Source organism: Fusarium phalaenopsidis, assembly GCF_050370095.1.
Source record: "Fusarium phalaenopsidis strain FUZ10S chromosome Unknown contig_32314, whole genome shotgun sequence".
NCBI lineage: Eukaryota > Fungi > Ascomycota > Sordariomycetes > Hypocreales > Nectriaceae > Fusarium > Fusarium phalaenopsidis.
Window position 1 is genome coordinate 52847 of NW_028145400.1, and position 69211 is coordinate 122057.

The 69211-nt window shown below is 53.2% G+C and overlaps 14 protein-coding genes across 14 annotated transcripts in view; 3 read left to right on the forward strand and 11 right to left on the reverse strand.

Moving 5' to 3' along the window:
- Positions 1-4124: 4124 nt before the first annotated feature.
- Positions 4125-5039, reverse strand: LRP88_11534 (uncharacterized protein; the record flags this gene model as incomplete). Its single annotated transcript, XM_083247960.1, has 1 exon — positions 4125-5039. The coding sequence occupies one exon, from the start codon at positions 5037-5039 to the stop codon at positions 4125-4127; it is 915 nt and encodes a 304-aa protein (XP_083096239.1).
- Positions 5040-8034: 2995 nt separating this feature from the next.
- Positions 8035-8962, reverse strand: LRP88_11535 (uncharacterized protein; the record flags this gene model as incomplete). Its single annotated transcript, XM_083247961.1, has 3 exons — positions 8035-8158; positions 8209-8395; positions 8452-8962. The coding sequence occupies 3 exons, from the start codon at positions 8960-8962 to the stop codon at positions 8035-8037; spliced, it is 822 nt and encodes a 273-aa protein (XP_083096240.1).
- Positions 8963-21000: 12038 nt separating this feature from the next.
- On the forward strand, positions 21001-23751 carry LRP88_11536 (ankyrin repeat domain-containing protein; the record flags this gene model as incomplete). Its single annotated transcript, XM_083247962.1, has 1 exon — positions 21001-23751. The coding sequence occupies one exon, from the start codon at positions 21001-21003 to the stop codon at positions 23749-23751; it is 2751 nt and encodes a 916-aa protein (XP_083096241.1).
- Positions 23752-23960: 209 nt separating this feature from the next.
- On the reverse strand, positions 23961-25271 carry LRP88_11537 (uncharacterized protein; the record flags this gene model as incomplete). Its single annotated transcript, XM_083247963.1, has 2 exons — positions 23961-24834; positions 24922-25271. The coding sequence occupies 2 exons, from the start codon at positions 25269-25271 to the stop codon at positions 23961-23963; spliced, it is 1224 nt and encodes a 407-aa protein (XP_083096242.1).
- A 331-nt stretch (positions 25272-25602) lies between these two features.
- On the forward strand, positions 25603-26994 carry LRP88_11538 (uncharacterized protein; the record flags this gene model as incomplete). The annotated part of the gene is made up of 2 exons (XM_083247964.1): positions 25603-26166; positions 26320-26994. 2 exons carry the CDS (start codon positions 25603-25605, stop codon positions 26992-26994), a joined length of 1239 nt encoding a protein of 412 aa, XP_083096243.1.
- A 6021-nt stretch (positions 26995-33015) lies between these two features.
- LRP88_11539 (uncharacterized protein) lies at positions 33016-33519 on the reverse strand (the record flags this gene model as incomplete). The annotated part of the gene is made up of 1 exon (XM_083247965.1): positions 33016-33519. One exon carries the CDS (start codon positions 33517-33519, stop codon positions 33016-33018), a length of 504 nt encoding a protein of 167 aa, XP_083096244.1.
- Positions 33520-37785: 4266 nt separating this feature from the next.
- LRP88_11540 (uncharacterized protein) lies at positions 37786-38772 on the reverse strand (the record flags this gene model as incomplete). Its single annotated transcript, XM_083247966.1, has 1 exon — positions 37786-38772. One exon carries the CDS (start codon positions 38770-38772, stop codon positions 37786-37788), a length of 987 nt encoding a protein of 328 aa, XP_083096245.1.
- Positions 38773-43453: 4681 nt separating this feature from the next.
- LRP88_11541 (uncharacterized protein) lies at positions 43454-44632 on the reverse strand (the record flags this gene model as incomplete). Its single annotated transcript, XM_083247967.1, has 1 exon — positions 43454-44632. One exon carries the CDS (start codon positions 44630-44632, stop codon positions 43454-43456), a length of 1179 nt encoding a protein of 392 aa, XP_083096246.1.
- A 4910-nt stretch (positions 44633-49542) lies between these two features.
- Positions 49543-50646, reverse strand: LRP88_11542 (uncharacterized protein; the record flags this gene model as incomplete). Its single annotated transcript, XM_083247968.1, has 2 exons — positions 49543-50186; positions 50253-50646. 2 exons carry the CDS (start codon positions 50644-50646, stop codon positions 49543-49545), a joined length of 1038 nt encoding a protein of 345 aa, XP_083096247.1.
- Positions 50647-53627: 2981 nt separating this feature from the next.
- On the reverse strand, positions 53628-55361 carry LRP88_11543 (uncharacterized protein; the record flags this gene model as incomplete). The annotated part of the gene is made up of 1 exon (XM_083247969.1): positions 53628-55361. One exon carries the CDS (start codon positions 55359-55361, stop codon positions 53628-53630), a length of 1734 nt encoding a protein of 577 aa, XP_083096248.1.
- Positions 55362-57470: 2109 nt separating this feature from the next.
- Positions 57471-57719, reverse strand: LRP88_11544 (uncharacterized protein; the record flags this gene model as incomplete). Its single annotated transcript, XM_083247970.1, has 1 exon — positions 57471-57719. One exon carries the CDS (start codon positions 57717-57719, stop codon positions 57471-57473), a length of 249 nt encoding a protein of 82 aa, XP_083096249.1.
- Positions 57720-62942: 5223 nt separating this feature from the next.
- On the forward strand, positions 62943-64796 carry LRP88_11545 (uncharacterized protein; the record flags this gene model as incomplete). Its single annotated transcript, XM_083247971.1, has 1 exon — positions 62943-64796. One exon carries the CDS (start codon positions 62943-62945, stop codon positions 64794-64796), a length of 1854 nt encoding a protein of 617 aa, XP_083096250.1.
- A 2283-nt stretch (positions 64797-67079) lies between these two features.
- LRP88_11546 (uncharacterized protein) lies at positions 67080-67763 on the reverse strand (the record flags this gene model as incomplete). The annotated part of the gene is made up of 1 exon (XM_083247972.1): positions 67080-67763. The coding sequence occupies one exon, from the start codon at positions 67761-67763 to the stop codon at positions 67080-67082; it is 684 nt and encodes a 227-aa protein (XP_083096251.1).
- A 116-nt stretch (positions 67764-67879) lies between these two features.
- LRP88_11547 (uncharacterized protein) overlaps positions 67880-69211 on the reverse strand; it is a gene marked incomplete at both ends in the record, with an annotated part of 2171 nt that continues 839 nt past the window's right edge. Inside the window, 2 exons of the mRNA XM_083247973.1 lie at positions 67880-68923; positions 69052-69211. The exon at positions 69052-69211 is cut by the window's right edge and continues 637 nt beyond it. Of these exons, the coding sequence (XP_083096252.1) occupies positions 67880-68923; positions 69052-69211 (1204 nt within the window). The remainder of the gene's footprint in view (positions 68924-69051) is intronic.

Below are 69211 nucleotides of genomic sequence, written 5' to 3' on the forward strand. Positions count from 1 at the left end.
ACTTTTATTTATCTAACGTGTTTAATAAGCAAGTGCAACAGACAAGTAAGTGCAACAAAAATCCTAACCTTCGTACTAGAGATCGCAATAAAAATACCATAAACCATTTGATCAATTAAAACTACTCACTATACTCTTCCCCAGACGTCTCAATTACTACCTGATAGGTCCTTGCATTATGCCCGGGCTTGCCGCAGACACCACAATGCCGAACCCCCGGTCGCGCCGACCTCCCTTGACCACTACTCCGCGACGATTCGGCCACAACCTGCGCATCAACATCCATTTGATCAATTGCCTGCCTTCCTTCATCCAGAGTCATCTTACCTCTTTTCTGTAGGCGGGTCCTTTTTGCCCTCCGCCGCCGGCTTAGTATCTCATTCGCCTGTCGAAGGTCTTGGACCTTAGACCTTAATAAGGCATTCTCATGCATTATTGCCTTTGTTCCTTTCGAAAGAGACTTTAGGGCTTCTAGAATTGACTCAGGGGAGCTGCTTTGATGCCTTCTGATTCGTCTTTCAAGGTATTCAGACTGAGACCCGGCCTCAAGGACGGTCTTTGGGGTCTTTGAGACCCAAGGGTTAGAGGGGCCAGCCTCCTCCTTAACCGGCGTTGGAGTCCGTAGCTGCACATCAAGCTTTGAGACCACACTTTCCGGGTCAAGAGGAACAAGCCCGGCTCCTTTAAAACCTCCCTTGATATTTCTTTCTGTCATAGTGGCTTGATATGCGGCATAAAAGGCCGGAAAGAACTCAGTCTTCGAAACGTGGGTTATAGAGCATCTGATTAGATGCTCTATTTCTCGACCGTAAGCCTTTTTAAGTAGCCCAAAGCACCCGACGTCAAGAGGCTGAAGCAGATGAGATGAATGAGGCGGCATACAAAGCGTGATGATATTGTTCTCCTCGCAATATATCTCAAAGTCGGCCGAGTGGTGGCTTTCATGCCCATCGAGGATCAGAAGACGATAGGGACCAGTTGATCGGTTGGTTGTGTGCCGATTGAAGTGCTTTAGCCACTCGAGACCTATCTCGTTATCGGTCCAGCCATTTTCAGACGTCGCAATAGCCCAATCGCCCGGGAGGTTGCTTTCTTGGTACCAATTGGCGAGGTGATATTGGCCCGTAACCACGATGAACGGCTGGATAGCCCGGCCTTCCGCATTGATCGCCCGAATGACTGTAACCCATTCCCGGTCTCCAGGCTGCACTAAGGTCTTCCACGCCTTTCTGCGCCTATGACGACCATTCCGCTCTGAATCAGGCCTATCATAAAGCCGGTCTCATCAAAGTTATAGATATCACCCAGGGTAATACCATATTTCGCGATTGTATTCTCCACGAGCCTAAACCAATCGCGAATAATAGCCGGATCTTCGCATTTGGCTCTCTGATAGTCGTATTTACGAAAAAAAACGCGTCTTAAGCTCTTGGTGTCGCTTAACGAAGTTAGAAGCCCAGCGCTTGCCGACGGGTGGCGCGTCGCGGTCGGCGAGCAATCGATTAGCCATTTCTTCAACACCACGCAGTCGCGGGGGAAATCCTCGCGAATCTAGGTCGAGAATGAACTGAATAATGATCTGTTCCTCTAGATCAGATAGTTTACGTGACTTTGGTATAGTATCGCGTGGAGAAAGAATGCCCTGCTGCCGGCGCCATAGCATCGTAGGACCAACTTTATAGATCTTTGCGGCGCATCGGAGAGATAATTTTGGGTCATTTTGAAGGGCTTGAAGAGCAAGAAGGATATTAGCTTCTTTATTTGACTGTGACATACTGGGTGGTTAGGAATCAATTGATTAAATAGAGATGATGTTAGTTGAGGGATTTTTGTTCCACTCGCTTGTCTGTTCCACTCGCTTATCATGTACGTTAAGTCATAAATAGTATTTATATTAAGAATTAGCTTTATCAGCTACTTATATTATAATTAGCTTTATACTTAATTATTTAGAGCTTAAAATATTGCCTTTCTAAGTTAACTAAATATCTGTTAAAGAATGGTCTTTTATATAGATAATTCTAGAAAATTTAGCTTATAAAATATAAGTCTAATAACTTGCTACCCTATAGTATACTACTAGTGCTATCTAATAGTATGCTTACCTAAGCTATAGCTGCTTATATAAGCGTCATATTGCGGAGCTATATATACTTCCCTCCTGGGTGATTCCAGACATATAGGGTAAGTCACGTGATCCGGACTTAGGGCTTTATTCAAAGTCCGATAACTCCATTAAAGCCGGTCTTCTTGTATAGGTATTTTCTATCCGGTTTCTAATGCCTCGAATATAAAACCCTATAGGTTTTATCTTCCTTATGCAATAGCCCGGCTATTAACTATCCAATTGATATATACTATATATGGTTAGAAGGCCTCGGAAAGGAGCTATCCGACGGTATAACCTTTATCCGAATCGGGCTAATAGATTTCAAACTATTAGTTATAAAAAAATAGCTTTCCCTTAAAATAGTTTTCCTTCCTTAGATCTTGACACACTGAAGCAATATAAGCATAAAGACCACCGACCAGGAGCTGGCCTTCTACCCTATACTCTTATCTATCTTGTGATCCACTTTTATTGGCCTATGATCCCTTATCTAGCCAATCAACTTTTCATAAGGACTGAATCCTCTGCCTATTCTCCTCCTATTTTAGTTACCTACCCTACACCTTATTCAGACCTTATAGTCTATATTTTTCAGTCTTTTACAATATTTTATTTTACTTAAAAGTTTTATTAAAGCTAACGTAGTTGATAAGCGAGTTGATCAGACAAGCGAGTTGACCAGTGGACTGTGCACTTAAAAATTATAAACCTTAAATTTCTAAAAACTAGTTTAAAATATCTATAAGCTTAAAAAGAGTATATCTATAAATCTAATTAAAAACACTATAAGTTTATAATTCTTCTAGATTTTTAAAAAATCTTTTTAATTTTTAAAAAATAAAAAACTAAAAATAACAGTATAAATAAGAAATCCTTAGAGAGGTTATTAATTAATTTTTTTTTAATATCTTAAGAAATAATTTAGACAATTTAAAATTTTTATTAAACCTAATTCTTAATTTTTAGCTTATAATAATATAAACTAAATTTTCTAAAATTTCTTAAAATAATTTTAGATTCAGGTATAATTTACGCTGTAGGGTAAAAGTGATCAACTCGCCTGTCTGATCAACTCACTTATCAAGTACGTTAACTACTTGGACTAAGAATAATATAAAATAAAAATAAATTATAAAATATAATAAGGAATTAAATAATAGAGATTTCTAAGACGTAGTATATTAATATTTCAATTAAGGAAATCTTAGTATAAGGCTTAAAACCCGGCCCTTAGTAGAAATCCTGCCACCAAAAAGAGGAGAACGGCTGCAAGTTGATGCTGCCTGCGTGGACATTGTCTTTGGAATGGTGCGAAACCTAGCGAGTGGCAGGTTCGACAAGTATCATCTCTACACGCTACAGTTTCTGGCCGAGGCCGGCAAGAATATTACCACAGACGAGCTGAAAGAGAAACTACCGAAGTTAACAAAGGAGGTGCTCAAGGATCCCGCTTCTTGCAGCTTTTTTATCTCGCAACCCTTCATCTCGATCTCCGCTCTGAGTTGTCGAATCTCGCTCTTGAGATCACTCATCTCACTGCTTTCATGCGCAGCTTTCTGTGAGCTAGCTTCACGCGCTGTAGCGAGATCCTCGAGCTTGGTGGCTGGGTTTTCGCTGTAAATGACTTTCAGGGCACGGTGTAAGAGTTGATGGGCCCATTTCGCCTCCTCGTCCGTGATATCCTTGCGTATGGATACGTCTCGGTTGTAGGCCTCGGCTCTGGGAGAGAAAGTGTCACTGGCAAGCGCATTGCTTTTCTCCCTGTCGAGTCCTTGCAGGTTGCCGTGGATCTGATGATCCGCCGGGTCGTATGTGGGTTTAACAGGGACAAGATAGTGTCTCTCATAGCACGTCGTCCGCAATTGCCATGATTCACCGTTCCGTATCGCCCGGGTCGATCAACGTAGCTTGGAGATCTCCATGTCGATACCCTCGTCGGCCTCCATGACATCTGGATCCACCGCTAGCGACAATAAACGGTCCATTTGGGCCGCCTCAGCCTCAGCAGCTTCCTTCACTGGTAGGTGCCGGGCTGCCCTTCCTTGAGGCCAACGCTCATATCCCGGCGCATGCTGGTGGGCCTTCTCGTGCGAACCTTGCCCATCTCACCCATCTCATTTGCTAGCTCAGGCTCCTCACGTTGCACACGCTCCATCTCCTTGTTGGCCATCTCTAGGACCTCGCTGAGTCGCTTCTGAACCTTGGAGATCTCGTCGTTGCAGTTTCCGTTGCGGAGGAACAGGTGGGCACCACGCTCGCACAAGCTTTGCACAAATTCGAGGCCCTTATCTAGGTTGCCGTATACATCGGGTGGTCCATTGTTGGGAACGTTTGGGGATATTGACATGGGACCGAATCGTCTGCTGCTCATATATTGCAATGGGGGGGACTCGTCCTCGCTATTGCTTGCATCCTCTGACATATCCCGCTCAGCGAGCTTCTTGATCTGGGCAACTCGCGCAGCCATCTTGGCCTTTCGCATCTGGTTTCGGCTTGACGAGACAAACCTCACAAGCGCGTCAAAGAATCCTTGTACATCACTGTCATAGAAGACAATGATCGGGCTGCGGGTTCCTCGTGATCGGGCACGCGCCGCCTTGATGACCTCTTGCTGAAGTTGGATAGATTTGGGACTCGGTGTATGCTTCGGGGGCTCTGCGTGAGTTTCTAAGGGCTGCTCCGTGTTGCCAGGGTCTTCGGGGATGGCATCCCCAGGGGGGAGTCCGGCGTGGAGTACAGGAGGGTCATCCTTGGGCTTGAGGGACTCGGCTGATCCCTTGTTCCGAAGGGACTGTGTCTCTGCATTCTTGTCTTCGGCAGCGGCGACAGCGGCCAGCTCGGCCTGACGACGGTCCATCTCGCAACTCAAGCTCTTGAGGCGCTCGATCCAGTCGGGGACGTTTGTGGAAAGGTTCTTCAGTGCATCCATGGCAGGGCCAGTTCGCTTCCGACATTGAAACTGAAAGCAAAGATGCTAATGATTGCAAAGGTTGGATGACAATAGGAGATGGATGACAATTGAAAGCGCTTGGCAATATGATGGTGATAAGTTTGCAAAAGACTGGCCCCTCTGTAATAAAAGCTGATGTTGAGTGTCAACTGTTGTTAGAGTGACGGGAGCATATTTAGAAGCGCGTGAGTCGGCCCGCCCCCAACCACTAGCCGGCACCTGTGCCGCGGCGCTTTCGAGAACCTCTGCTAAGGACCCACTCAGCAGCGAAGACCCACTCAGCAGCGTGTACATACTACGGTCAGGGGCATAAGTAGCTAACCCTCCATACCGCGGAAAACTATGTCCCTCTACAGTGCGGGCCGGTTATAAGTGGAGTGATATTGAAAGTTCTCTCTAGAGTTGCTCTGAGGCCCCCGCCCCCTGGCCTTGTGCAGCCTCTCGACGAAGAGGAGCCGGTCCTCACTCCCCTGCTTCCTTGAGCCCTTGACAGAGGAGACACCGGAGAGGAGGAGGTCTCCTAGGCTCCATCGCACTCTAGAGAGACTGATGAACCGCTTCGGTCTGGACTGCCGCGACGCCCAAATAGCAAGATAAGTAACCATCGGTAAAGCCAAGTTGTCTGATGAAGTCGCGAAGCTTATGGTTCTCCTCAGCCACCCTCCTGGTGGCCTGCTGGACTTCTGAGGACTCCTCGATGCCCCGAAGCTCGTAGGCTCGAAGTTGTTGCTCGAGTTCCTGGATATACTCCCTTCTGCGAGCCCGCGGCCTCATTTGGCAGTCTCTTATCAGGGCAAGATTGGCCTGTTGCTATGCAGACAGAAGTGCGCTAGGGTGGGTCACTGGCCACATACTGTCGGCGTTGACATTGTGCCATCTTGTAACCTGACAAAGCAACTCATCGTGACGAGCAGAGAACATCTAGGTCAGGTTGCAACTTTTGAGCAATCCATATGCCGGGGGCGCAAGATGGTGGGTAGCTAATCTGTTAGTAGGGTCTGGCTACCGAGAATAGGGCGAGTTAACACAAGCAGAAGTACTGTCTTATCCGTGACTCCGACAGCTCCGAAGATGTGGCTGTCCAGTGCATGGTGCCACCAACCAACCCTGTGGGCAACTAATGTTTGAGCGATGTACAACCCGTAAGGGTCTGTGGTGTTGGGGGGTGGGAACACTTCTACCTCGCCACCGAATATCAGTCAAAGAGATGGGTGCCCTCCCTGGAAAATTGCTTTGAAGGGTATTCGCCACGACAGATGAGTGTTGTATGCCATTTAACATTACAGACCCCTGCGGGGTGTAGAAGAGGAGGCAGCAGGGTTCGAAGACCCCTGACCCCCGTACAGCTAGCAGCGGCAAACCATGATACCTACTGCAATGATTGAACCACCCCTATGCGTCTTCCACCGGGATGGAGATTCACCGGATGAGGCGGCCGAGATGGTTAGCTGTGCCGTGCAGCATTATGATCTTACTTGTTGAAAGGTATCTTTCACTTTTGCCGTTGACATAGTGATCTACACAGCCCCTCTGCTCTCCATCCTGCCAAACAAGCGCAAGCGTATAGCCAAGGTCAACATTCAAATCTAGGGGAGGTCTAACCTCCAAAAGTTGCAAGAATAGACCCAGGAATAATGACGAAGACTGGATTCCAAAAGTCTTGGTAACAGGCAACTTGCTCGTGCGGGGGCTCTGCTGTAAGTCAGCGTAAAGGGTCGCTCTGTTCGGCTTGCTGGCTAGAAGCCGACAGCCAAGGACGACAGCTTCGCTTCCCGCAAGTCTTGGCAGCTGATGATGGAACTCGAGGCCAATCAGACTGGCATGCGGATGACCAACGCAGGGAGGCGAGAGCGTCCAGCTGGATCCGGTGACACGCCACGGCGGTGGGCGTGGGCGGCAAGGGGAGGCGGGCATCGGACGGCGGTGTCATGTCGGAACCAGGCCAGCTGATCCCCATGGAAGCGAATGCTGGCTAACAACAGAAACACCATGGACGGGGTGTGTGTGATCTGTCCCGTAATTCTTGGCAGCCGGCGTTCCGTCCAGTCCTCGGAGCTAGCCAATGTTGAGCGACCAGTCTGTGACTGTAGCTCCGCAGCAAGCAGATCGCTTTTTCCGAAGCAGGCATCGCCGACTTTATCGAGTCCCATGCAACCATCCCCAATGCCGGACATCCTTTTCCTACTGGTCAGTTGGTGAAACCGCAAGTCTTGGCATCAGGCGAGGCTTTCGGGTGGGCCCCTACCAACCTCGCTTGCCGAGAGGCAGCCGAACGTGATAGGTCGGAGTCGTCTGGCCGGTTGATCATCCGAGTCCGCGGTGGATCAGGCCACCCCTCCCGGCTCGGCTACCCCGCCTGAAGGATAGAGTACGGCCGGAGGAGAAGTGATTCCTCCCAGCACGCCCATCACGATGCCAAGAGGGATCAACTATTACTTTGTCCCATTGCCACCCGAGCATAAGGATCGACGGCAGAACGCCATCGACGAGCTACTATCCCAACTTCGTCTCCGAGCAGTGGGCGAGGGCTTGATCTTGTACGGTCTACCGGAAAAATGTCGCGCGTTGTTCGACGCGCTGGAACCATATCTTGTACGCATTACCCGCCACATCGGGAGCATACTAGCTCACCGAGGTTCCTGCAGATAGAGAAATGCGACGAATGGGCCAGCAACAACGGCCAGGTTGTGAAACGGGGCCCGCCGCCACTTGCGTACAGGCTCGAGCCCTCGGGTGCGGCTGCGGCGCGGCCCAGCCAAACCGCGGTGGTGATCCCACTCTTCAATACACAATGTGAAGTGGTCCTCGTTGACCTCTCGGCCGGAGCTGTTGCGGAGCACACGATTACATGGAAGCCAGACTGGGTGCTTCATCTAGATGATGGAACTGGGTTCAAGGTGAGGCATGGAAGTGTCAGGTTCATATATTTTCTACTGGGTCTCGACAAGAAACCATGACTCGGTGCCCGTTGGATCTAGCCCTCTTGTGTCGCACGCATCGCATGCCCGCACATGTCATGAGACGAGCGCTGGGGGCTTTGATACGGACGCTCGTCGTCTGTCGGTCGGGTACCTAGAATCTTGCAGACATCTTCATAACTATTGAACATGAGTCTCTGTCTGCGGGCCATTTCCCAATGTGCGTGTACCTATACCGTCCCAGAAGTCGCCACACAAGGCGAGCAATATGAAGTTCCCTCGATGTTTTCTCGTTGGCCTGCTTGCTATCTGAGTCCGCTTGCTCACGGTCGATGCGGTCTTCGAGATATGGGAAAACGTCTTCTGGACAATCCCGGAGCAGCGTCCGCGTCGACAGTTCACCTTTGCCACGGCCCTCTGGACGGTCCTGTTCTAGCATAGGGTGACCCGACAATGGTTCCTGGGAGACTTACCGAAATAGGGGAGCTTATAGGCCACACTCCCCTTTTTCATCACAACGATGTCAACCAGCCTACCGCAGAGCGCCCCCCTCCGCAACGTCTCCTTGAGATACTTCTCCGAGCATTCCGGATGTTGCAGAAGCTTCCTGAGTGAATCATGAATGGCGTCCTTTGGGTGCTTGTAGTGAAGAGCAACAATGCACGCCCCGGAAAACACCATCTCAGCGAAGAACTTCCAGTCTTCTTCCAGAGTGGCGTATTGCTCTATACACTGGTCGAAGAGCTGGTCGAAAGATAATCCTTCTTCCAGGTGAACATGACGCAACGTGAGTCTGTCGCACAAGTCGTGGATTGCGTCGTCTGATCCGAGCTTCTGATACCACTCGTCGCCACTGGGCAGGTTTGTCCGCCATGTCTTCGCACGATCCTTCCATTTTGGGCATTTACCTGTGGAGCGCTGCTTTGCGTTTGAGGCTTGCGTCTTAGCTTGCGTCTCATTGTCGAGGTCGGGTTGGTGCGCCATATGGAGGGCAGGGGGGGGGGTGGTGAGAGAGGTATGCCTGCGATATTTTGAAACCGGAGCCGATTGTGTTGGCCCAAATCATCCGCGCCTGTCAAGCCCTGACGGCGCAAAAGTCACCTGGACAAGGAATGGTGTCGGGCGAGCGCTCACCGCCTACCGTTCTAGGCTAAGCTGCGCTCGCTATCTGCCCATAAGTAGAAGTCACATGATCAAGCCAGAGGTGGTCCTGGCTGCAAGGAGGATCGCAAGGAAGCACCACCGGTTTACAGGAACCAGGCCCACACGCCCGCTGCTGCTTGTTGGGCTTACTGGCCCCACTTCTGAAGCACGCTGATGCTTTAGTGTCATCCTGATCTCATCTTGTTGCCTTTGATGTGGGAGAAATCAGCGCCTGGCCATGATTGGCTTAGATCCCTGTCTGATATGGACAGCACCTGTTGGATGCCCTTCGCGCAGGCCAAGAGATGGGGCTTGTTTGAGGGATAGTCTCGTCTAGCCAAATTAAGGTCCGATCTTTCTTGTTTCGGAGGTATTCTCTGTCTCCTCCCGGCCTTATTATGAGTCCTGACTAAAGATGGGCGGCATGGGTACCCATCAGCTGCATCTTTCAGCCAGTTTCGGCTCGCAGCCTGAGAACGCCCCGCGCGCTCATGGCGCCACCTGGGGCAGGCCTAGTCCAGAGCACACTAAGAAACAGAGGCTGATTGGGAGGCCAAGAGGAGCAATTCCCCAGAACGTATCGCACGACACCTCCGCTTGATACCTCACCCAACTGTCATCGTTCTCTTAGAGATGATGCGGCTATGATTACATTTGTTGTAACTTGATGTTGGGAGGACTTCCTGCTCGGGCAAACCTTGTTGATTGAATTACTCCTTTGAACTGGATGTGATCCCCCCCACCAGCAATGACCTTGCCATGCCAAACTAGATCCCTTATGCCGTCATTGCGTGATGATCGGGTCCAAAGTCGCGTGCCGGTCTCTCTCCGGCTTTGCGGTGCTAACTATCGCGTGGAAATCTGACAGCGGGTTCGGTTTGAGTAGTCGACTATCGAGGACTAAGAATGTGTTTTGGATATCAAGGACGGTTATACATACTTGGACAATGGGACGAATAGGGTAGCTAGAGGTCTAGGATCATCATATTTGCAACGACTACCGTCGGGGCAGGTGCATATCTTTGTGAGGGAGCTGAGTATGTGCTGTCTTGGCGGTCTCGGCCCGGACGGAGACTTGGACTGAGCCAGGAGCAACTCTCTCGCAGACGAGCCACCAGTCGGCTTTTCGAAGAAGCAGCGCATTCGCTGGAAGAAGCAGCGCAAAAATTGCAAAGGGAGGCCATCGTGGAGTCAAAGGCAATGAATGGCAAGGCGACCGCATTTCATCTTTGCAAGGCAATAGACCGCGTTGCACTTTATGTACGGAGACATGGTCATCTGGTGCGCTCTATACACAATGACATTGCAAGTTGGCTCTGAACCATGTCGACCACTATTGGACGCTGTATGCCGTGTCTGTGTGCGGCACAGACACCTCGTCCCCTCACCCCTGCAGGTTCATTGCAGGGATGGCAATCTAGATGCCTGCGTCACCTGTTTGCTCATTCTCAGACACACCTTCAGGAACGCAAGATTGCGTGGCGTACGAATCCCTCTTCTCGCAGCATGGGCACGAGACAGCTTCTTGTGTGGAGCTTGCTTGGTGGGTGCGAGCTCTGTCGGCTCGGTAGAAAGCTCCTTGGTTCACGCCGAGGCAGCTTGCAAGGCAATACATGCGTCTTTACTACGTACGTGATTCCATCCATGATTCACATGAGGATCATCAGCCTGTCAATTGCACAAGACCCACCGCCTCGATTTCCCCTCTGCTAAGGATAGGAAACATGATCAGAATGCGCTCTGCATCCGGCTGGCCCCGTCGCGTCTCTCCGAGACGCCTCACGCAAAAGGGCGAACCGGTTGGTTGCATTCGCGCAGTCTAAGAGATAACTACAGTAGGACGAGCGTGCTTCCTATTTGGGCCACCGTAGCCTGCCATGACTTCCTTGCCGCCCCCTCCCCCTGATCGAGCACCCGTAACCAATGCCTTCCTCCGTTTTGGACCCGCCTGAGAAGACCGTCAGGTCTTTCTCTGGGAGGAGGAAGAACCAGTGGTCGCAGGCTTCAGCAGCCTCGCGTATGGAGGAGGTGGGAGGGATTGGCGGGGTGAGCTCAGGGCGTGGGTCCAGGTGGGTTGAAGCCTGATGGGTTTGTTCAAACCAGCTCGACCAACGTGGCCGCCAGAGGGCGCATGGGGTCCGGCGACTGGAGCCTGATGGTGAAGCGTCAACAGGAGCTCTCAAAGAGCTTGAGGGCGGCGAGTGGGTGGCCTTCCGGGCGGGAATACCAGCGCGGATAGCTTCGGAGTACGCCCGGTTCATGCGATCGACAAGATACGCCGTGCCTGTGCTTTACCATTGGTTTGTCAACCCAAGAAACCATGCTTCTGGTCCGTGCAAGAGCAGAGTCGATGCCCACTTCGTGACATGAGCTTTGGAGGTGAGCTTACGGTCCGGCCACAGCCCGAGCCAGCATAGGGCTTCCTTGCGCTCTATCAGATGGTCACCGGGGAGGACTCAGGGGTGTTTTTCTTGATTTGGAGGGTCTCGAAGTTGCAGACGGGTTGGGTGTAAAGCGTCAAGACAACTGGTGAGGCGGGAGAGCTCCAGGGCAGGCCGCAGTCAAAGGCGTAGTTGTTTCCCGCAGCCCAGTTCTGGGCGGATGTGCCGGTCATGAACGACTGAGAATCAATGGGCGGTGTCCCGTCTGGAAATAATTATAATTCTCGTGCAGCCACCGGAATGCGTCGCCAATCGCCGGGCAGCTCGCTTTAAGGAGCTCAACTGTGATGTTGTCGGTACCAGGCGAGGCGTCGCCAGTGCTAGTTGCGGCATGTTCAGAGACCGTGAGCCACGGGTCCTCGACGTCGTCCTCGGTGCTTCGTCGCTCGATCGTAGCTCTACAGAGAGCCGCAGCGCGGTCCAGTTGGGTCTCGTTGGCCACCGGGTTCACCTCGAGGGGCAGCTCCCTGAATCGGCTGGCGCCTTCAGCGGGTGATGCGAAAGATATCCTCGGGTTCTTTGAGTGCAGAGGTCGTGATGCGCCGGAAGGACCTCTCGGCCTATCTGGCGGTTCATCTCAGTGCCTGGCGAGCGTTCGCGACTTCTTCTCGATCCCTGATTCTCATGGCGGCAAGGAAGTCTCGGGGGGGCAGCAGCGCACTTGTCGGCAGTCCACCAGGGGGCCTAGGCGGGCGTATTGCCTGGTTCCTTTAGCAGAGATCTCGACAACGTCTTGCAGCATCTGCCCCAGCTGTTCCGTGACTTCGTGGCGCCTGTCGGTGTCCTTGGGGCCTCGTGGGAGGCTTACAAGAGTGCCGATGGCGTTGATCGCGTCCCGGATGAATGCCGTGAAGCGTTCAAGGTCGTGGGATTTTCGGCGGACGGCGATATTAAATACGGTGGGCTATCGAGGGATTGTCATGTTCAGTGTGTTGTGGTCGGAGCTCGTGTCCAGGTGGTCTTGGACGGTGGCTTCGGCCAAGGCCTCTGTGGTTGCTGGTGCTCGTGTTGCTCTCGCTTTCTCCCGGTGTGTGTTAGGGTGGTGCAGCGGTCACCCTAGTACACCTTGGCGGAGGGCTCCTGTATCAGGAGGACATCGTAGTGGCAGCTGTCGCCCAAGGCGGACCGTCACCTCGTCAGTGGGCGCAGAACGCTGTTTCTCTTTGCTGGCCACGCGCGGGAGCACAGGGGGGTCTCTGTGTTGAGGATCTTGTGGGTGATGTTGCGATCAGAGGGCGCCCGGATTGCCCATCCCGAGTCGAGTTCTTCTAGGCACTCAGTGGTGGTGTTCAGGTCGAGTTTGCGGTAACTCCGTGGCATATTGCTCTGCCATCAGCCCTCGAAGGCGCCGAGGGCTTCAACGTCGAGGACTTCAGCGCGCCCCGGGCACTCCTTGCCTTTGGCTACTGCAGCGATGTTTTGGAAGATTACAGCCGTAGCCCGTTGCGCCGTCGTTCGTTCGATTCCCGTTCGGGAAAACCGCTGCGGCCGTGGGGTCCGTAGCGGCGAGCCGGCGGAGAAATAGATCGGCCTCCTCGTTCCCCTGCTATGGCTTGGGCTTTGGCGGCTGATGCAGGAGAATCGGCCGTGGGCAACCAGGGAGGGCAGGAGTGCGTATCAGTCCCAGAGGGCGAGTGCGAGTTCTACGCTGGGGGCTCTTCCTGATGCTCGCCGCCAGAAGGTGTATCGGGTCAACGGGGCGCGGGCGGGCTGCGAATCCGAGACGCCATGCGGTGCAGGTGGTCGAGCAGGTGCTGGATGATGGTGCTGGGATTGCCGCCGTGTGTCATGCTAGGGCGCTAGGCCTCCGCGCCGGAGCAGAGGACGGGCTCGGGTCATGCCCTGACTGCTTTGCGGACGTAAGCCGGCCTGGAACCATGGGTGGTGCTGGCGATGCCCCTCGATAGGTTCGCGACTGTCTTGACGCCCACTGTCTATTGTTGTATGTGCCTTTGCCGAGCCGACGCATTGCTTTCTTGGCGCGCTTTGGGATGCCGGCATGGGAGATCGGAGGGAGATGTAGCTGAGAGCTTCGCGTGAAATGCATCTCTTCTTTTTTCTCCGGGTCAAAGGAGACGTCATTTTCTCGGCTCCATATAATCATCTGGCGCAGTTCCTCGGTTGACTGCCATGCCATGGTACCGAAGTCTCTTCCGATCACCAGGACAGCGATATCGTCATGTCTAAAGCGCTGAGTTGGGCGGTGGATGCCGCTCTTGATGCTGGGGTGCGGCGTCTCGTAGCCCAGATGGCGGATCAGTTTCGCATAGACAATGAAGAGGATCGGGGAGGCCGGGGAGTCCTGGGGGAGGCCGCAGTTGAGTAGTTTGGAGTCGGTTGTGGTCTTGCGGAGTCTGATGCGGGCAGACCTGCCGGTCATAAACGATTGTACCCACCGGGCGATCGGTGGCAGCCAGCCTTGCTGGCGAAGTCTGAGAGTGAGTCAGTTGCGGAGGATGGCATCAAAAGCCCCGGCCGCGTCCATGGTGGCCACAGTGGCGGCCTTGCCGGAGCAAAGGGCGTTTTCGATATCGTGGACGAGCGCTGCCACAGGGTCGACTACAGCGCGTTTCGGCAGGGCGCCGAACTGCTGTGAGGAGAGGACCTGCTAGTGTTCGAGTCCTTTCCCGAGGCCGGAGAGGAGCGAGATAGGTCGCCAGGATTTGGGCTTGGATAGGTCTCTCTTTCCGGTCTTTTGTATCATAACCACCCCGGCGGATTTAAAAATCTGAGGGTGGTGCCCTATCTGTAGGCAGTACTCGTAGAGCCAGCAGGCCTTGAGCAGGTCAACTGTGATGTTGTCGACCCCGGGGGGGGGGTTCCCACTGCCGAAGCAGGTATATCGCCTGTCGCCCAGCGATCTCTGGGCTGTATTTGGCGTTGTGAATGTTGACGATGGTGTAGTCGCCAACCATGGTCCATAGTGCGTCTCGTGTTTCTATGGGGCGTAGCTGGTCTGCGAAGAGTTTGCCTCTTTTGGAGACGTAGGTGACCACCAGGGTGGCTTCTCCTTCTCCCAGTGAGCGACTGGGACGAAAGCCTTGTATTCTGTGTGTGAGATGGTAGCAAATCGGTTTCCCTCGTAGATCTTGATGGAGGGCTCCTGTATCAGGATGATGTCGTAGTGGCATGCATCGCCGAGGGCCAGGGCAGTGTTATGTGGCCCTGAGTGCTTGCCCACATTCACCTACAGAACGATATTGGAGCGGCGGGAGGAGAGCTGGAAGGGTTCGGGGGATTCGCTCGCCTGAACGCCTTGTCGCCGGCGAGGCGGACTTTGCCTCTGTCGTTCTTCGTCAGTGGGCGGATAACGCCATTTCGTTTCGCGGGCCGCGCTGGGAAGCGATCGTATGTGGCGGCGTGAGGGCCAAGGCAGTTGGCACACTGCGTCTTCCCACAGCTGTCCGCCCTAGCTAGTGACTTCACATCGCCCCTAGGTCTAATTATAACCTTGGTTGCGATGTGGGATCGAACAAGTCACATCAGCGGACCGACGCCACTTCATCGATGCTCGGAGATGGGCCCTGGCGATCACGCATGTTGAGGGGATCCTTCCTCCAAGTATCATGTTCAACGCAATGTTGCCACGGTAGCACAGCTTCATTGAGAATATCTCCATATCATCGACTCCTGGGCTTCGGGAACCCTTTCATAATGTGGCCGCAACGTTCTTGCATGTTACCTAAGCTGTAGGACTTGGATCTTCTGGCGGAGGGTCTGTCCACTCTCTGTAGAGGCGGAGGTACGGGTGGAAGGCAGGATCGCGAAGGCAAAGCCGGCACAGAGGCCTTCGTCAGACTGAAGAGATGAAGCAATCGAGGGAGGCTAAAAGACCTGGCTGGACCCCCACCATAGCCGATGTGGATTAGGCAGTTAACACTGTCCGCCTTCCACCTTTTGCAACTGGTTTGGCTGTTTCAGTCTCATTCTTTGCCCTGTTTTCTTTGTTGACGCTTCCTCCCAGATGGTCGCTCAGAGTCTTCTATGTCATACTTATTTTTAGTCAGCGACATGCATTTCTCCCTAAAGCCAACGACCACCATCAACGCACAATCGACTCTCACAGAAGCGAACTTTGAAGGGTTTACAGAATTTTGCTTCTTTGCCGCATTCCAACCTCAGAAGCATACCGACACATCAACTCACACGCCTCTCTGACGGGGGTCAATTGAATAGCCTGAAGTCTAGCGCATCGCACAGTGCGTTTTTAGACCATCATGGCGACCTCGTGGCCGCAAGAGATGTCCTGGCCCGCCAAATTCCGGGAGCATGCCACGCAACTTGGCAAATATCTCAGAGAAGCCCTCCTATGCATCGAACGCGCGAAAGACCAGTCCGTTCCCCAAGGTCTGGTCAAAGTCATGGCTATGGGCGCATTATCCCTCGCCAACAAGATCCACAATATGCCAGACTTCGACACCGTACGTGACGCGCTCCAAATGGCGAGAACCGATCCGATGATCGCGGCGGAAAGCACGACGCAGGCTCTCAACGACATCAAGACGGAACTCAAACAGGTAGCGAACACGAGCCAACGGGCATTGGAAGGGATACGCGAGAGCCATGAAGCACAGAATGAGACGAAGGCGGCAGCCAGAGAATCGACAGATATTGGCAGAACAGTCATCACGATGGTGAGAGATATCAGAAACGCGGACCAGCATAACCGACCGAGCCCGCTACGGACTTACGCATCTGTAGCAGCCGGGAATGGGCTAGCCACTAGCATACATAACCCATTGAGCCAGCTCAAGGCGGCGCCCGCACAAGTGCTCCGTGAGATCATCGTGAACATTCGGAACCCACTCACCATAGCTGGCCTACGGGCGATGAACCCCCGTAGCCTGAAAGCACACGTAGACCATGCTATTGAACAGAGTAGAAACGAGCACATAGAGAACATTAAGACGGTGTCAACTAACCCACCCAAAAACGGTAGTTTTGGCATCATGTCGGCTACGACCTCCGACATGGAGGTGCTCCGACAGTTCGCTGAGGATTGGGAGCGCAGACTCGGCAATGGAGCCGCAGTGCGCATTCCAACATACGGAGTTCTTGTACACGGCATCCGTACCAGCTCGATGGATGTGAACCAATGTGAGGACATCAGAGACATCATTCTCCAGGAGAACAGACTGTTCATCCCGAGGGGCCGGGATAAAATACATTGGCTGGCTCACGAGGAAATCTGCGGCAAAGAATGCTTCCTCGATCATCATTGAGTTCACAAGACCCCAAGACGCCAACAAGATTATTGACGAGGGGCCTGATCTGGCAAGATGAGGTCTTTCGGTGCGAGCTGTACGACAGGTCGGGGATGAGCTATCTTTAATCCGATGCATTTTAATTGGCTACACTGCTCTCTTGTGAGGTTTTCTACAGCTCAAAGGATAATGCATTAGGCACTACTTTCCGGCGCTTCAATTACTAAATTACGGTGCATCGGCGTAAAGGCAGATATCTGATCACCTCGCTAGTCGATCGTCTCCCCGCCCGGAGTCGTGAATTTGATGTGCATGACATATGCACGTGTGCTCAAGATCTAATTCATCGGTGTTGGGCCGACACCGACCCCCTCTAGAGTCTGGATCATGAACTGCAATACCTTGTGCCGCACGATCCGGAACAGGCCATCGGCCTCCTCCGTTGTCCGACGGGCAGACATATACTGCCGTGGATGAGCCTCCTGGGCTCCCCGCTCCAGCATGGACCAGACACCTCGCCACCTTGATGATGGCTGAGTATATCGGCGTGTAGTTGTTCACCGGCACCCGAAAACCACCCCCTCGGTCCATCCCCATGACAATCAAGGCGCTAAAAATACCATTCTGTGGTGATTGTCGCTTTTGAACGGGTGACCGAGAAATTGCACGGCCGTATCCAGACAGCTGCGCTATATTTGATCGTGGCTGTACCGTCCTGTGGACTGGTGCGTGATGGCATGCGTGGCCCCTCTGTTGAACTCCTTCTATAGCTTCCCCGTCGGACCGTCATGCGGTATGGTGGCCTCTTCTTTAACGTCAAAGTTATACACCGCAAGGAAGGACCGTAAACCTTAGCCGATATCCGCGATTTCCGTCCATCTGTATCACTGATGCACACGGCCCAAGATTGCACGACAGCAGCCCCAGATGAGAATGATAAATATTCATCAGTACGGAAGTATGCTCAACAATAAGCTCATACACTCCTCCTCGATATTTAAAGGGTCCAAATGATGGGTCGCTTGCATCGCTAGCTCTGATTTAACCAATTTGTCCTCCACCTTATCCAGTATAATGCGTACACAGTCGGAGTCACCCACCCGTGCCGCTACGCATAGTGGCGAACGGCCGTCATGCGTTGAGGCTGTAAGATCAGACCCATTGTTGATAAGCCACTTGGCTAATCCAGACTGCTTTGCATCAAGAGCTGCGTGTAAAGTTGTGCGGCCTTCTTCGTCCTTCGTATCGATTATCTTGGACATTGTCTTGGGGTCAAGGTTGTTGTACTCTAGGCTGCCTGACGCAAATCTGCAACCCAGCTGCTCAATGTCGATCATATGCATGAATTTAGGAAGGCTAGCTTCTGCGATATCGCACAGGCTGCCGGGGGTCTCTTCCCACCGTTTAATGACGTCTTGAACCATGGCCTCGATGTTGTTCCGAAACGGCATCATATTTATATCCTCGTCACTGGGACGGTGCCCCCCAGCCAGACAGACGTGTATAGCTAGTCTGCACGGATCCAATTCGTGAAGCGAATACATGTCGAGGTTGAGTAAAGTTGAAAGGGCAATAGCACACCAAAGCCAGTCCCGCTCGTCCTCGTAACCACCGCCCTGCAAATCCTGCAAATCCCCTCGTTTTTCGGGTGGGTTTATAGGGGTGCATTTGTCTGGGAGAGTGGCAAATATCCATTCCTTGAGGTCTTTCGCATCCTCGATTTTGTGGGGTCGAGATTGATTGAACTCGTTGATCTTGTCGCATACGTGCCTCCGGAACAGCTGGCTCTTGCCCTCTTCCCCGACGTAGACCCATCCACATAGATCATGGCGGTCAAGAATGCCTTCCCTAATGACCAACGGAAGCAAACCATAGGCAGACTTTCTCTCCTCCATGAGGGTGGCAATGCGATGGAGCGTGACAGGAGATAGATCCTCGTCGCGGCAAGCGTCGCGGTAAACGGCCAGCCATTTTCCGACGAATTCTTCCTGCTTCCAAATATCTAGCTGCCCAATTTGCAGAGCGAAAGACATCAGTGGCCGGTGTCGCAGTGACCGCGATAGATCCATAATGTCGCGGATGTGGTACGGAAAGTCCTGGAGCCACGTCTCGCTGTAAGGGTCTAGACAAAAGGCTGGGGTTTGAAAGGGGAGGGCTTTCTTGGAGGCTCTGCGTTCCAATGCGCGTCGAGTAGGATCATAAATCCCTCGGGAAACACGCGCGAGTTGGGCTAAGGAATGAGTGTCGAGTAATCCCCGAATTTCAGTCCCAACCACATTCTCAAGATATACCGTGCTGAAGTAGTCTCTAAGAGAAGGGTTAGTAGCTATTGGCGAGTAAAATAGACCATAGGCACCATGGATGCAGGTAAAGAAAGGTCTTTCATACTTCTCTGACTCCGGGCCCATCTGAAAAAACCAGTTTCTTACTTGTAATGCTAGAGACATTTTTCTTACTCGTGATGCTACGTAGTAGCAAAGCTAGAGAGCGTACAAGTGAGCGGAATTAATGTTATTATGAAAATAAGGAAATGGGCTTCTAGCCTGCCCGAATAAGCTATTTAGTAGGCAACCGCCTACGTGGCACTATTGCCTGACTAAGATTCAAGATTGGTGGGCCCACGCTGCCAATGGCCCCACAGGTCTGTGGTTGGCAAACGTGGTTCATACATTTCAGCATGGTTACGCGTAAAAATCATCACGCATCTGCATCAAGGTGGGGGCGGGGAGGAGCTTTCATTTCCATCTCCACTCCGACCACCCCCTCTCAAACTTGCCTCTTGAGCTCGTCTCTATGAAAAAACCTCCATCTAGTAGGGATAGTATGTATTAAAATGAATTTCTTTCCTCTACCGCAGAAACTCGCAAGATTCCTACTCTTGGCGAAGTGAATACGGTCAGATTCCCGCCTGGCTGTGTGATTTGTGAGGGCCTGAGTCTAAGCGCCGGCGTGATGATGGCAGGCCAGCAGGCCCAAATTGTATGGCCAGGTGTGGCCTGGTGCGTCCATTTGTGGCAGTGGCATCACAAGCAACCACCCAGCATGAGGCTGATTCGGCTTGAAATTGGCGCCGAGTGCACCTTGCTGCCTGCGGCTGTATCAACCGACCACCGGAAAGCCCTGGCTTGGAAAAGCAATGTGCTTACTGTGGAGTCATAGTCCCAGAGTGGTCGCTTAGTATTGGCTACCTTGTGTCATGGCTCCCAAGAAGTGCTCCTTGACCAGGCTACCATGCTCGCTTTCGCATGCCCTCTGGCCTGAAGTCCAATGATCAACTGCCAAGACTTGCGGGAAGCGAGGAACCGTTGTTGGTTGGCAAGGCGGCCGGTCTGGGCAGCTCCACGCTCCATAAGACCCTTGTTCCAGCTTGTCCATCATCTACCGTAGCCATTCAGTACGCCTAGCCCATCCCATTTCCTCAGGCGTTTTCCTTTGCTGTCTCAGAATATACTGGTTCTGCTGGCAAGGCGTATTTCTGCTCCCATCGCTTCAAACTGCCAACCAATGTGTCGAGTACGCTACTTGAGGGGGCCTAGAGACCGGCCCGGTCCCCCCTGCTTAGTCTTGGTTGCACTTGGAGGACCAAGCACCCTTCCGGGCACAGCGGAGTTGCGGAAGACTGAGTCACGGGAATAGGCCGGACTACAGGCCCCCTCAAGATTGACAGCATTGCCAAGCGGCCACTTGCGGATGAGGATCTTACTATCTGTGCTTTTATCGCAACTCGCGCATGACGCGCAAGACCGAGGAAAGAGGGCGCGGCGAGAAGAGTGCCAGGTTACCCCACACCTATAAGCGCCGGGCGGCTGAACACGGGCGCAGCGGTTGCCAATGTGGCTTGGCGTCAGGCATAAGCCAGCACAGGCGATCGGGGCTGTGTCCCTCCTCATGCCACACTTTTAGCCGCAGCAGGAAGTGGAAAAAATCCAAGAAACCCGATGTTCCTCCTCGAATAGGAAATTAACTAGACTGTATTGCACAGTTTCTGCCTGATATCTGCAGGCTATTGCGGGGGGTATCGACTCGGACGCCCTGACTGGATGGATGATAGACAAGCTGGAACAAGGGCTCCTCCGCTCAGATCCGATTAGCTGATCTCTGACCTCTTTTATGGGTCCGTTGTTTAAATGTCTTTTCTGGCCCTCCTAAACAACGCTCTTTTAGCACCAACCCCAACGCTTGCGACTATGAAACGCGACCCGTGTTATTCTCATCTTTTTAATGCTCAAGCAAAATGGATTCTCCGCACGCTGCTCTTGCACTGTTTTGCGCCGTATACCTTGGCCGAGTATCTCTGGTAAACTCTCTGCTCGCCTGGGGGGTTCCTGTCAATTCAAAGGATCAGAATGGCCAGACCGCGCTATTCTACGCCGCATCGAAAGGCCACGAGGACTTGGTGAAGACCCTGGTCGGCCATGGGGCTCACATCAACTCGAAGGATGAAGAGGGCCGGACCGTGCTATTCTACGCTGTCTATCACGGTCACGAGAAAGTAGTGGAGTTCTTGCGCGCCCATCAGGCCAACTTCGATTCGATGGCGAACAATGGCGCTATTCTGCTGCTTTTCGCCGCGGCACACAACCACGAGCATATAGTCAACTACCAGCTCAACAACGGGGTTCGCGTCGATTCAAAGGATCAGAATGGCCAGACTGCGCTATTCTACGCCGCATCGAAAGGCCACGAGGACTTGGTGAAGACCCTGATCAACCGTGGGGCTGATATCAACTCGAAGGATAGAGAGGGCCGGACTCCGATGTCCTACGCCGCGTCTCACGGCCACGAGGGCTTGGTGAAGATTCTGATCGACCGTGGGGATTATCCCGAATATTGCGAGACGCACAAGCGGACTCCGCTGTCCTACGCCGCGTCTAACGGCAACGTACGCGTGGTGGAGATTCTACTCGCCCGTGGGGATAATGTCAACTCAGAGGATGAACGGTACCGGACGCCCCTGTCCCACGCCGCATCCAATGGACACGGGCCCGTGGTGAAGATTCTGCTCGCCCATGGTGCTGATATCGATGCGATGGATGAAAAGGGCCGGACGCCCCTGTCGCACGCCGCATCCAATGGCCACGGGCCCGTGGTGGAGATTCTGCTTGACCATGGTGCTGTACTCCATAGGTACAGTAACGCGGGGCGGACTCCGCTGTCCTACGCCGCGTCTCACGGCCACGAGGACTTGGTGAAGACCCTGATCGACCGTGGGGCTTTACGCGATCAGCACGATAACGATAGGCGGACTCCGCTGTCCTACGCCGCGTCTCACGGCCACAAGGGCTTGGTGAAGCTCTTGGTCGCCCATGGGGCTGATATCAACTCAAAGGATCATTGGGGCCGGACTCCATTGTCTCACGCCGCGTCTGGTGGTCACACGGCAATTGTGAAGCTCCTGCTCGATCAAGGCGCTGTTCTGGATTCGCTAGATATAGAGGAGCTGACTCCGTTGTCCCACGCCGTGCCTGGCGGCTTCTTAGACACGGTGAAGCTCCCGCGTTGCGGTCCAGAGGATATACTTTTCCCTCTGTTGTGCTCCGTCGCGGCCCTTCAGTACATATGGAGCACTCTATCCTACGCCATTGATCACGACTACGAGGAAATAGCGAAGCTTCTGACCACCGGAGGGGCTAAGCTCGATTCGATAGCCCGCCCAGATTTGCTTTTCGCTGCGGGATGCGGCGACGAGGACGAGGTGACAAGGCTGCTCGAAAACGGAGCTCCCATCGAAGCGACGAATGCGGCTGGTCAGACTGCGCTGTCCCGCGCCGCATCCAATGGCCACGGGCCCGTGGTGAAGACTCTGCTTGACTATGGGGCTGATATCAACTCGAAGGATAAAGAGGGCCGGATGCCCTTATCCCACGCCGCAATCAATGGCCACGGGCCCGTGGTGAAGACTCTGCTTGACCATGGGGCTGATATCAACTCGAAGGATAAAGAGGGCCGGATGCCCTTATCCCACGCCGCAATCAATGGCCACGGGCCCGTGGTGAAGACTCTGCTTGCCAATGGAGCTGATATCGAAAGGAAGCATATCTGGGACCGGACGCCCCTGTCGCACGCCGCATCCAATGGACACGGGCCCGTGGTGGAGATTCTGCTTGACCATGGTGCTGATATCGAAAAGGAGGATGGCTCAGGCCAGAAGCCCCTGTCCCACGCCGCATCCAATGGCCACGGGCCCGTGGTGGGGATTCTGCTTGCCAAGGGAGCTGATATCAACTCGGAGGATGGACAGTACCGGACGCCCCTGTCCCACGCCGCATCCAATGGCCACGGGCCCGTGGTGGGGATTCTGCTTGCCAAGGGAGCTGATATCAACTCGGAGGATGGACAGTACCGGACGCCCCTGTCCCACGCCGCATCCAATGGCCACGGGCCCGTGGTGAAGACTCTGCTTGACCATGGGGCTGATATCAACTCGAAGGATAAAGAGGGCCGGATGCCCTTATCCCACGCCGCAATCAATGGCCACGGGCCCGTGGTGGAGATTCTGCTCGCCCATGGGGCCGACATCAACTCAGAGGGTACTATCGTCCGGCGCTTGTATCCCAAAGGGTTCGCTATATCAAAAAACACCGCATGGAAGGATATACGGGGCCGGACACTCCTGTCCCACGCTGCATCCAATGGCCACGGGCCCGTGGTGAAGATTCTGCTCGCCCATGGTGCTGATATCGATGCGATGGATGAAAAGGGCCGGACGCCCCTGTCCCACGCCGCATCCAATGGCCACGGGCCCGTGGTGAAGACTCTGCTTGCCAATGGTGCTAATATCGATGCGGTGGATGTGAATGGGTGGATTCCGTTATTCCACGCCGTCTATCACGGCCACGAGGACGTGGTGAAGATTCTACTCGCTAAGAGGGCTGATACCGATTTGGAGAATGAAAAGGAAGAGGCTTCGTTGCCAGGCCTCTCATTTGGGAACCTCTCCTTGGCCGTGGTGGCCCGGATGTTCAAGGCTAAGATGGGGAGATGATATGCATTGACTTCAGGGTCTTCCCCCTGGCACCAAACACTAATCGCCGATGACCTCTCGTGCTCGCACACTTATCTCTGTGTGCTTTCACATCATCTGGTCTGTATTCTCACAGGCACATTCACATTCATCAGGGAGCATTATTTACCTCGAGGCTTTTCCAGTGTTCGTGCCCTGTGGGGCCTCGGTCGGTGCCCTCTCCGCACACCTCACTCGGCGCTCACAGCACACTCGATGTTCCTCGCCTCGCTGAGGATCACGACGAAGTTCCGTCTCATGGCGTTCTTGCTATCGCTCTCAAGCTTCACATCCAGGAGCAACTCTCTCGCAAGCAAGGGAGGGGAGGTCAGATCGATCGGCTCCAAGCGATGACCGTCCCCGATGGTGTAGCCGTGCAGGACAACTTCGCCATGCAGGGGATGGTTCGGTTCGTCATACATAGTGTCGATATAGGCTTCCCACTGCTCAATCCAATTCTGCTGCAGACCCTTTGGGCAGACCTGTATGTCGACACTCCGTGCTGTGCTCCTCACAAAGTACTTGATCGGGTTGTCTCTCTCGCGGGGGCACTGGATACCGAAAGCGTCACCTAGGGGGCAGCGCGAGTGAGCCTCGTCTGTGTCGGGCAGGCAGTTGAGGTAGGGGTTGTTGTAGATGTGGTCATCTATCAGCTGGGACGTACGCGTCAACACCGCCCTGGCAAAGGAAGCGATCGTCTTCCCGCTCGCCATGGTGTCGCCGTCGTAGTGACCGCATATGTCAGGGTGGTCGCGGGCGCTGGTAACCACACGGAACAGGCACGCAAGCTGAGGAAGTCGGAGTGGGAGACGTGTTCCAGGCAGACGCTTTTCCGTCTCGGGCGTGATGGAGCTCGGATCGAGGCAGAATATCCGCGCGAACTCCGGGACGCTCTCCAACGGGAGGGAGTTGAGACGGCGCAGATGTCCAAGCACACCTTGCCCTGGGTCGACATGCTCGGTGTTTTCGGCGTTATCCTGGCTGGGGCTTGCAGATGGCACTTGGCCGTTAGCATCACCATCTTCGTCGTCTAGCGAGTCATCCGAGATATATATGATGTCGTGGCTGCTGTCTGTTTTGTCTGGGACGGAGGCGTCATTTGTAAGGGTCTAGTCGCCCTCATCGGTGCGTGTGTCAACCGGGTCCCTAGACTGGACCTCATCCTCGACGACCTGGGTCTCCATCAGTATCTCATCCCTCTCAGCAGCGGGAACCACAGGTCTGCTGCTCACAAGCGACGTCGTCTCGGCAACCGCAGCGGCGTTGATGTCTAGTTCTTCAGGCGCAAGCTGGGCGCAGAGGCTCGGGAGCATGACCATCTGCGACTGGGAGGCATCCCTGCCAAGCGTGAGTGCATATAGAGTCAAGAAGGTGACGTAGCCTTCGTTGTCGCAGATGTCATAGGCGACCGGATCACCGGGCAGGCGACCTTGAAAGGAGACTACGCGTCGACCGCCAAATAATTCCGAGGCGCGTATCAGGAGGGATTCGAACGAGTGCATCCACGGGCGTGAAGGTCTGGCCCGGTCCATATCATCATCATTGGGTCGAGACGCCTAGTCATCGAGCGAGAGGATGATGCGGCCCCCGGGGCCTGACACAGAACCATCATGATGGATGTCGACATAGGCATATTCTAGCCTCTCAGTGTTTGTCTCCTCCATATCTGTGATGAGTAGGTCCTTGCTAGCCGTGGCGTCTTCTGTACGGGTCTAGCAAGGGTCGAGGTGGATGGGGAGGGCAACTTGGTGAGAAGAGCACTGGCTGTCGGTGTTGGCAGTGAGGTTCTCCCGGGTAGGCGGCCGGGGATATGGCTACCGACTTCGGTCGGAAATGTGGGAGAGGTGTCTCGACTGGGCCAACGATGGCAGCCGACCTTCCCCGTGGTCAGGTCGTTCGCTCAAGGTCTACGTCAAGCAGAAGGCTTGCAAGATCAGGCCGATCAAGCTCATGGCCCACGCAGGGCTCGCCCCCAGGAGCATAACATTCGACGAATACAACCAATACCAGGGCGTCGGGAGCAACCTCCATGCCGCGACAATCTCCATCTGTCGACGGCTGCAGCCTGGTGGACAGGCAGCGCCTTGGGTGTACTTTCTAAGCGGCACGCCTGCCAACAAGTCCGTGACCGACTTTAATGCCAGCTACAGCATCATCCAGTCTGATCCTGAGCAGAGGCATCACTTCGGGAACGCCACCCGGCGGCTAGACCGATGCTGTACTACACACTCGGGGGCCAGCCAGGAAGCCGAAACGCGAGCAGCCATGATTACCGTGAGGGATCTGATCTCACCCTGGATGACCGCAAGGGGTGAGAAGAGCCCTATCGCCAATGGCCTGATTACAGCAGCAAGAAGCCTTACTATGCTCTTCGAGCTCTCGTTCGAGACGCCGGAAGTGTATAAGAAGGTGTATGAACATCTGCTGCGCTGGGCACAGGAGGAGATAGCCGATGAGCCTTCTTTCGACATACAGAAATTCGGTCGTATACATACGTCGCTCAACGTCATGCTCCGCGGAGCATCGCTCCCGGGCCTTATGTCCTCCTAGATCGATGGCGATATCCCGTGGAAGGGCGACGACGTTGGGTCAGACCAACAACCAGAAGGGGAGGGCCGGTATGAGTCCTATGCCGACGAGTACACCAAGAGTGATGAAATGTTCTCAGCGCTTTCCGTCATCAACAACGCCTCCCGGGGCATTGAGCTCGAACGCCAGTACACCTCGACACGTGCACCGCTCCACGCACTCCTGTTCACGGCATTCCCTGCCGTTGCGGCTAGTGTATTTAACTTTGTCAACAAGAAATGCAGGACTTTTGCGGAGGCAGAACTGGTGACCGCCTGGCATCAACCGCACAAACGCGAAGCTCTGATCAGCCGCCTAGTGCAGAGGGCAGCCGAGATCCGCGCATCTGGTGAGCCAAAGTCCATCGTCCTCGTCACCACCTTCAACGTGCTATCGGCTGGGCGCAACGATCTGGTGTTCGCCAACATCGTGATTAAGCTCGGCGAGCCATGGACCAACGCCCTGACGGAGCAGGCCATCGGGCGTGTGGACAGGCCTGGGCAGGGCCAGCCTACCTTCTTCTTCGACCTTTTCCGCCGGGACAACGAGGCAGAGGCACTGGCCCGCGCGCGGAACCGACACCGCAAGGGGATTCTGGGTGAGAAGCGACCTGATAATCGCCTGTTCGGCATCATCGACACCAATCCCTCATCGTGAAACCGGGCCCGACTGGCAGCGAGGTTCCTCCTGCGCTCACGCCGACAGGCCTTCCACGGTCGAAGTCATCGTATCTTCAGATATCAGAGATTGGCACACGGATCAAGGCGGCCTTGTTTTGGAAGCTCAGTCGGCTGGCGGTTGTGGGGGTGCCACAGTGTGATCCCGAGTCCACGTTCCTTCTGTACAACTCAGCCCCCTTGATTATCCTACGATCATGGAAGTGCTGTATATGACTATTTATTATGAGCTCAGTTAAGATTTGCTATCCTGATCCTACGTATGCAGTGGCCAAGTGTGATGAGCGTCAATGCCCCAACCACGATGGCCTCCTCTTGGTACTTCAGAGCAAGAATCGTCAGACCATATGCATGTGCTCAACATGGGTAGGTGTGATAAGAGAGCTGCCGCCACGTCTGATACCTATGTCTTGAGCTAGTATGTTGTATATATGCCCACGTAGAAATGCATATCCCTCCATGAGGTCAGAGACGGGCTACTCAAAGGCAGCACAGACGGTCCCCTGGCTCAATCTTCTGGCTCAATGTACCCATCAAAGGCCGGGTTTCAAATATAATAAAGAACGCATTATCACCACATCATAGCATCATATTTCAATACTAACACAATGGCTTTTTTTTTAATTTTAGTTTTTTTGCTGCCTGCAGACTGCAGTAGAAGACTCATACCTAGGCTCCAAATAATGCTCGAATTGTTGAATCGGAGGGGGGCCTCCAGGGGGCGTGGAGGGCATGGTCGTGACCTCCTTGTCATGGACTTCTCCGTGTATTTTGGCGGTTGCGCCGTCTGTAAGTCTCACTCATCATGATCTCCTGATGTCGGCGTTTACATTGTGAGAGCCGTAAGTTACGAAAAGACCCTTGGTAAAGTGACTTTGACAGCCGTCAAGCAGAATAATACTCCTCTACCGCTCTCGAGCCGTCTTCGTGTGCTTGAAGATGTGTCCAAATCATTCTGAAACGAGAAAGTTATTGATAATATATCCCTTTGGAGAGGCTGTGATTACTGCCTCGCCATAAAGTTCATTGCCAATCCACCTGGGCGGAACTTGGACATCGCGAATGATAATGAACGGCGGTATCACCACCCCAGCCATCGAGATGACCTCAGTACTCGTGATGGAGATAGTGTCGTATGACGTCGGTCCGTCACTTTCCGCTGGGCATCTCTTGTAGCTGCCTTTCTTCTATGAAAGATTCTGTAATGCCTTCTCATGCAGCGGCGAACCCAGAAGCGAGAGGCCGTAGCCTTCATGCCAGCAGCATCGAGGACCGCATTCGCGGAGATGGCTGACAGACCCAAGCCGACCAGGCCATGGCTCTGGCATAAGGTTGGCCTCCTTCTGACGAAGAGAGTGTCTGGGCCTGGAATGCCGAAAGGAGTCCATCTGATCTGCTGATTGCCGGATGGTTTGTTGGGCGCTGACCTCGAAATACTCGCTGAGGTGGCCCTTTCTGAAAAGCTGCTGGTAGAAAACCCCTGAAGACCAATACTGTGAAGTCGGCGTCTTGCCCAACGCCTGTAGGCCTTAGCGTCCTTCCCCTGCCTGGCGGGTCTCTTTATGGCTGGTGCGAAGGCGCTGGCGAATCTGTCGGATGCGACTATAGATCTAATGACTAACTCTGACCCTAATCCTCAGGCTGTAAGGCAACAGCGGCCATACTCTCGCCGCTGCGACTAGGCTCACCCTCCTCATCCTCCCCCGTAACCTCCGAGACACTGACATGGACGACTTCGTTACCACCCTCGTTCAGGAATGAACGGTGTCTCACCGAGTGCTCTCGCTGCTCCGCCAGTCACTTTGGCCAGTTTAGGAACCCCTTGGTGCAGTGTCCCGTCGTTGTAGAGGTGGCGAGCTACGGAGTGGAGGCCCTCCTCGGCCGCCGATGGCACTGCCCGATCCGTGTCTTCTTGCACACGGCCATGAGCAGCCCCCAGGTCTGATCGCCTCATGCACCCCTTGGCAGCTTTATGCTATGGAGAAGCACATGTACGACGTCCGGTATGCGCGGTGGAGCATGGTCGTCGCATGAGGTTCTTTATTATTTTCTGCAAACATAAGAGTCAATATCAAAGCCATTAGCATTAACATGTCATAGTACATAAGAACAAATTGCGGCCTAAAGTATCGAAATACCATCAATATCTATAAATAGCTAATGTGTTCTTTATTATAGCTGAAGCCTGGCCCTTGATGGGTTAACCTGAGCCGGAAGATCGTCTATTCATAGCAGCTAAGAGTTGATCCTAATGTGCAACGAGCAATTATACCTACGGGGAATTATGAAATGCAGAGCGTTCTGACATCATCTGCTATCTCGCTTAGGTCCCAAGCTTTACAAAGTAATATAACATACAGCTCGTCTGGAAAACCCCCCCCGCCTCGATGCATTTGTCGTTGATGTGCTCAAGAACCGCACGGCATGTGTCGACAGAATCCGCTCCGATGGCGTGGTTAGGGCAGGACGGTAGCATCTGCATCCCGATCCACACATCATCGTATGGCGCCTCTTCCGTGGGATGCTGGGCGTTGACCTTGAGATTATCGAGCCGATTACAAAACGACTCTATGAAATTGACTCTCGACTCTTTATTTGAGCTGAATTGGGCTGCTTCGGGGTGGGTTTCTCTCCAACAGACGAGCGAACTACCGGCACCAGTTGCCGCCGGGGCCGATATAGAATAAGAGTCAGTTGGGGCCGTGGTGGGTATCGCTGCTGTTGCAGAGTCGGAGGTAGAGGCCTTGGGTAGGCTGATACTGAATGAACTCGCAGAGACGTCTGTCTCGGTCTGTATCTTGGATGGAGTGACTGTACTGTCACGGTCTGTCGATGTGGCCGTCGAATCCGAACTGCCCCTGCTCGCCACACTAGAGGCAGGTGAGCTTGTCGATTTTGTGTATGCGTTTTGGTTCAGCTGCAGGGCCCTAGGGCAGTCGTCTGACCATGTGGCTGGGGGGATGATTTCCATGCTGGCGTCATATGGAACCTTGTATGTCCGCCCGGGGTAAATCTTGTTTATGTTAATGCCGGGATTCAGAGCCTCGACTTCATTATAATCAAGTCCGGGAAGGGCCTGCCCAACGTCTTGGGCAAACGTGTCCCCGTCATGAGGGACCCAGGTGGCATAGTTGTAAGTGCAAGCCGTGCTCGCAAGGGAAATCGAGGAAAGCCAGAGTATTGGTTTCATTGTGGTAAAGAGATAAGGCCCTTCCCTCCACGATTTAAGAGGTTCAATCCTGTCCTTGAACTACCTATTTCTAGTTATCGCTATAAATAGCAGCTCGAAATAGCAGCTTGAGCTGCCTTTGAAAGCTGCTTTCTGAAACACGCCGATGTGTCGAGGGTGTTCTAACTATGGATAAGCCGGTCGTGCTCAGCAGCTGCATTTGCTATCGCTATCTTCCAGCTGGTATATTTCGCATATGAAGATAGTAGGAGGACGAACGCGAAGTATGTAGGGCCACGGGGACGTCGGGCCGTGATTGCGCGGCCTTCTGCAGCCACCAACTCTGAGTGGAAGTAAGTGAGACTCGCTAAGCTTCTAGCTCATGGCTAACACCCATAGACGCCATCTATACCACGATTTGCAGCCCTATGTGTGTCTCGACACATCATGTCAACATGGCGGCTCTCCCTTCTCTAGACGCGACGAGTGGCTACAACATCTGGCTCTAGACCATGACATGGCGCCAAATTGGGAACGGATCAAATGCCTTCTGTGCACGGATACGAAGCCGGCCTAGGAAAGATTGCAATCACCGCACATCTGAACCGACACCTTGAGGAACTATCTCTTTTGGCACTACCTGCAGCCCCGAACTCCAACACCAACTCTAAAATAACAAGTTCCGATTAAAGCAAGCAATGCATAGAAATATATCTATATATATATAAATGCTCTCGTTAAGTGGAAAGATAAACCTCAACTAGTTCTAGCCATGATACGATATTATATCTAGAAACGATAGCGAAATGCTCTATGTCTAATTCCTGATCAATTAGTGTTGATTGAGATGTTTAGCTGGTTTGTGGGCTTTGTATGACGGAGCCCGATGAGGAAGGCAGGGGCGATGTAATAGATGAGTGCCTGGGATGACGATCATTGGTTGGTATCTACTCAATTGATATCTAGGGTTATAGCTCAAGGCGACCCGAGTGCATCCTGTTGTTGCTGCTTAGATGCTTCTTTAACCGAGGCTTAAAAGCCCCCCATCCCGATTCCACCTACTCAACCATCCGCATCCAGCTTCCCCGATGGCTCTATCTTACTTTCCTGGCTACATAGCTGCTCGCCAGCCGCGGGTCCCTTAACTTCTCGGTCTAAACATCAAAGGAGCAAGGCAATCATAAAGCCAATTCGTATTACACTACAACATATAACTAAATAATATAGTTAAATTGTTGCTGACTAGTCACTTCTGTGCGACTGCACCTAGCAATTCCTCCTCTTATAGAACCCTTACTTGAAAGATGTGGTCAGCGAATAATATGAAGAGCAAACTTGCGTGGCAACTTGTATCTTGTTGTGCTTTGGCCGGAGGTTAGCGTAAAACTCGTCTGTATATTTATCTTCAGTCCCATTAAGATGCGCTCTGGCTCTATATGAAGATGGTGCGATATCCTGCCCTCGTTGATCTGCGTTGGTTGAGGCGCTCATGAGGCAAGCAAGGAAAGCGTAGACCAAGGCTGACGAGGGTATTCATGTCGGATTCCCCGGACGCAGAATCGAGTAAAGCTTCATAGAGAAACTCAGGCCTAGCTTCGAAGTCTTATGATCTCCGCTAGATGATGGCTATAATTACCTAGTCTGGCTTGTTTTGAGGGCAAGAATCTAGAGCCTGACGAGATATATCTGGTCAAATTGTCTGCCAAGCTCTAGAAAAATACATAAGCAGCCGGCAGGGTGCGTGTATGAGTTAGTGGCTAACTGGGCTCCTCCCGCGATGGAGATGCACATCCCAAGCACGGTTAATGATGGTTCACGTAGCGGGCGGGAAGCTCAGCCTGCAGCCAAAGCAGGTTGGGTTTCCTTATCCTATCTTAACTGCCATCCGCCATGTATTAGGCTGTGCCTAAGGAGTACGCCTCTCTTCGAGATACGTAGCGTCCGTTCCCTATCTGTCTTGTAAATTACCTTGTCATCATAAAGTAATGCTCTGGGGTTTGGTTGCATGTAGCGGCCTCTGATTATAAACGTCCTAAATCCATCCCTTATGTATCATCGTTCCATAGTATTCAGCTCCCTTGCTTACTACTTGGTCCTACCCTGGTATCTAGTAAGCTCGGCTGTGCGAGTAGCTGTAGCGCTACGAGCCTTTCCCCCTTCTGTTCCTCTTCGGGCAGACTCCCTTGTAGACGCTCCTCGTAGTGGACAATCTGTGTCAAGATCATCTGATTGGCCTTAAGCGTGAGCCCAAGTCTTTATATTCAAGGCGGCGTTGAGCGCCGCTCAAGTCAATATGAAGCTACGCGTGAATCCTCGTGGCATCGTCGGGGTCCCAGCCTACAATAGACCCTCCGCCCTCCTCAATTCTACCAAAGGACAACGAGTCATCACCCGAGTTGGCTTTGTCAGCTAGACGATAGAGCCTGTATACACTCCACAGTAGTCTATTTCTGCTATTTCCACCATGAGAGGGGAGTCCTTCCTGAGATAGAGGACCCCGGGGACATAATAGATATATCCCACAACAGTGGATGGCTCTGTGAGTGATTATCCTGCCCAAGCTGCGCTACCAGGATTGAGGAGGCCTAGACTAAACCCTCTTCGCTGTTCCCTATGTCACTGGCACAATATTTTCCAGCCTCGCTGCTGTTTTCTTTGTCTCCACTCTCGCCGTTCTCGGTATTGCGGTGCTCTCTTCCTAGCTGGTCCACTTGTCAGCATCATCAGGCCGCAACCACAGGCAACCACGCCCCGTAACCTACCCCAGTCTTGAGCCTTTAACTTGACCGCCCGCTCGGGGTACTGTTGGGCGAGGCCAAGCTTCTGTACAGGTTAGGGTTGACTGTCCCGCCCCCGGCATTTGATGCTGACATGGCGAGGTTCGAGGTCATCCTCGTTGTCGAAGCAAAGCCAACCGTCTTGGTCCCAGATTGGTATACGAAGGTTCATACGGTAGTACCACGCCCGAAGACCCTGAACGGTGCGCTCGGGGATGCGACCGAATCGAGCGGCAAACTCTTGCTTGATTCGCTGCCGCTTCATCTTCTTGTCGTGCCAGGCGTAAATGATGAGGTCTCCTTCCTCGGTTGTGTACTTCTGGTTGATGTGTCTGTTCTCACTCTCGGGCGGCGGGCTTGGGTAGCAATCCATCATGCCCGTTTGTCTCTGCAGAGGTTGGTTCCACGCAACTGTAGCACAGCCCACCTTTCCATGGGGGTTATTGTAGCTGCTGAAGGGACCGCAGTTGCTCTGTAGTGATTGCCTGGCGTGGCCACCGGTGAGGGTGTACTGATCAAAGCTTGTGATGGTTCCTCGTCGAGAGTGTGGTTTTTGCATGTTGAAATCCGATGTGAGCGGCGCGAGCACTGGTATTTATCAAGGCGCGTCGATGTGAGGCTCGTGTTGGCGTTACTATTTACTATCTACCCGAGTTAGACTCTAATTCGGACAATGCAAAACAAACCAAAATTGACCAGTCCATTGTTTTGTTTGAGGCGCAGGGAAGTAGCCATGCCGCACCTGACGGGGAGGAGGTCGAGGAGAAGGTAATAGAACCTAAGCAAAGATGCAGCAATGCACCAGCATAGCCGGTCAATACCAAACCCCAAACATAGTCGGGAAAAGTCCCGAGACGATACCAACCCCAGACAGTTATTCGTATACCAGCGTGAAGGAGTAACTTAGAAGGATAGGTGTCTGGAATCATGCACCAAGTATAGACCATTATGAAACGCCAGTGAACGTTATGCCGTCGCATATGATAGATAGTGAGCCACGTAATAATGTTTAGAATTCCGTGTTCTGATGGGGCTAGTTGACAGATTTCTAGTTGAGAATAGGATTAGGCGGAAATGCCAAGTGGAACTACCGAAGAGAAGCACATAAAAGGCGCATGAATAATAGTTGTATTAATAAATTAAATTAGCTTTCTTGCAACTCCTATCCTCGTTATGATAATACTTTTTCATTCCCCGATGATAGATAAGGACGCTTGTACCATCACTAATCGTTGCCGTCATAGCCATGGCCTCGATCACCTCTGGAGCCAATGTTTCATGCCCTTGATCCAGGCGATAACGCCGGCCTGAAAGTTGAGTTATTGACCTATAATGTAATATTTGAGCATTAAGGCTTCGGTCGTTCTCTATGGCTTGGCGTGCGGCGTCCTCAACTTGTGATAGAGATATTCCAGGGCCCTGTTTAGTGGTGTTTCCCGAGGTTTGGCCTGGTCGAGTTTTCTCCGCGCCGTCGCCACTCCCAGTATCATGGGGGGAATTCTTTCCGATAAGCTCGCTGATAAGGGAAATTCGTCGTGCGCATGTCGGCTTGATGCGTGGAAAAGCCTCAGATTTTGGCTCATGGGTGTCATCATTGTCCTTGAACCCCTGCAGGCTTTCGCTGTCGTCAATCGCATAATCACCAGGCGGACTGGTGGTAGACAGAGTTGCAGTTGTCGCCCATGTTGAGGGTAATGGAGAGGGATCATTTGCCGTCGAGATGAGCTTGGTAAGAACTTGCCGCACTTCTGAATCTTTGGCCAGGCTGGGACGAGAAAACGAAGTCCTGGTCTCCGTTCGAGGCATAGCAACGGTATCAGTCTTTGGCTTGACGCCAATAGTGCAAGAATCGACAGTCCGTGTAAGCGCAGTCGCGATGCTCGTTCGAGTGTTTCCGAACACGGCGATAGGAGCAAAAAGTGGAGTCAGGCAAGAAGAAGGCGAACAAGGCGAACAAGAGGCTCACCAGGCGAACCAGTAGCACAGGGGCCTCTTTGCATTTTTATTCCCAAAGGATATCAGTGCACCCACCAACGTAGATAGATATTCACACCCAAACTTTCGTGAAATGATATGTGATACGCAGGCGGAGGGTGTCTTTTGTCTTCCATGTCTCCCATGTCTCCCATGTCTCACCTCTCCCTACGTTCTTGGTGACTGTACCCTGTAGCGGTGTGTGCATACCCATTCTCCAACTGATCACACCCCGTGGGGATAACATGCCCCACAGTCAGCTCAGCGCGCTAAGACCGGCTCGGGAACCAGGGCCATCCCGAGCCCCGTGTCTGACTGGGGCTGCCTCGAGGTTGGACCAGTGGCCCAGCCCCGACCCTGATCATGACAGGGGCCCGAGAGGGAGCATCTTATCCCTGCCTACACCTATCCTGATACGTTTATTCTTCCCGTGTGTGGTAGATCCAGCCAGCCACTCACAACCGCCTCGATGATCAACGCACCCAGAAGGAAAAAGCAAGATTTGGGGGGGGGGGGAGGGACCAACCTCGACAGAATTTTTGGAGAGTCCAGAGCTCCTCGGCTACCCACCACTCTTCATGCACGAGTCCACGACCTGGTCCACGAGTCCACGACTAGTCCACGAGTCCACGACTAATCCACGAGTCCACGACCTGGTCCACGAGTCTATGACAGGTGGTAAAAGAGATTCGCTCTCTGCTATCTCTAGATTAGTGCTCAAATGGCCGACATCTATCAGAGCAAGAGCGATGCCTCTAGTACCCTCAGTCAGAGTTGGAACACGGAGTGTCTTCCAGCCAATGCTGCATTATCGAAACTTCAAGTCAGTAACACTGTGTTCACTACAAGGGAACAGAAGACCCTGGCTAGCGGGTTGAAGATGTATCGGCAATCCAATCCTTCGGATCGTCGAATCAGGACTTTCCGGGACTTTCTCAAGCCGATCGTCAGCGCGTCGCCATGCGCAGCCCTTCTTTGTTTGATGAGGCTGGGCCATTCTCGCCTCGGCAGAATGGTGGAGAGCGAGCGCACGCAGCTCCGAGCCTCCATTCTCGCCAACGCACGTACTTTCGAGACCGAGGCCCTCAAGAAGAAATTCAGGCGCCTAGGCGTTTACGAGATGATACTAAACGACGAAGCGTCGACAGGGTTGGTCACGATGGCGGCGTCCAAGACCCACATTCTCTTCCTTGGGATCCCAGAAGTAGACGACATAGCGAGCAACGACATGCTAGGCATTCCCGTGGATCTTGAAGACCTGGAGATTCTCAACAAGCATCTTTACACACTCCTCACGCCAGAGAAAATCAACAACCTGCAAACCCACCTGGGCCCCTCCTTCATAAGTCATAGGGGCAACAAGTTGGTGATTCACCAGGCTGTCCTGACGATTCTTTATGCGTGTCAAGGTCCGACTGTCACCGCGGACTTTCGTGCATGGGCCGAGCTCCGGGATCTGAATCAACGCGACCAGCTTGTCGAGCGTATTCAGGCCATGCCACAGACAAAGATGCTCGTTTTTGTTTCATGCACCAATAGTTCCTGGCCTTCTCCAGGGCTAGAAGAGTTTCACAGCTATATGAATCTCATTGAAGCCGCCTATGGAAATGTCGTCGTCTGCCCCAGCGAGACCGAGGTCAAATGGGCGGAGCTCAAGATTGGCGATATACGAGCATTCAATGGCATTGCCCAGAGCAGCAACAAATTCACCTACCGCCCGAAAACATGTCTCGGGATCGGGGAATGCACCCTGCCGGATATTTGTGCTCGCCATGCAATGAAAAGGAGCCATAGTTGCGGCGGTGCTCACGTCAAAGTTACGGGAGCTAACTCGCGTCCCGGTTTACGATGTCAGCTACCCACGACCGCACCGACAGCCATGCGAGCGGGCTCACGCACCATAAAATCGGCATCCTCGAAGCATGTTTGGTTTCATCAGGAGCTAGTCGAGTCATTTGGTCAGTTTGGCGAGTTTCGGGTGTGGTTAGTTCAAGGGAAGGCCCTCAAGGCCGCGCAAACAAAATTTGACTCTGCCTTCGATTCCAAGTCTACCGGGAAACCCAAAGGCCTGGCAGTGATGCCGGTGGAGCTGAGTTCATTCTCCTGGTACTCCAATGATCCAGCAGAACAGCAGAGCAAGTGGAACGAGCTGTATGAATTTGCCGAGATGGTCAACTCATGCCTCCAGAACAGGCATGATGCTGACCGACACTACCAATCTGTCCAAGTGGGTTTGCGCCTTGATATTGGGATATCTGAGCACAGTTCTCGCGGGGCCTTTTTCGTCAATGAAGCTACCAGGTTCAATTGCGCGGACTACATGTCTGAGCTGATCTGTCAGCCCTTCACTGAGATTTCAATGGCGTTGGGAGCGGCGATAGCTCAGAAGTGTGAGGATGGAGGGTGGTGGCTGAGATAGATATTGAGGGAATGGTTCGGTCACTTACAAGAAGAAAACATTGTCAAAGACAGCCACTGTGTGAGGTTTCGTCATCATTGCCGCTTGGGTTACTAGTTGAGTTTGTTGTTTGGAGAGTGACGACCGAGGCAAGGCCACGACATGCCAATGTATGGCCGCTGTCAAGTTGCAAGGCAGGACCAACCAGTAAGTTCGTCAAGAGGGAGCAATATGGAGTGTATACAAAGCCATGAATTCAAGTAGTTCAATAGGAAACGGAAAAGGTGCATGTAAACTGCTTCAGAGCCACAAAGACACCGACATTCTGACCCTTTCACTCCAACGTTTTATATCAACGCGGCGCATTACCATGCGAGTCAGCCATCCGATACAACCATCATCTCGTCGATATACTGTTGTGCATTCAAACCCAGAGTCTGAACCGTCTTCTGTCTAGACCTCAAGGCCGTGTTCAGCAAGGTAATCCTTCGTTTCATTCTCCCACTTGTCCATCGACCGAGCAACAGACATACGCTCGAGATCCCCCTCGACGGCAGATTTGCCAACGTGCTGAACCCTGAGGTACAGTACCCCACTCCGACGGTAGTGGGAATGAATTTGCAGACACCGATTGGGAACCCTAGGGTGTTTTTTGGCTTCCTGGGCCCGTCCCCCTCGGAGAGATCTCCAATATGTGAGTACCGCAGCGCCGTGCTCTAGGTGCAGATCACGCTCATCCACCCACGACTCAAAGGTGCCATTAGTGCAGTCTTTCGAAAGGATTGAAAAGCTAAAGAACACCGTCAAGTCTGTTTGCACCTTTCGGTGCCCGTGAATGAACTGAATGCCGTCTTCGGGTACAGAGGGCCCCTGGAGCCATTTTTGGTACGGGTTGGGCCAGCACTTGAGAAGCTCCGTTTCTAGTAGACGCACCGACTTGTAGTTGAAAATAAGCTTGCAGGTCGGGTTTTGAGGCCAATCTTCCTCAAAGAACCGCTTCTTTTCGCGGTTCGTTCCGGAGAAGATAGGGTCGCCAACCATTTGGACCTGCAAATGATCGGGCTTTTCCGGGCAGCGACCCAAGACCCTGAGCACAGAAGACGGAATAAGGCCCTTGGGACGCTCAAATTCATCCTTGCAGTTCCAGTATGTGCAGACAGCCGAGCTGCATACTTCTTGAACATCGGCCTCGCCCAACCAGACCCGCTCGCCAGTGGCCAACATGCACTGAAGGTAATAACGTTTTCCGTTCTGCCTGTGATCCGCGATGAATTGAATGCTGGCCAACCGAGGATCTTGAGAGGTAGTTGGCGGCTGGGCGCGAATTGATCCTTCTTCGTCATCGCTCGTGTCATTCTCTTGGCCGACCAGGCTATTGATAGCCCCCAGAGCAGCTTGTTGCTCGGCGCTTTCGGTTCCGTCGTCCATGTACTGGTTCATTGCCTCGTGGGTTGGGTCTTCGTGCGCTTCAGGCTGTGGTTGGGGACTTGCGAGTTGGACAAGTGTGTTACATGCTTGTCCCTCCATTCTGGGTGCTCTAGAAGCCTTTCCCCGGCGTGGAGGTCGGAGACTGCTAGGGCGGCGCCCCCCTCTGATCCTTGACATCGTTTTGGAAATAGGGCAAAGTGGGAGCTGGTGAAAATGGAGAATTGTGTGAACTTACGTCCGTGGAGGTGTCCGAATTTTCCTTTCAGCAGTGCTGTCCCTTTCTCAAGGCTATCCCTCAACGCCCAGTGCTCTTTACGTTGTGTTACCCCGTCGAAGCTCCTGGCCAATCCTTCTTCGGTCACAGCGGAGGCAGCCTACTCTGGGCCACGCCACGCCTGGGCTCAGGGGGACAGGAACAGGGGGCCGCAAGCTCCGTGGAGTGGAGTCGTCCATTTCGTGGCTGTTGCATCCCTGTCAAAGAATATGGAGTGGAGTCGTCCATTTCGTGGCTGTTGCATCCCTGTCAGAGAACATGGAGTGGAGTCGTCCATGTCGTGGCTGTTGCATCCCTGTCAGAGAACATGGAGTGGAGTCGTCCATGTCGTGGCTATTGCATCCCTGTCAGAGAACATGGAGTGGAGTCGTCCATTTCGTGGCTGTTGCATCCCTGTCAGAGAATATGGAGTGGAGTCGTCCATTTCGTGGCTGTTGCATCCCTGTCAGAGAACATGGAGTTTACAGAAGTCTTCCGCGTGGCAGGCGGATGTGGCTACATCATGTTGCTATTGGCGAAGGGCGATTCCTCTCCTTGGCAACGGATGACGCGCCAAACGATGCGACGTATCCATTTGGGCGACCAACGTAACCTTCGAAGCACGTCAACAGGTAACGGCATGCCGTCGTGCACATTACGGATCAAAATCCTGGCAAAAACTGCGAAGAGATCAAAAACAGGTGGGAAAAGAGTGAGGTTCGGTGTCAGGTCATTTCCCATATACCAAGGTTGTCCCGGTTGAGGAATGGAGGAAGCACCTACGCTGAGCCCCGACTGGGTTGCTCAAGAGAAAATGGCCGACAACCCTCTGCGAGGGGTTTTGTTTTGTTATCATGGCGGGACAAGAATTAGGCTACCATAGTTCGAAGCCTCGGCGGTTCCACTACCTGTATGAACAAGCAACAGCGGGGCTCTTGAGCTTCCCCTGTGATCACTGTCCCGACTTGTCTTGTTGATCAAATGTGCAACGTAGGCGGGTTGGTCCTCCACATGCAAGATGCTTAGCGGAGGTCTGTTTCCCCATAGGCTCAAGGAGGCACCTGGAACAGGATTTGCATTACTTCCGTGACTATGCATCGCACACGTTCTTCTCGGCCCAAACACGCTTCCCATCATCCTTGGCCAAGTTCTAATTTGCACGATGAATACTCTGGGCTCCTGAGAGAGCTCCGAGGGTATGCGTTCGATACCACCATCCCCCTCATATTCCACGTCTAGCAAGTGTCTGCAGATATGCCATCGAGTATGAATGCCCTCAGACGCTTTCCTTCGACGGCAATTCGTTCCTAGGATTACAACTCAGGGCCAATGAGAGAGCAGAATTCAAGAAATGCGACGTCGACTGTTGGCTCTTCCCACGGACTGAGAGCGATAGCGAGCATTATGGTTACCCCATTCGGGACGTTCTCTATAAGATGATTGTCCAAGGCATACGGAGATGCCAGAGCGATGATTTCACCCTACCAAGCCTGGGTGGCCTAACGGTCCATTCTCGGATGTTCTTTTCTGGTGAGCCCAGATGGCCAACAACTGGTAGCAGAAGGCGAGAGCATCCGGCGGGATACGAGAGGGGAGAGACTGATAGAGGATGTCTTTACTAGCAATTGCATAGGCAACTTGTTTTGCAGCCGAACGGTCAGGCCATTACTGACTCATGGCCCTTATGGGAGGAACACACTAGAGTTGTCCCTAGCATAACTACCCTAGATCCTAAAGTAGATATTTATAGCAAAGACTAAGTAGTTGCTCAAGTTTGATCCACAGCCCTAAACATAGGCATAAAATGTTATCATATTCTTTCCCTATGTTATCCTGCCGCTCACAAGTTCAAGTTGTAAGCTATCTCCCGTCAAAACAGTCTGCAATAACAACAAGGACAGCCCATTCTTCATTAGAACGAAAGTGAATATCCCTCGTGTCTCCCTGAGAGATGTCTCACAGTCACGTGATTAATTAACACAAGTACTTTTCTTGCCCAGGCATAAAACCCACCCCCGCCCGAGCCAGTAAGAAAAGAGAAAAAAATAAATTTTTGCAAGCCTTGGTCATGGACTGACGTGGGCATAGGACGTTTCATTTGAGTTCAAGACTCACACGGTAACTGAGCATGGGGGGGTTTGTAGTTTCATCGGGCGATCGTTACCCCTATGTGCTTCGCCTCACTCTCCGTGATGAGACGCGGAAGGGCCTTCCCGGCCGTGTTATCTTGAAGAAAGAAGACGAAGAACTCTTGAAGACGCGGAGATGACGCTCCAAACCTGTTCGACGCCGAGGTGATGGCAAACCGATGTATGCAGGCCCTACAGGGTGACTTCATTCTAGAGTTCTACGGAGTAACAAAAGTCGCCGGCTCCCGAGCCATGATCCTCTCAGATGTTGGCGGAGTTACCCTGATGGACGAGCACATGCCATCTAGGTATAGAAGAGGGTCAATTACGCCATGGGCTTAGAAAGCCGCTCGAAGCAATTCGGCTTTGCGGGGTTCTCCTTGACGATATCAGTCCTAATAATGTCCATTACTGTGAAGGAAATTTTTATGACTTCTAACTTTGAGTTCATTGAGATGCGTTCTAGCAGCATTGAGGATGTAATGGAGGAAGTGGACATGCGGGTTGACATGCTTGTAGATTCGTACAAGAAGCGTCAGCGTGCGATTCGCACAGATCAACAACAATCAGGTACACAACGGGCTAGAATTGGTAAGGGGGTGTTTCGCGGTTGGGACCATTGGCTATAGGCTGTAAATGGTGAGTGTTTATTTTGTTCTATGTTATCTTATTTCAATTCATATCCCTCCTTTCGGGTAGCCTCGACGGCGGCTCCTCATTAGTCAGCCCCATGGGTACCCGCCGATATCCGACACGGAAAAAACAGGGGAAAACAGGAAACGCAAATCTCTTCCACGAGATCCCCTTCGGACTGCCCCCAGGCATGAAGGAAGAACGAACCTACGGTGTAAGTTAGGAATTGCTATCTCGTTATGGCTAGGGATCTAACGCCAATAGCGTGCTATTGAGCTGCTCCGCTCGAGAAGAGCAGCGAGATCTTTAAAAGCTCCCACAATCTTCACAAGGGCACGTCTGCCAAATGGCGCACCTACTTTTCGTGGCACCCCTCATATCCACGGAATGAAAGAATGGCTGCGGAAACTTGGGCATGATGTCAGTCACTTATAGTCATGGAACTGGCTATTATTGACCTTCTTAGGAAGAGAAACTTGATCGTCTCAAGGTCATCCACGTCGCTGGGACGAAAGGCAAAGGAGCACGTGCGCATTCATCGATAGCTTCTTGCGCAGCCATGGGCGCAGAACCGGGTTTCCTAAGAAGCGTGGACTCTACACGTCGCCGTATCTGGAACGGCATAACGAGATGATTCGCATAGATTCCATTCCATTGTCTGACGCTCGATTCACCGAAGCCTTCTTCGAAGTCTGGGAAGGCCTTGGTCTTCGCCAGGAGGACGCTGGCACTCCAAAGCAGCTTCAGCTTCTGGCTGTACTCTCCTTCCACGTTTTTTTGCAAGAGGAGGTTGACGTCGCGATATACGAATGCCATCACGGGGGAGAGTACGACGTAACCAATATTATACGACATCCCATCGTTACCGCGATTACAAGCATTGGCCTAGATCATGAGCAGGAACTGGGTGGAACCATTGAGAACATTGCCTGGCACAAAGCTGGGATCTTCAAGCCAGGGGCTTGTGCGCTAACTGTCCCTCAGCATCCCAATGCTGCGAAAGTGCTACAATCTCGAGCAAGCGACTTTGGGCTAGACCTACAGCTCGTTGATGTTTCGCAGCAACTTCCGGGAGATTTCCAGGACCCAACTCAGCGCATCAATGCCTCGCTTGCCAGAGACGCCAGTGATGCATTCATCAAGTGCCACAACCCACGGGGCGGCCTGATACTTCGTGACATTGAGGGCGGAATCCGAGACTTCAAATGGCCGGGTCGATTCCAGATTGTGAAAGTAAACCGGACAACTTGGTGCCTAGATGGGGCTCATAACCCCATGAGTGCTTCCATATCGGCAAAGTGGTTTAGCCGGATTCCTAAAGATGAATGGTAGGGTCCTCTCTGCACGCCAGCACTGCAGTTTGTTAACCTAATCTTAGCACAGGCTGTGTCCTTCTTTTTGGCCTAGACTCCGACCGTCATGACCCTCATGCGACTCTTAAGTCTCTGGGGACTCTCTTGGGGACATCTTTCTCTTCTGTCATCTTGACTTCTGATACTGGAAAGATGGAGACAGAGCGTTTGGAGGCATATGCTCGGACGTGGAAGGAGGTGTCACCAGGAACGCATGTTATAATCAAGGACCGAAACACTGCTATGGAGGTGGCGCAAAAGAGAGGCTCGTATGTCTTGGTGACTGGGAGTTTATTCCTGGTTGCGTTTGCTTTGAAGAAACTACATCAACCTCGTTGGTGAAGAGGTATCAACCGCTGGCGCGACTGCTCCTCTTCGTGATATCCGATCCAGTCTGGCCATAATGTTCCCAGCCCGGTGAAGTGATAACATCGGCGACGCCCAATGCTATTCCAGACCTGCTTAGCCTGTTGGGAAAGCTCCACCGCATCCGCGCGGCGTAATTGGAAGGCTAGTTGACTCTGCGAATATGTTACGATCATTATCGCGTATCCTGGTTCTGGCCAGCGACGGTAGGCGGCGGCCTTGGCCTCCTCCCACCAGTGAAATGCCTGTGCTGTTTCCTGGCGGACATGGTAAATCATCGCCAGACCGCAACAGGCCTGGAAAATGTTCTGCTTGACGGTGAGGCCAACCTGACCCATGTTTGTATAAGTATCCTGAAGCCACTGGAACAGACCTGCGGCTTCATTCAAAGCGACATCATCTCGACGACTAATCCGCATCATGTCATCGAGTGCCTTCATGAGATGTGCATAGGCAAGTGCCAATGTCAGTCGCCTTCCAGACCCTAGCTCTAAACGATGCGCCGAGCTAAGGTACTCCTTGTCCTGGTTGAGGAACTGGAGCGCCACAGCGTGGTTGCCCCTTTCGCTTTCGAGCTCGGCGTATTGGACCACGACTTTTAGCATAAGTCGTGAATTGAGTTGCTTGGCAGTGTCGAGGACTTGGTTGAAGAATTCCGCGGCCTGCTCGAATCTGCCATCATATCGGAGGCTCTTCGCATATAGAAACCGACTTTGGAGTAGAACGAGGTCCTCTTGCCGGGATATGTTATTGGGATCGAGGACTCGGAATGTCTGAGTCGCTCCGTATACGTCTGAACAGCCAGCCCCTTCATCAATCAAAGCTTGAGTCTTCATCAAAGTGAATTGCCCCATGAATGCGTTGGAGCGTTTATTGGCTGCTGGAATAAGACAGATCGTGGGGGGCAGCGCGGGGACGGGTTGTTTGCTTCGAAGTGGATCAAGCCTTCGCAAGGCATAGTGACGCAGAGAAACCCTGGACATGTCGACGTAGTTATTTATCAGAAGCGCTAGCCGCTCGGCGACTTGTATAGCTTTGATCTTCCAGGTAAAGTCCCCGAAATATGTTGCTGCGAGGAACGCCTCGAAGGCCGCCACCAGAAAGTCAGCGTCGTTCCACTCCGCAGGATTAGACCACATGTGTGGTGCTAGCTTGCGAAGGATTGGTAAGAGGGAATCGCCCTTTTGTGTATAACTGGACTTGGATGAATAACAGGACTCCCAAGTGCTCTGGTGAACTCACGTGATAGGTTCTGTTTCGCCGTTCCTGGGGAAAATGTAGCAAACGTGCTTGAGAGCTCGCATTCTCCATTGTTCTGCGCTTGTTTTCGAAGTAGAACGAAGTATCTCGTCTGTGATAAGTCCGTACAGAGAATATGTCGCTTGACCACTCGATTGTCTGACGTGGAGTAGCGGGGATCGCTCAAGATCGTCCAGAGAGTCAAGGGGAGGGTTAGAAGGTATCTCGCGTACTTCAATCTCCCCTCTTCAGACCAAGAGACATTCTGAGTGGAGAAAAAGAATCTAGGAACATTATTGCCAGCGTAGTATATTAGTTTTGCAAGGTCCCACTTTGGTTTAGGGAGGCAGGGGAGGCAGGTTAAATTGCTTGCAACGATAGGGCTCTCTTCCGGCAGCCTTTCGTCTCTTGGGGGGTAGAGAGAGGAGTTGAGAGCAAGACGAACGACGCCAGCCTGATCAGAAAGGGCCATTCGAGACAGCCGTGGCGCGGAGAAATCCAGTCCAGCTAGCCTTGCGATGAGCCAGCGTGTCGGATCGGTCGTAGGTTCCAAGAGCTTGGTGTCCACACGCTCAAAGGGCGGCCCTGCGAATTTCTGAAAATGTTTGACGAGGCCCTCCCGTACATACGTTTTCCGTTCACCTCGTTCACCCCGTCGGCGTCCTTGCTCCTCTTTTAGAATCGCCACTGCATAACTACATTCTGTTATCAAATGGCGCAGGTCGACGTCGGTCAATGTCAAGACGTGAAGGTAATCCGTCCAGCTGAAGCTTGGGCGTTCTGGTAAGGAGAACTGCAGCAAGGTTCTATTTAGGGGACGGCTAGGATGCTCCATCTCTCCTGTGTGGATGGGATCTGTTCCCGATGGTAGGTCTCTCGGTGGTGTTCGTAGTTGCGTGAGCTTGTTGCGCCCGCGTTGAAAACGCCTCATGAGTCGAGCCAAACAGCGAAGTTAATCCGTCGTCTGGGGTGTGTCGGAAAGGAACACAGGAGCTTGGGCCACTGCGAAAAAAAGAACCGGTGTCAGGCCGGGAGAGTTGGTTGTGGAATGGCGTGAATGGTCCCCTCAGTTAGGCTGCCCTCCCCGACTCCCCGCTTGGCATGCACACTAAAAGTCTGAGTCTGGCCCAGGCATGGATATTTGGTGGGGGCGTGTAGAGGGACCACAATCCCTGAGGCGCATGCTGGAGGTCATCCCTGACCTTGATGATCACGTCGCAACGCGTTCAGCCGGCTCAGCATCCCTGTTCACGTATTTGCCGACGTTCTCTCTTCCGCAGGACACAACATCGGCCGATCAACGGCAGGGCGCATCAGGCCTCTTCATTTCTGTGTTGCCTCCCATTGTTGGCCGAAACGGGTTGCCGTTCATTGGGAAACGATTACCGCCCTAGCCGGGCGACCGCTATGCACTGTGCCGCTACCAGGAAATGGTGAGCCACCAAAGACAATCGAGATTCCGGCTAGCTGTCCTCCATGAGATAAAAATGCTGGGTGACGGCCGCTCTGCTTCTTGAAAGACCCTATACTCAACCCAACACTCACATTTGCATCCACCCGCCATACCCAGTTCACTCATCCATCATGATTCAGTCGCCAGCATCTGGAGATCAAGATTTTCTTGACCACTCGCCCAAGGATCCGTTGACCACGGAGCCCGACACCGCTACCCACCACAACCATGCCTCAACAGGCGACAACGGGAAAGATGAGGGATATGTCTAGGTATGTTATAGTCACAAAATCACTCCCATCTGAAGCACGCATCCATATTGTATATCTAGCTGTTAACGATCACTATCTGCAGTCTCGTTCCGACATATCCAGTCTTCAAGACGCGACCGCCACACCACCTGGGCCAACGGTCCGGCGGATTTCCACTTGCCCAACCCCATGGGCGATAAACCTGATTGCCTTGTCCAAGAGCTCAGGCTGCCATTCGGTGTCACAACCACAATCTCTTCCGGAGGATTTTAATAACCTGTTGGACTGTCTGCGCGAAAAGGGGCCCCAGTTTCTCGCACTTGACATGTGCTATGATCTCGATGCCCACCTGCAAGAGGAAATCAAACGATTATCGCTCGATCATATCGACGCTCATGTCAAATATCTCCTGGCAAAGGTCAAGACCAAGTCTGGAAGGAGCTTTAAGCAAATCACTCCATAGACAAAACCCGATGCCGGGACTCAAATGGTGGAAGCTCTCTGTTGGAATGCCAAGTGTGGTCCACTTGACCCCAGGGCCCTAGTGCTTGAGGATTTCTGTTGAGTGATGAAGCGTCTTGGACTGGACCCTGATTGGAGAGAGTCGGACCTTAAAACCCCCGAAATGATCCTAGCTCTTGCTCTCGGCTTAACTCTCGCTCAAATCGGTGCAGTTGTCGCTCCCTATACCCCAATTCTCGGCGTCTACAATGATATTGTCGACCAGCATCGCGCTCTCACCGACCTCCTCCCTCCTCCGCGCCGCCCCCTTCCTCCTCCGCGACACCCTCAACTCCTACCTACAACTCCTTTGTTTACGTTTATTAGCATGCTAGTACTTTCCCAAGCTTTGTGGATGATCCCAATCTGCTTGGCCATTCATTGCCTATCAACATCCAAATCTCGTTGGTTTTGAGTTTTGCCATGATCTTGGTACGGGGATATGAGGTTCAGCGCTGTTGGGAGGACGAACATACAGGGCTTGCCGTTGGGGCTACTTGTTACCATCAACCCTGCTCCAACTGAGTCACAGCACGACCCGTATCCCCCTCCCCTTCAATCTCTTGGCGCCAGCACTTGCGCCAGGCCGGAGTTTGTGACTGGGATGACTGACAGAGCTCTAGCATTCCTTGGAAACCTCGCCCAGTAGGTGCAGGCATTTTTGGTTCAAGCAGAAACTGGCTATCTCCCGTGACCTCAGAGACGGCGCCACCCCCTCGCCCCTTGCTCGCCTGGACCTGGGTGAACATCAGTCAGCCCTTGTCATCAGCAACAGCTTCGGGTTGAGTTACTAACCGAATCATACAGATGATGGCTAGGGAGAAGCAATGGTTTTCACCTTCGCGGCGTACGAAGATCCTTTACTTACACTAGCATCGGGCTGTTGGGATTCTGTACGCTAATGACTGGGGAAGATATTGGCAGGACTTTTCCCCAACTCACCAAGCAAAGGCACTAAACGAAGAGAATTATTACATCACAGCTAAGAAAACTGTGCTATGTTGTAATACATGTGATGTTCCGTGCCAAGACGCAGGCTCATATACACTACCAGCTAAAATAGAATGTCCGCATCATGACACTACTGTTCCTAACTTCGAATACATTTCCGCTAGGAATGCTAATAAAAGTTCTCACGTCCCATCTTAATTTGTACCAATTCGAGCTTTTAGACCTATGCCATACGTCCTGACTCGAATGAATGAGAGGAATAACTACAATGAACTCGTTCTCCTTCGTGATCATGCCGACGCCCGGGGAAAGGCTCGCGGGATTAACTTCGCGAAGTGTTGTCACTTGCCTTTTGTGGTGACCGCAAAGACTGCGGTTTCCCGCGCCTCAGCGACTCGAGTCATGTCCATCTTGATCGTAATTAGAGGTTATGAGCCCGACGGTTCAGGATCTCCATTATGAACTGATGATGTTAAACCTCGAACGGGCTTGGGCAGCATCGGGCCTTGGTGTTGACAGGTGGGCACGAACCCTATTGGTGTGCGCTGCTTACGTATGCGCTAATTTTGACCGCACTCTCATGAAGTTTCACAGCAGGGTAGCGCCGACCGGTTTCAGCAATCTTCTGTTCCTCGGGTCAACATCCCATGGACAACCATTTATGTTGGATCAGACTTCGACCTGTCCAAGCCTAATTAAGATATCTATCTAGACGAAGGCCGCAGAAGCATTGTAGGCCTCCAGCAATCGTCAAGCTCTTCGCAACGATGCCTGGGGCAAGCGGGCCCAACCGGTGATAATATTTACAAGGTCGCATTTCTAATAATGTAGTTCAGATTCAATCCGAACAAACGAAGGATGGGGACTACGAATTTCTTGAATATCATTAGCTCCAGCCGGTAGATTACGATGGGAAAATGTCATGGAAGGCTAGGTCTGGTCGTGTTGCCCTTGGCCTTGGCGTGGACTCCAATGTGCCCAGGTCAGCGAATAAGTCAGAGGAAGGCATCAGTCTTCCCGCTCATCAGGGAGTGTTGGTGACAAAGACTCATCTTAAACTAGTTAGGGCAGAGTAGGGAATGCATCTTCATATATCTTTGCGGCTGTCTCGAATCCCAACCTTATCTCCAAAAGCATGTCCAGTTGTTCGGCCAAGTCGGTCTCACATCTGCGTCCTTATTAGTATCAACCTATATCTTCCGCTCAATATAGAGTGCAGTACTTATATAAACTAATTATCGGAGAGTTAATTAATATCTATGCGGTAGAATGAACTCTTACCTCGGGATTATCCATCTCAGAAGGGGATACAGAGTCTCCGTGACTCCGGTTACATGCTACTAGTACGTGATTCGCCACGATGCGGCTGCTACTTACGCCCATTGTGAAGTTTAATGCGTGGTTTCGTAAGCAAATACCAATCAATGGCCATCATCCTAGGCACTCATCTCTTACACCGCCCCCGTCTCCCTCGTCGGGCTCCGTCGTACGAAGCAAAGAACCCCGCTCAAGATCTCAATCAACACTAGCAAGTCAGACATAGAGCATTCCGCCTTCGTTTCCAGGCACAACATCTCATCATGGCCAGAACCAGTTGAGGCCTGTCCCTCCACCTTTGTCCAACGGGAGCACTCGCACATACATAGATAGATCTCTAAACACTGCTTGCCCACGCCTGGTTCTCATCTAGGTTAGGATCTCTGCCCTTCTCATATTCATGGTTGCGTTGCTCAAAGTAGGCTTCGTCGAATATAAGCGTATCCTGGTACATGGGATCCAGGTAGACCCTTATGGTCTGGACAATGGCGGCGGCAGTTCTGACACTCGGAGCCGAGGCCGAGGTGGTTCTGTACAGATCGCTTAATAGGGCATGGAATCGAACGTCTGGTTGGCTGTGATGAGACAGTTTGGCGAGCGATAGCACAATCGCGATGAAGGTGAATAGAAATTGCCGTGAAACGGTCCCCGGCGCGTGCCGGATCTCGACGACAAGATTTCTGATGTCCAGGTGTGACCAGGGAAACCGCAGCGGCTCATCGTGGTCCGAGTAGGTCTCATAGGCGGGCAGCTCGCTGAAGATGTCACCGTCTTGCTCGTCCGCAGATTCGGAGGTATCGCGGTCACTGCTTTGGTCATCTTCCAGGCTCGCTTCGTCATATTGGGCGCTCGCATCGTCTGCCTTCTCGTCGGCGTAGTCACCATCGCCTTCCTTGGTACGCTCGATGATAGCCTTTGGCTCGTCCTCTTCTACTCTGTGGATACGTACTGCGCGTCTCCTGATGCCGGAACCTCTGGACGCTGTGCAGATGCGATTGATCAGTGTTGATATCGACGTAGACCCCTAGATCAGCTCCATCTCATGACCCATCCCGGAAAGCAGTGCAGCGGGGAGGTTGTCTGCCATCTCCAACGTCACATCCTTCTCCGTTGTGTGGATGTTGTCCTGCGGCCACTCTCTGTCAGAACTCAGGTGCGAGCCGTACTCGTTCTCACGGTCAGGACAGAGGAACCCCAAGAGATGAGTTTCAAGCAGCCAGATGAGAGTCAGGAAGCGCTTCAGGGTTCTGAGCCTGTCTTCGTCGGAATCCCCAAGACAGCCACCAAAGCTGACGTTGACATGAGTTCCGCAAGTCTTGTTCACCTCGATCCTGCCCCCGACAGCCTTCTCAATTTCGGTCAAGACTCTCTGCAGCGCCGGGAATCCGCTGACCCACTCCGCCTCACCAAGCACCGGGGTGTTAAGTTCGCAGGGTCTCAAGTTGGCGGTGTTCTTGGACAGACGTGGGTGACAACACGATTCGTACCGAAATCCCCATGTTGAATAATATCTCGGGAATGGTTCTCCTTGCGGGTGCCCTGGCACGTGGATGTCGTCGCCGTCGTACTCCGAACCCAGCGAGTAGACCTCATGCCTCGGGGGCGCCTCGTCTTGAATGCCGCAGACCTCATAGTCTGGATACCACCGCATCAGCCTATAGCTCCCTCTGTGCCCGGAGCTCGTGACGGATGAGGCCAAGTCACTGTAGACCCTGTCGTATTGCAGAGCCTCCTGCTCTATCTCGTAGGCCTTAAACGTCTGAGCCGCGGAACCATTCGGGGGCCTGATCTCGTCGCTACCGGGGCAGGCAAACTCAAGTTCCAACCCGAAAGTTATTGTAGACGCCTCTCGCACCACTTCGGGCTTCTAGCGCTTCGGGGGCGAGGCTGCTGACTAGCTGCTCCGTCGCTTCGGCCTAGAGGGGGGCAAGGGGGGAGGCGAACTCGACATACTGCCCTAAAGAATGGTTATGGATGTCATGCTATTGAAGGCTGAAGCCTACTTTGAATGGTGCTTATGATCAGATATGTCTTAGCTCGCGCGAGGGCTGCGTAGCAGAGTGTCTGGCGCAGTGGTGGTCAGCTCCTTGCAGCCGCCGATGAGGAAGCTGGAGGCTTCCTGAGAAGAGGTGTGCCTCAAGAGACGATAGGTGAGTCACAATAGAGCTGGGCAGTTGGTGGTGCAGATGGAGGGAGAGGCGAGGTCGAGTGAGGTCAGCGGAAGAAAAAGTCAAGGCAGGAGCTTGCATTCACCAATAGGTAGCCGTGGATTTATGTGGCAGCCATTCTTGGTTCTCGCCCTATTGAATCTATGTACAATCGCCGTGGTTCCTGCCACGAACAGGGCACAATAGGCAATCTGTCAAACAAGTTGAAATCTTACAAACAAACAGCAAACACCGCAAACACAGTGACCACTTCGGGCCCAATATCAGTCTGGGCCCAGCTCTTCGGCTCAGGGCAAAGACTATCTTCTGGCTCAGTTAACCCATCAAGGGCCGGGCTTCAGCTATAACAAAGAAGCAGAAAACAAGGCGCGATCGCGGTAGTAGAAGGCAGGCCATATTATATGGTTCATAGCGCATCCATGCTGATTGATGTAGTATAGGTTGGGATTGTTGAAGACGTGTTCTCGATGAAATAAGGCTCGTTGAGGTAGGGTGTTGAACCTTTGTCATCTTCTTCATCCTCATCTTGTCCATCGGAATGGTAACTTGTAACAATCGCAAGGTTGCCGAGGGCTCAGGTTCCTCATGGCCCAACTGCCGCCGCTCAGTCTAATACCCTCAGAACATATGGCTTCTTTCATTGACAATAGCCTCCATTGAAAATCAGAAGCTACCTTTATGCAGGCACTACTAACATTCCCTAGCTATACTACACGAATATATTCACTCTATATTAGTTACCTCTTCACTCCATGTCTTGCTCGTCATGGTACATATATTCACACAACGGCGATATTCACCCTCAGGGCCTGCGCCATAGTCTAGGCTTCAATGTGCTCGTTCTTCTCTCCTTCATCCTCTGTCATTCATCTCTCTTTTATCCTCACCGTCACAGATCATCAGTCGCGGGCCGATATGTATTCCATAGACCTGGCATAATTATTAGTTCACGCACCGTTATCTACTCCTATTATTCCACGGCACATGTGTCCTTGTCAACTGGCCCCAACAACGTCACGAACACCGGCCAATAAGCCTTTACACAAGACATACCAAAAGATCACGTCGTCACCGATATATCCTTGCCGCCACACGACACATCGCAGCCTCCATGGTCAAACGAGATACCATCATGCCATCGTCCGATGGGCCTCAATCCGGCGCGGAGGTTGCCTCTGATGGCCACACTCTGGACATGCTCTCCATTCTCCCAATGGAGCTTCGGCATATCATCTATAGCCAGCTGGCAGGCGACGGTAGTTTAATCAAAGTGTCGAGTCACGAAAGTATCCTCCCGTCACCCAACAGCTACCATTACGCCCATCGCCAAGGTGTCCAGATGGTACAAGAACACATCGCCTTGCTCCTCCTCTTCAAGGGAGAGGCCCTAAGACCTGACGACGTGCCAATCGAGAGGCTCCTTTCAATACCACAACTGTACAGCGGGATTGCAGCACTCTCCCAGACTAGCCGACAGCACCGTGAAGAGATCAAGGAATATTTGTCTACGAAAGGAAATATCGTCATGTTCTCCACAGCCATCATACCCGGCACCCCACAGAGGTATAGACAGACCAGCGTTGATAACCAAGTCGGATGCTGCTGGCAGGACACAGTAGATGAGGTTTGGGCTTATTCGGCCGGACTTGGGAGTCTATGGGCGATGCAAACACTGTAGGAGGATATTAAGGCTTTCCTGAAGCAGGAGAAAGATAGGCAGGGGTGGGGGGGGCTTTAAGGTTCACCATTCACCGAGACGCTCGATAGCAATAGAGAGTTCTCCACACAATGCTTATACCTTGATCATATAGACTGCCGAATGCCAACAACTACTCGCCCTCATAGACCTGGAACTCCTCTAATACACCCTATTCATCCAGAGATTCCCAGTCCACGTCATGATTTTCCCACTCGAAATGGATGGACTTGTTGCTATCAATCGCATCAAACTAGGCTCTAGCCACTTGGCAGATCTTTTCAACATACTCACACTTGATGAGCGCGCGGAAACGCGCCAAGTCATCGTCACGGCTGCACTTGCCCAAGTCCTGATACCTCTACGTTTTCACGCCGAAAGTGCTGGCTGTCTGGGGGCCATAGGGTACGAAGGCAAGGAGGCCATACTCGAGTACGCCGTAGACCCGATCCCACCTGTTGCCCGCCTTCTGATGATACCGCACAACCTCCTTGTTCATATCGCAGGCGGACATGACCATCTCCAAGCTCTCACTATCGATGCGACCCGCATCTCCCCTTAGCCGCCGATAGACACGTGCCAGCTGGGGGTCATTATAGCGAGCCAGTATCTGTTCACTCCCGCCTCTCTTCTCGCCGTGCTTGACCCGAATGCACCTCTGCACCTCTGCACCAACACACAAGTGTCTGGGTTGGAGCCCTCAGGGATGACGGCCTTCGAGACCGCGTGGGCGAAGCGTTTATGGCCGCTCCAGTAACTGACCATATCGACGAACTGCTTGAGGGCATCCCGGGTACAGATAGCCGCGGCCATTCGGAAGACATCGTCGGTTATATCCCCGTCGGGCTGAGCGCCGGGCATGACGACAAGGCGATCGAGGGCTTCGGCCATATTGTCTGCGGGACCGTCGGCATCGGAGCAGTGCTCGTCGTCGTTGTTAGCCACCTTGGGCGCCCCAAGGCCCTTTGCGCTAGATGTACCGGCGTTGAGATGGGGCTCAGGCGTGACACTGTGGGCCGCGCTGCGCGTGCGTTTGTGTGGGCGGTAGGCCAAGTCACCATTAACCTTTCGCTTAGTGCAGGCACGAGCATTTCGTCCACTGGGAGGAGGTGGGTCGTCATCATCGTGGTCATCGTCTTCGCCAGAGCCTCCAGGCTCGCGGAGTCTAGCAAAATAGTCCTCCTCGAGAGGTTCAACCTCGTGGATCACATGTCCCTTGATGGTGCGTAAGGGCCACAGGCCGCAGTTGGAGCAAGCCGTAATTCCCGGCCCCGTCTTAGTAGCCATCTGTTGACCGGGTGGGAGGGAGTTGATCGACCTGGCTATGCAGGTGGAGTAGTTTGTGATTTGGTGATACTGTTGTGGCTCGGTTACCTTCATCTCTGCTGGCCCCTGGATCTCAATGCGATAGCCAACGCCAATAGCCTCAAGCCATCTAGCGCCGATGTGTGTATACTCCTCGTTGGCATGAGCAAGCTGCGTCAGGGTCGCGAGTTCATCACCAGGGTGTAGGGGGCTTTTATTCTCGAGCGTGTGACGGAATGTACCGCCAAAGTGCGGCGCAATCTTCGGTGGTGCGCGGATTGTCCCCTCTAGAAAGCGAGTGACTTCCCCGAGAGTTGGCCTCTCGACGACGGTGGTAAAGTCGGGCCATTGAAAATCAACGGCATCTTCGACATCGGCGACAAAGACATGGGCAATACCATCGCCGGCTGTCATGAATTCGTTGGCTTTGACGTCCGGTTCACCTTCCAGTGTGAACACCTCGCTGAGGTCTGTAGTAAGCGGTATCGGAAGAGGAGTGACCTCAAACAGTTGATCGAAGCCGTGGGCAGTGATGAGTCTTTCTAGCGTCGAGGCCATGTTGGGCCCCATGCCTTCTGGGGGGATTCGGATCTTGCCGTGGTCACGGCCTGGCGTTGTGGGCTGTAACCCTGTATCTGAGTGTTCGGTCCTGTGCGCGGTTGCGCTGGGGGCGGCCCGTGTTGGCTGCTCGGTCGGCAGCAGGGTTCTCTGACTCTTGGGATGCCTTGTGGGAAGTTGTGCTCTTAGTGCGTCTAGCTCGGCCTGTATATGCTGCATTAATGGCTTCAGAGCATCCGTGGTTAGGTCGTGCCCCTCGCTGCTAGCCGCGGGCTCGCCAAGGTGTGCATCATACGTCTCGCCGAGGTTAACAGCGACCTCCGGCCACCGGGAGGTAAGGATCTTGGCCAATTGATCGGGCAGGTTTCGCGACAGGGTCTCTAGTTCGCTCAGTTGCTGCTCAATAAAGCGCACTTTGGTCTCGGGCATGCTGGCGAATGCGGACGTGCCGGCTTAGACGTGGGAATCGGGTAAGGGCGGTGTGCTGGACAGGGTACACTTTCAGACAAAGTTGGCATCATCTTAGATGGCGAGGAATGCTCTGAGGCTACGATACATACAAGGCGAGTTCCGTGGGCTAACAATGCGAATCTCAAGCAATCTTCCCCGACGGGTTTGTGTTTGTTTACCGGGAGCCCACGATCGGTCGCGCGTAATCAAGGTGAAATCAACAAAACCTGCAGTCTTCAAACCAGAAACACACCCTACCTGCCTGGTGACAAAGCCTTGAGGCTACGGTTTGGTCAGGCAGCGCGCCTTTGAGGCGTGCGGTGACCGGGAGTGCGAGGTAACGAGGTCACACTGGCGCCGTCGGACGTTGTTGGCGTCCTGAAGGGGGTATGTGAGTGTCGCGATCAGATGATGAATTCGTACAGCTGCGTGCGCGTGTCGTTCTTTATGCCTGCAAGATGATATCGGTGACGCTGTTGATGTAGAGGAATAATAAACAGATGTGGGAGAGGAAGATATAGGACAAGGCGTTGCTCTCGAGCGGCGGCAGAATTCTGAGTGCAGTGAATGCATCGGGGCCTTGCCACCTGCCTGACAGTGCCGGAGTGGCCCAAGTGGGGAGGCCGACAGCAACGAGGCCACGACTGCCTTTCCCCTCTCCTCCTCTCTTGCTGGTCGTTTCCAAGACTAAAGTTACTCCCCTCTTCCGCTCGACCCTTTACCTTATCCTTCAGAAGTAGGGAATAAGTAGTCTATGATCTTGGTTCACCTTGACCCAACGAATGCTCTGTAGGAGTAGGGTATCCGCCGGAAATAAAAACAAGCAGTTGCCTCTGGCCTGCTGTGCGACGAGTCTAAGTGGGCAATGTGCCTAGGTCTTCAAGTACTTCAACCAGGTTTGGCATCCATAGGCGTAAATGATATTACGTGATACTATACTAGCACTCCAGAGGCCTCTAACATAAGGAGAGTGTCCATCTTTTGCACTCATTATAGGCAGGCAGCGGTAGCCATCATCTCCTTTGTTACCATGATAAACGTGATGTTCTTTAACTTTGCCGAGTCAGCACTGTGGGAGCCGCCTCCCACAGGCGGCGCGGGGAGTCATGTGACCTGCCAGAAGCCGAGACTCTCCAACTGAAGGCCAGCAAGCCTACCACCTCAGAAGACGTGAGAGGCCCGGGCAAGGCCATATGAGGTCATGTTTGGCGGCTAATTAGTGCACTTTGCGCAGTGTTACCTCATTGGAAGGACCAGCATCGTGAGGTCGCTTAGCAGTGGTCCTGGATTTAGACCAGAGAGGGGTTGGAATGGGACGTTGAAATTAGGTTATTCAACGGTGCGCAGCCACAGGGATCAACCAGAGGCTGTGTGGAGCCTGGGGTCGGGGGGGCATCCAATGGGCAGTCACGACAGTGGGTCTAGGGGAATAAGCTTCATTGCTTATCATGATGTATTCGTTGATAATAGAGCCTGCCTGCGTGTGAGGCAGTTACCCAGTATATTAGGTCGTGGGCTATGCAACTGGGCTATGAGTATATGTGGCGAATGAGGAGCCAGTCGAGTTAATGTCTGCCGGCCTAGCCTCAAGGTAAGACATCATCAGGCCATGGGATCGGGAATATCTCAGGACAGGTCTCGTCGTTGAAAGCACGGGTATGGAAGTGGCCTGACGCTGGTATGCTCACACACTGTTGGAAGGGCGTAAGCACATGTTCTCGATCGAGATTGACGGCAGTGATGAGCTTGAAGGAGCATGTGCTACAGGCGACAGAGTTTCGCTGACCGCACGAGGCCACAAAGAGGGAAAGCAGGCTCGCCGCACCAGGCAAGAATTTGAAGGAGAACCACCCCGACGGCACAGCACAGTCGGTGAGCGTGTATGCCGGGCAGGGGGAGAGGATCGGTAGGAGGCGTATGGCTGCATTCATCGAGGTTGTAGGCGGGATCAGCCTCCGCAGGAGAAAGTCAAGACAAGCACGAGCGTAGAATTCATCTAGACCAAATGAGATCTTTATATATAGGGAATCACCCTTGCAGTCCAGTACGGCGCCGCCGACATAGATAGCTCGTATAGCCCGTGTATACTTATGGCATCACAAAGTCAATGAGGAGGCACAGAAGCCAAGTGAGGGTCAGGACGCTCACGATGCTGAACCAACGCTGGTGGTTAATATTATGCGGCTCGTAGAATGACTCGTACAGCCGAGGGAGGATGCTGATAGGCTCAGCGTAGTCGGCCACAGTGAGTTGAGGCCGTGCGACCTGCCGGATGTCGGGAAGATCCTCGCGAGACTGCGCGGCGATGTGGAGCGGCCTGCTCTCACGGGCCTGCATGGCTGCGCTGCTGCTGGATCTGGAAGGATTTCAGAGTGCTCGTCACGCGTATGGACGGGGACAAGGACGTGATCTCTAGTGGGGAGAGGCATGAGAGATGAGTGCTGAGCATGACGGAAAGTGTGATAATAACAATGAGGCAGAGCATGATCAAAAGTTTGATCTTGATTGCCATGGTAGCTTGTATTCACTTTACGGCAAGGCCATGGTGACAAAGGGTCTGATTCACCGGCTGCGGGTATACGGATTGCTGCCTATGGGTTTCTTTCACCTCAAATCGTGTCACTCAGCAAATTTCCACAACAAATCTCGCTGTTTGTTCACCTCGCTGCCAAGTAAACTCCCTAGGTTGACGAAAATGCCTCTCACGCATGGTCTCGACTCTCGATGAACGCAACCTATTGACACGACCCTCTGTCGCCATTAAGTCTGACAGACTGACTTGCGACCCCTTGCCGTCTTGCGACCAGAGGTAGACGCTTATGACACTCTCCCGTATGTTTGATTCGCATACCTCCGCGGAATGCTGACATACCCTGGCTCTCGCATGTAGCATCTACTCCAAGACTTCCCATTGATTCCGTGAGAGTCGCACACGTTGCCCTCGACGGCCACGACTCAGGCCCACGTATAGCCGACCACTTCGCCGCCGAACGATAGCGGCAGGTAACTGCATAGTATATTCACCACGGCCGCGACAACAGCACGATGTTGACGAGGGCAGAGCAAGGCGTCGTTGCATCAGAGCTGGGCGGGGAGGATGACCAACCGCAAGAGCAGCAGGCCGAACTGCCACAGGAGGCGCCACGGGGCATTAGGGAGCCCGGCGTTGAGATAGACGGCGCGATTATCACGACACTCGACGACACAACGGCTTCTGAGGCACGGCGACGGTCGGACTTGATGGAAGGCCGAGGAAGAGGGAGCCGGAAAATGCGTGAGATATGACATAGGCTGACCTTGGTACTGGGCAACCCGAACCTACCCGCCAGTCAACACATTGTTACGACCGGGTGCTACGTGACAGCCAATCCGGCCGGCGTCATTGGAACCAGGCAGTGGCTAAACATGATCGATGCGGCAAGCGAGTCACTCGACAGGCACTCAAGGGAGCAACAGGATGAGAGGGCTGAGCGAGCTCAGCGGAGAAGCCAGCGCCATATGAGTGGGAAGTGATGGTTGGAGGCTTGATGAGCCTCTGTGCGTGCCCTAGCCAAGCGAATGTGCTTCATAGAGAGGAGCACCAGAGATCCTCTATTAAATAAGGTGGATAAACTATCCAGTGCTCTCTTATTACTACGTGCCCCTGATGTTCCCGTCGTGAATGGTGGACCCAGGTATATCATAACATTCTCCAGTCCCTAAAGCTTCAAGAGCGAGTGAATTACTTCCCGTTTGATCTGCAAACAAAATGAGCCATTGTGCCCGGCCTTATCGGATAAGGCAACTACGCATCGACATGGCATTAAGACGAGTAAATATACGAGCCATAGCCCTCGATAGAACACTCACTGCCTTCCCCCCGCATCAATAGTGCATGACCTGCTCCGGGCGCTAGAGTTAGCAGCAACGCATCTGCACCCATCGACCGTTGGCAGTCCTTGCTCCTGCCACGAGGCCATGCACACGCACTGATCACGATGAAGCCGCCCGAAGTGTCACGCATTCTGCACCCGAAGTCGCCGCCTCTACTCAAGCGAACCCGCGATATCGCCATCGCCCCAGGGTGAGAGAAGCGCCCAAGAAGAGAGGGTTAGTCACCCGCCGGCGAGATCTCTTTTGGACTCGAACTCGAGTTCGCCTGTTATGCTGGGGACGATATCCGACCCCCTGATGGTGCCGCCTCTGCAGCACGCAGAGCCTACGACAGCGAGCAGGAGGCTCTGCAATGCGACCGCCTATACAACACCCTGGCGAAAGCCGTCAGCGCCGTGGGACTTACAGCAACACGCCGAACGATGAGATAGTATTTTGATTACGCGGCCTGCGGTATTCCGGGAGAAGCTCCACCTCAACATGAGGTATACTCATTGGGTTCACAGCACGAGGGAGATGATATTCATGTTCCGGGCCACATACGAGACACGCCTTTTCCAAGATACTACAGTTCGTGGGGGTTCCGATATCAGTCCTCCTGCGACGCTTCCACATCGGGGGGCGAGGGGCGCATGAAGCCTTGCGAGCTCAACAGTCCGGTGCTGGGTGAGCGTGAGTGGATGGCTGGTTTTCCAACTGTTTAGCGGGTTATGGACACAATATGGCGGGTGACTGATGGGCGGGTGGGCTTGGGCGGATCATGCGGCACACACGTCAACATCAGCTTTGGCAGCTGGCCTGGCGAGACCTGCGACGACAGACTGCGCACGCTGAAGTGGCTGCTGACCCTACTATGGATTCTGGAAGAGCACATCTTCGGCCTCACCTGCCCCGAACGCGAAGGTGACTGTGGCTCCCACCTCTCCTCGGCCCGGGAATGGCCAGATCCAACGGCGGCCGGCGAAGCGGCGACCTCCACGCTTGGCCATGAGATGGACGAGAACCTTCCCGCCCAGCTAATCGCCGCGAGGGGTTGCGAGATGAAGCTGAGTTAGGACTGCAGCTGCCTCTGGGATCTAGTTGATCGTGTATGCAAGGCACCGAGGAATGGAGGGGTCGGGGGGCGCGCTGTACGCATCCACAGGGTAGAAGACGACATACCCAAGGAGCTGATCAAGCGGACGGTCTACGGCGACTATTGCCACACGGAGCATGATGGCGAAGAAGGGCTTGAGGGTGAGGATTGGGAAGAGGGCAGTGGCGATGGTGGTGCCCCCTCTTCTCAGGGGCAAGATGATAGAAGAGCAGGAACCGCACTCGGTGGCGGAGAGGGTGCTGCAGAGAATGGCCAAGCCAGTCCTGGGACTGCTGCCCCGGGGGACGAGCTCACGGTTGTCGAAATCCGGTATTCTCCAGCGAGCTTCGCCCGACGGTTTCTTTTCACAATCACATCGCTCTACCTATCCATGGCTCGTCTCTCACACCACCGTCAACCCACTGTACGATTCCGCGCCCTTCTAAACGATGTACACCAACTCACTTCGGCTGGCCCACCCAGCATAGGGGCGGCATCGGCGATCATCAAGACGTTTCAATCATATATCGAGCCGATGGACCAGCACGCACTGTCGTTTGATGAGGCATGCTTTAAGAAGAGGACGCAGATGTATGAGCAGGGTGCCGATATAGACCTAGACGAGGAGCAGATGTGGGCTACGACGGATTGAGGATGAAGCCTTATGCGAGTATGTAGTTGTATGTTATGTGTCAATATTTCGCCGAACTGTCTTTGGATATGAGCACTGATATGCGGGCACTGGCTGCAGAGAACGGGGAGAGATTGGCATTATTAGCAGTCGGCCTGCAATAGGCCCCCTGTGTGGGATATGGGCATTGCAGCAATATACATCGATCTATTCAATGATGGTTCACAACTGAAAGGCCCCCTGTTCACGCGTAGCCATACACTGTACCATCATCAATATCTTACACGCAGGCATCACAGCCCGGAGGTAATACGCCCGCCACACATATTAAGACCGGTGCAGTGGTACACAACCGGTCTCTCGTGCCACTACTCGATCGAATATAAACGACTCTTGCGTCGTGAATAGGCAGGGGGGTGACTCGCCTGCCTCTCGGATCGGGTACACATCGAGCTGCTGCTTCTGCACCGCATGAACTGGGCAGTCGAGATGGACACACCAGATCCAGGATACTCTATGGTGCTCAGCGTTGCTTGGGTGGCTCTCAGGGGGATCAGAGGGGCGAAACACGGGAAAGAAGTGAATGGGGAGCCAGTGCCTCCTGCGCAGTCTGTCCGCAAATAACATGATACACACCAGCGCCATCTACTTTCTCAACGGCTCAAGCGCACGTCTCGAGGAGGTCAAATTCGTCTGGTGTGAGCTCATCGCCCTCAGATAGATCAGCCATCTCCTCGATTTGTAAAAACTGGCACTTATCCTCTTGCTCTTATGCGGATTCCCTCTGGCATGGGGCGGGCAGATGGCTTCCTATCAGGCTGAGCATAGATATACGGCGTTTCTTCCTTGAAGGCGGAACCAGGGCGTCCAAATAGAGCATGGTGTTTGGGCTTCCAGAGGTCGTTGGGCATCGAGGTGGGGTCTATATTATCACCAGACTCTGATTTATGAAAGGGGGGTACAAAGCACTGGTTGAGATATGTCGCGTTGGTCGGACATGGCGTCAAATTCCTTCGTAGGAGACCACGGCTAGAGCTAGAGATGGCGGTTTTCTGGCTTAGTGATCCCGTCGAGGGTTGGGATTTAACTATATTAAAGAACACATTACTAGAGATGGCAACGCTGCTGGCACGAGGTAACAGCAAATACGTATAGGATAGTCAACCCAACCAACTGATCAGACAACGGCGAGGCGGAGTTGAGGGTCGCACACCCACCCAGTAGGTGCTACTTGTCCATTGTTCACATGATATCAGGTGTTTAGAGATTTCTCTTCCTTATCTCTCCCGTCACGGGCAGTAATTGCTTAGGGGCCTAGACTGGCACCCTCTGGGGCGAGAGCCAAATTCTAGCATGCATATCAATAAACCTAAAACGCATAACGCCGCATGACAATGGAGTTATGAGAATGCCCCCGAAGTCAAAGATCAGCCACTGAGCACTGGCTTGGTTGTCAAAACATCTAATTTGACGACGTTCTTTGCTTGATGGGCATTGAGTTGATGAGCAATTTCACCATATACTCACACCCACCTCACCGTTTCCTCTCCTCACCTCACAACTTTGCCTAGTAGAGATGCTTCGTCGCTTTGGGGTTGGCAGGAGAGCTCTTTCTCAATTTAGAGTGTAGTGCCTGCCATAAACACACCATCCATCATACCTACCTACCTATTGCTAAAGCCACCGAGACCTTTGTCCATAATTCATCAACCAGACACTTCCTATTGCTTGCCGTGTACCTCTGTTTTGTGCTCTAGTTTGCCTCCGACCAACCACCTTTGCTCGTCCCGTCTCCTTGCTCTGCCTTCGGGCGTCCGAACTCCACCTCCTCTCCTCCGAGAACTACCTCCAACCGAAAGTACTGCCGCTGGCCCTGTCGACAATAAAGGACATTGACTTCGTTGGTGCAGCTACTGTATGCAGTCTATTAAACCTTCCGGTCTACCTGCATGTTATCAGCTGACCGTGACAAACAGTGGCCATGCCCGACTTCGCCCTCCATACACCGGTCCCTTGGCCCTTAAATACTCCTCCCGTTCCCTCCCTCGAGCCCCTCTCTCATACAGAGCTCCGTCGACTACGTCAAGGACATAGGCGAGCGAACTCTCGCATTCAACAACGGCGGCTACCGACACGGCGACTTCCAGACCACCGACGGTCCAGGAGCCTTCCAGTTGACCTTGACGACATTAATATGGCCGAAGCACCTCCCTTCCCCCGACCCCTTCCCCCGGGACCCGATGAACAAGAGCACTACTACTTCGGCTTGTACAGCCGTCCGAAGCTAGTGGCACGAAGCAGTACGAAACCCTGGTCTTGGCAATATGACGGCTGGCCCATCAAGAAACGTCTCGGCCCGGTCGGCGAGCACGCGATCGTAGAACCATGGAATGATGGTCACAGCTCTTTGCGGCGACAGTTGCTACAGGCCGTCCAAGAGCTTGATTGGACCGCTATTGATGTGCTTCGTATTGGTTACGAACGCGAGAACAACCGGACCGGGGAAGAGTTTGACAATCCAGTGACTGTCCTGATCTCTGTCAAGATTGGCTTGACTGCCTTCGAGCCCGCATATGACGTCGTTGCCGCTTGCCGCCAGATCCTCGAGAGCCACGGGCTCAGCGACGTTCAGGTCGAGATCAAAGAGTCAGAGGTCGCCCGGGCTACATCGATGCCTCTGCCAACGCCGAATTTGCCTACGCCGGATTCAGCTACATCGAATTCATCTACACCGATTTCGCCTACACCGGGTCGGGCAACATTAAAACTCTCTTCTGGGCCCCTTGGGGAACCCGCAGCTATGTCCGCACACTACTCGGAATTCCTCGGCGTGTCGGTAGCCTCATCCGATGCGCCAACTCACGAAGGCACGAAGTGTCTTTACCTACGACACCGAGAAAAGATCTTCGCCTTGACGTGCCGCCATGTGGTTTTCCCAGACTCATATCCCAATATCGAGTACCGCCATGACCAAACGAAAGCACGCTATACGATCATACAGCCTGGTGATGGAACACTGGAGCGTCATCAGACTGGTTTATCTGAGGACATTGATGGAAAAGACAGCTCAATCCGGACGATGGAGGTGCAGCCATGGGTGTCTCAAGCCGCAATTGATCAGGAGAAGGCGGAGAAGGCGGCCCTCGAAACAATGAGGGAAAACCTGATCAAGTGGGATGACCCTTCGATGCGAGTTTTTGGCCATCTCGAATTCTCGCCTCCTTTCAGTCTTGGGCCAATTCAGGGTGTCGATAACAAAGGACGATTGAGAGACTGGGCATTGATCGAGTTACATCAAGATAAATATGCCTCGCCTCTGCTATCCCTGTCGAACCTGATGCCAATTGGGTGGTCTGCGAAGAACCAGGTCAAGCAGGATAGGGAGGGCTGGAAGAATATCATTCAGCTCATGGACTTCAAGGGAGACACTGTGCAGCTTAGGGGCACTATTCCCGAGAGTGAGATGATGAGCCCCCAATCATCTACACCCAGCGACGAGGCTGCCCTTTTCGTGATGAAGTATGGCCGGACAACTGGGTTCAGGACTGGGGTGACCAGCAAAGTCAGATCTCTTGTCAGGATGCCTCCCGGTTTTAAAGACGAGTCAGAAGAGTGGTGCATCTTGGGGTGCGGCAAGGCGTTCGCATATCAATGCTTCTCAGCGAAGGGCGACTCCGGGAGCTGTGTGTTTGACCTCCAGGGCCGTGTAGGTGGAATGCTGACGGGCGGAGGAGGGATAGGCGAGTATGGAGGCTTTGACGTATCCTATGCTACCCCGATGGAGTGGTTGCTGGAGGACATGAAGAGGCATGGTTATGATGTGGAGCTGGTATGAATGGTATAGGGTTGGTGCTATCTTTGGCGGTTATGCTAAAGATAGTGTTGAGTTTAGCTGTGAATGGCATCGCCGTTGCCCCATGGATTTAATTTTCAATTGCCAGGTAATACACCGCGTGTGTGTTAGCCAATTCAGCGATAAGCGAGCCATATGTAGCAAAGCTCAAGACACAATTCAGCTCTAAAACGCAATGCAACTATCTCTAACAGAACCACTCCTTATCAAGACCTCTCTATAGTGTTTTCTGGGATTGGATTTTGATGCCGCCATGTATTAATGAATGTGCTTTTTGCTGTTGTGGCTGATGGTCTCTTGTAGACTCGCCATTGAAGACAATCTGGAGTAGAATAATGGGCCGCTTATTGCACCTACCCTATAGACATAAGGTTAGGTATTTGCCGAGGCGAGGGGATAAACTTACCTCCTACATCAACTCGGCAGCTGCGGCTTTTAGGGAGTGCGCCCGGGACACACCCAAAACACTAACAGCCGCCACCAACACCAAACGGCCAGACGACCACCGGGCCATTCGACCTCGGCGAACACACGCCCAGGGTACCCGAGACGTCCTCCTGCGCGGCAACGAACGCAACCTCCGAGAAGAATAAGTGACGCCCCAGGGCAGCAGGGCGTACGTGATCAACCAATGGGCCCGAAGCGGGCGAATCGAGCCTAACCAGCAGCGACTTCATCGTGGCCATAGAGCCGCTCGGCCTCGAGACCTCAGGCTTCGCCAACAGGGCTGGCCGCCCCCGATCGCCCGCTGGGCACAGTCGTGTATGACCGGCAGGTCCGCCCGCATCAGACTCCGAGATCACCACCGACACAAAGCCACTCAACTGTGGCCTCCGCCTCGCCGATCCTGTTCATGCTGTACACCCGGCCCATCTGCGGGATCGGGACCTTCCAGAGACCAGGGCTATTGCTTCAGCGCATCAGGGGAAAGTTCTGGCCCGCCAACCGCTTCGGCTACGCCGACGACTGACCCGGCAACGCACTCGACGAAACCACGGAAATGGTGAACAGTGACATACAGGCACTGGTCGCATGGGGACAAGACAACGCCGTCTCCTTCGACCACGAAAATACCGAGGTCATGCACTTTTCCCGCAAAAGGAACGCGAGCAGCCCCTCTGTCCTTCACGGCGACCAATCGAGCCCAAGGAAGCAGTCTTCTGGCTTTTAGCCCATCGAGGGCCGGGCTTCAACTATAATAAAGAATACATTATTAACACATCATCATATCCCAATGCTAACACGGTGGCCTTTTTTTTTTAGCCTTTCTGCCGCGTGCAGCAGAAGACTCAGACCTAGCTGCATCATGAAAGGTTATTTAACCTCTCAGGAGGGGTATTTAATTGCTCTAACCTCCGTACGAGAAACAAGAGAGTCAGCAGGAAGAGTACGGCGAAGATCGGGTCGGCTAGAGCTTGAATACAACTTCTCGGCGATTTGCCAAACTCTGATTGGCACACATGAACTTTGAACACAATGGAAGAAGCCCACAACAAGGAGATCACGATCATGCCCTCCACGCACCCTGGAGGCGGCCCCCCTTCTGCATAAGCAGGATTCAACAATACGAGCGTTATTTGAAACCTAGGTATGAGTCTTCTACAGCAGTCTGCAGGCTACAGAAAGACTAAAAAGAAGAACCACTATGTCAGTATTGGGATATGGTGTTATCACGTGTGGATAATGTGTTCTTTATTATAGTTGAAGCCCAGCCCTCGATGGGCTAAGAGTCAGAAGACCATCTGTGCTGCCTTGGAGTAGTCCACCCTTACCCTCCTGGCGGGACATCTATATCTACGTGGGCGTACGTACACGATATTCGTTCAAGGCCTAGGGTACAGACGTGAGGGCAGCTCTCTTATCACACCTACCCATGTTGAGCCCCTGCACATGGTCTGACGATTCTTAGTTTGAAATACAAAGAGGAGGCCGCCATGGCTGGGACGCTGACACTTATCACACTTGGCCACTGCATACATGGGATCAGGATAGCAAATATTTATTGAGCTCATAATAGATAATCAGTCATAGCCTTTCCATGATGGTGGGATACAAGGGGGCTAAGTAGTACACAAGGGACGGAGACTCGGGATCACACAGCAGCACCCCCACAACCACCAACTGGTTGAGCTACTAACACAAGGCTGCCTTGATCTGTGTGCCAATGTCCGATATCTAAAGGTATAATAGTCTCGAGCGTAGAGAGGCCCGGAGAGTCCAACAGGGCGTATCCGTATGAGTGCAAGAGGGTCCTCGCTGCCGGCTTCACGATGAGGGATTGGTGTCGATGACGCCAAAGAGGCGATTATCAGACAGCTTCTCCCCCAGTATTTCCTTGCGGTGTCGGTTCCGCGCGCGGACCAGTGCCTCTGCCTCGTTGTCCTTGCGGACAAGGTCGAAGAAGAAGGTAGGCTGGCCCTGCCCAGGTCTATCCACACGTCCGATGGCCTGCTCCGTCAGGGCGTTGGTCCATGGCTCGCCGAGTTTGATCACGACGTTGGCGAAGACCAGATCATTGCGCCCAGCCGATAGCACGTTGAATGTAGTAATGACGACGATGGACCTCTGCTGCTCAGAATCGTGGATGTCGCCCGCTCTCTGGACTAGGCGGCTGATCACATCCTCGCGCTCATCTGGTTGCTGCCAGGCAGTGACCAGTTCCGCCTCCGCAAAATCGCCGCATTTCTTCTTGATGTAGTGAAAGGCAGCGGCCGCAACAGCAGGAAATGCCGTGAAGAGCAGTGCATGGAGTGATCCACGTGCGGACTGGTACTTCAGCTCGTCCTCATGTTCCACAATGCCGCGTGAGGCGTTGTTGATGATCTTGGAAAGCGCTGGGAATAGGTCATCATGCTCGGTATACTCGTCCACATGGGACTCATACCGACCCCCTTCTAGCTGTAGGTCCGACCCGACGTCGTCGCTCTTCCAAGGGATAGCGTGTTCCATCCAGAAAGGCAATAAACCTGGGACCGATGCTCCGCGGAGCATAAGGTTAAGTGATTTGAGGGTACCCCGAATTTCCGGATGTTGAAGGAAGGGTCATTGGCTATCTCCTCCTGTGCCTAGCGCAGCAGATGTTCATATGCCTCCTTGCACCCTTCCGGCGTCTCGAACCAGAGCTCGAAGCGCGTAGTAAGGCCTCTCGCTGCCGTAATCCAGCCATCAACGATCGGGCTCTTCTCACTCCTCGCGGTCATCCAGCGTGAGATCAGATCCCTCACGGCAATCATGGCTGCTCGCGTTTCGGCTTCCTGGCTGGCCCCCGAGTGTGCAGTACGGCATCGGTCCAGCCGCCGGGTGGCGTCCTCGAAGTGACGCCTCTGGTCAGGGTCAGGCTGGATGATGCTATAGCTAGCGTTGAAGTCGGTCACGGACGTGTTGGCAGGGGTGCCGCTCAGAAAGTACACCCGAGGCGCTGACTGTCCACCGGGCTGCAGCCGTCGGCAGATGGAGACAGTCGCGGCGTGGAGGTTGCTCCCGACACCCTGGTAGAGGTTGTACTCGTCGAAGGTGATGCTCCTGGGGGCGAGCCTTGCGCGGGCCACGACGCTGATCCGCCCGGCCTTGGAACCACTCGCTTTCGTCTTGACGTGAACGCTGAGTTGTTGGGCGCCTGACCACGGGGAATTTCTGCGGGCGTCGTTGGCCCAGTCTCGGCTGAGCTTCTCCCTCGTCAGCAACAGCCACACATCTTGTCCCTTCTCCTGCGAGGTCGAGCTGTGGCTGTAGGCGTCGGCTCGCTGCTGATCGGTAAGTTGGGCCACGCCCAGTAGATCATCGAATGTTTCCGGCACGCGGGGCACGCTCAGCTTGATGGTGTGCTTGCTATCCGACTCGAGCTTCACACGCAGGAGCAGCTCACTCGTGAGCAAGGGGGGGGACCTCGGATCGATCGGGGCCAAGTGGTAGCCGTTACCGATCGTGTAGCCGTGCATCATAGCCCGGCCACGTAGGGGATGGTTCGGTTCGTCAAACGTGGGCTTAACGTAAGCCTTCCACTGCTCAATCCAATTCTGCTCCAGACCCTTTGGGCAGACCTGTATGTCTACGCCCCGTGCCGTGCTCCTGGCAAAGTCCCTCATCGGGTTGTCTGGCTCGCAGAGGCACTGGACACCGAAATCGTCTCCGAGTGGGCAACGCGTGTGAACCTCATCTGTGTCGGGCGGGCAGTGGAGGTGGGGGTTGCTGTCGATGTGGTCATCCATCCGCTGGAGCGTCAAGTGAACACCGCGACGGCCATGGTAGCGATGGTCTTCCCGCTGGCCATGGCGTCGCCGTTGTAGTGACCGTGCAGATCAGGATGGTCGCGGGCACTGGTAATCACACGGAACAGGTACGCAAGCTGAGGAAGTTTGAGAGGGAGCCGTGTGCCGGGCAGGCGCTTTTCCGTCTTT